General features: G+C 36.8%; 5 protein-coding genes and 3 pseudogenes across 7 annotated transcripts in view; 4 read left to right on the plus strand and 4 right to left on the minus strand.

Moving 5' to 3' along the window:
• Positions 1-2993, minus strand: part of Asx (transcriptional regulator additional sex combs) — a 9424-nt gene extending 6431 nt beyond the window's left edge. Inside the window, exons 1-3 of the mRNA XM_072905919.1 lie at positions 2302-2993; positions 1196-1455; positions 1-1076 (exon numbers count right to left, since the gene is read on the minus strand). The exon at positions 1-1076 is cut by the window's left edge and continues 37 nt beyond it. Coding sequence (XP_072762020.1) covers positions 1-1076; positions 1196-1455; positions 2302-2632 — 1667 coding nt within the window. The 5' untranslated portion in view covers positions 2633-2993. The remainder of the gene's footprint in view (positions 1077-1195; positions 1456-2301) is intronic.
• Positions 2994-3015: 22 nt separating this feature from the next.
• On the plus strand, positions 3016-16488 carry LOC140672909 (uncharacterized; annotated as a pseudogene).
• A 9854-nt stretch (positions 16489-26342) lies between these two features.
• LOC140672910 (uncharacterized) lies at positions 26343-27942 on the minus strand (annotated as a pseudogene).
• A 4939-nt stretch (positions 27943-32881) lies between these two features.
• LOC140673586 (uncharacterized) lies at positions 32882-33634 on the plus strand. The gene has a single exon (XM_072906629.1). The coding sequence runs from the start codon at positions 32975-32977 to the stop codon at positions 33632-33634; it is 660 nt and encodes a 219-aa protein (XP_072762730.1). The 5' UTR covers positions 32882-32974.
• A 6496-nt stretch (positions 33635-40130) lies between these two features.
• LOC140672911 (uncharacterized) lies at positions 40131-45672 on the plus strand. The gene is made up of 2 exons (XM_072905398.1): positions 40131-41588; positions 45652-45672. The coding sequence occupies exons 1-2, from the start codon at positions 40551-40553 to the stop codon at positions 45670-45672; spliced, it is 1059 nt and encodes a 352-aa protein (XP_072761499.1). The 5' UTR covers positions 40131-40550.
• A 605-nt stretch (positions 45673-46277) lies between these two features.
• On the minus strand, positions 46278-47030 carry LOC140673587 (uncharacterized). The gene has a single exon (XM_072906630.1). It carries the CDS (start codon positions 46935-46937, stop codon positions 46278-46280), a length of 660 nt encoding a protein of 219 aa, XP_072762731.1. The 5' UTR covers positions 46938-47030.
• A 7945-nt stretch (positions 47031-54975) lies between these two features.
• On the minus strand, positions 54976-58793 carry LOC140672912 (uncharacterized; annotated as a pseudogene).
• A 4779-nt stretch (positions 58794-63572) lies between these two features.
• Positions 63573-72089, plus strand: part of LOC140673118 (uncharacterized) — a 14560-nt gene continuing 6043 nt past the window's right edge. The window contains exons 1-3 of one of the 3 annotated variants that reach the window (XM_072905778.1): positions 63573-63667; positions 63741-63978; positions 64552-64733. In XM_072905778.1, the coding sequence (XP_072761879.1) occupies positions 64552-64733 (182 nt within the window). In that variant the 5' untranslated portion in view covers positions 63573-63667; positions 63741-63978. Of the gene's footprint in view, positions 63979-64551; positions 64734-72089 lie in introns of all 3 variants that reach the window. The other 2 variants (XM_072905779.1, XM_072905777.1) reach the window with 2 other exon arrangements.

Raw genomic sequence — 72089 nt, forward strand, 5'->3', positions numbered from 1 at the left:
ATTTCCATTCCCTCTGGAATTTGTGATTCACTATCTGTTGCATTCTCATGTGAAACATGTGTTGTTTCAGTTTGATCACTACTCATCAAATTATCCTTTATAACAATGTCTGTCGGTCTAACTTTTTTCGGTGATGAACTTGCAAGGATATTTGTGGTTTCACAATCCGATATCTGATAAATCTGATCATTAGATATTTGTGAAATTTGTTCCTTTGAAATTTGATCTATTTGATCTATGGATGTTTGTGATATATATTCATTGGACAGCTGTGAAATTGATTCTCCAGATGTGTGTGACGTACGTTCTACCTGTTCGGTAGATGTAGGTGATGAATTACCATCAGGCAACAGTACAGCATCCTCTTCTAATGTTTCAATTATATTATTTTCTGCAGACTGCAAATTTTTCTCACCGGAGGAAAAATCCGTTTCTTCCTCATAGACATTCGAGATGTTATCTTGACAAAGTTGTCTCGCAATATCATTAGTCTCAATTACATCTTGTTTCTCACAAATATCTGCGATTTTATCGATTTCTTCCGTCTTACTTTCATGCATTTCTGCAATATCTTCTACAGAATTCATTTGCGTAGAATCATTTAAATGTTTCTCATCAGTTAAATTGTTTGACAATGTGTTATAATCTAAAGCCATTAAATTTTGTTGCACCTCTTCAGAATTAGCTAAATTATCTGAATTCTTTATGTTAATTTCAGTTTTGCAACTAGTATCGATTTTATCTCCTGTCATTACAATAGGATAAGCATGTTCCGACGCAGGAATATCCACATTAGATTCCAAACGAAGTCTTAAGCTTGACCGTGTTACTGCACCACTAGAACGTGACTCGGTAATATAATGGAGACTCGATTTAAGTTTAGGCTCTCGTTTCTCCCCCCATATTGGTTCGAAATGTTTCACTTTCCATGGATCTAGTTTATTCTTATCTCGTTCTGCTTCCATTTTCAGACGTTGTTGATTTTCTGGAGTGAATTCTCCTTCTGCTAAACGTTTCCGCCATTCTAAACAAGCTCTTGCAAAAAACTCATTGTTTAACCCAGAGATTGCAGCATCCTAACAATAACAGAATAGTTTTTGTTAATTTTTTACAAAAAAAATTTCTTTAAAAAATTTCTAAAGTTTTTCAACAATAAATACACATTGTAAGGCATTAAAAAAATTGAAGGAAAAACCTGTCTATCTACAGCAGGCAAGAGTTGTGCGAGCTTCCGTTGATACAGTGGAGGTAATCCTTGAAATGTATGCCTATTTAATAGAGCACGTAAGCTCGTACTTGCTAATATGCTCGCTGGAGATTCCAAATCCACAAGACCAGCTTCTAATTGTGCAGTCGCTGACAATCTCTTTGTAGATCGTCTGCGACCTGACTTCAAGCTAAATCCAGGTAAGCTAGCCAAAACTTCTCTCATTGTGACAGCAGGTTCTTCCGCTGCTATATTCACATAAAATATAAATTATTAGAATCATTTGATTATTAGTTATAAAAAATATCATGTCAGCCATAAAAAAATAAAATTGTTTACTGCAATTATTATATCTACTTTATATATAAGATCTAAAGAAAATAAAATTATTTCTTATACAATAATTCTTAATTAATTATACAAATCATCAAATCAATATATTATAATCAAATCAATATATCATAAATAATGTCATAATATAATATTGGTATTGTTATTATATTATATTTGTATATATATTTTTAATAAATATAATAAAAATATATATATATATGTATGTATGACATTATCATGTCAAAAAAATATGTTAATAGATATGCATATAAACTACTTATTATATATTTTGGTTTTTTAATATTTTGTTGCTTCTACATACCTATTACTATTTAACACCAATAAAATAATGATAAATAGATCGTAGTACAAAACAAATAATGAATGACAGAAAGTAGACCACTTAATAAATTAACTCATATTCCAAATTAATCCTTATAGTATATATAATATATATTAACAAATTATATATAGTGAGTCAATAGAACTGTATATTTTCTTCTATATATGCTGTATTAATATTTTTCTAATGGAAAGAATATAAATTAGATTAATAGATTTGAAATTTGACTTTGTGGAACTTGTCATTCAATATTAATATCTCTGCATTTGTTTAATATTGTTACTTAAAAGATAAGTTACAAATTTCTATCTCATAGTATTACGAACAAATTTTCAAAAACCATCAATTACTACTGACTCACTCCATATAAAAAACAAAATAAATATAGAGTAAATATATGTCACAGTATTACAATTACCAGTATTTATGTGTTGTACATTATTAACCGGAGATGGTGGATCATTTGACGGGGGTGGAGGAGGTAATGGTTTGACAACGATTCTGGGTAACGCGCGGGAATTGCCCGCCGCTATTGTCGTGTTCTTCCTACGCCGTTTGGCTTGTTGTCGTAAAGCATGTTTAATAACTTTCTTGCTGTGCACCATGCTAGAGTAACCAGAACAACCTGGGATGGTTTCGCACCCTTCACTTTTGCCAAGCTCCACATCTGTGTCCATGACAGTACCTACAATTTTGACATCGTCGACAAACGAAATGTCAGGGCACGCGGTGTAAGACTGCCGTGGCATGGCGTTAAATTTTACACAGATACTTCCGTTCGGCGCATTCCATCTTTCCTCCGATAATTTTCAGAGTTCACAAAAGCGTGTCCTCTTGTATTCGCCGTAATATAAACATAATATTGCTATCTCTCTCTTTCTTTCTTTCTTTACCATTGGCGACTGAATGACATTCTTATCAGATCAGTCCCAGTCGAAATACGCTTATGAAAGATCTTGAGAAACTGTTTACGTCATTTCGCTTGAAAGTTTGTAAATTAACAAGATTACATTGGACGACAAAATGTTACAATTTTTTCTATCGCATAGTATAATACCGTTCAAGAAAACTTCCGCTTCTTTCGACCATACTATATTTACATATTTATACCGCGGAAACATCGTCTACATAGATGTATACCTCGTTGTGTATATTAATAAAATTACTAGATTTAAGGGTCGACAGGACCGGCCACAGACTTCTATATAAAACTAGACTGCTAACTCCCTAGATTTTGCTTATATAAAAGGCGCGTTCGGGGAGACGCTTTTAGCGCTAACAGTGTCGTTCTGTCTTTGTTACTCATTAAAAGTTGAACAAAGATAGAACGACGCTGTTAGCGCTAATAGCGTCTCCCCGAACGCGCTCTAAGGTGACCCTTTCTGCGCATGCGCTGACATGTGCCAATGCCATTATGATCAGTACATGTACTTCTAACCTGCTTTCGGTCTTTAATTCTTGTCAGAACACATGTCGTGTTAGTAAAAAAAGTAAGAAATATAAATATTAAATTATGGGATACAAATGTGCAGTTATTTTATACAGGATGTCCCCGAATTAGCGAATCAACTCTCGTGGGTAGATAGAGCGTGTTAAACTGAAGAGAAAAATCTTATATCATTTTGCTAAATTCTCAATAATTAATGAGATATAAATTAATAAAGATCGACCAATTCGTGCCAGGATAAGCGCGCAGGGCGAAGAAGCCTCCCACTTGTTATTTAATACTAGGCATGCAGCGAGACAGTAGGCCGAACGCTCTAGGAAAGATCTACAAAGGATATACTGAAAGAGACACATACAGTGTACGCTGCGTTTATATGTCTCGCCGCGCACCTAGTATCAAGTAACAACTGGAAGGTTTCTTCGTGCTGCACGCTTATACTGGCACGGATTGGCCGATCTTTATTAATTTATATCTCATTAATTATTGCAAATTTAGCAAAATGATATAAGACTTTTCTCTTCAGTTTAACACGCTTTATCTACCTACAAAAGTTGATTCGCTAATTCGGGGACACCCTGTATAAACTTATGTTTATTTACATTAATCTAGTCTATCATACTTAAGGCGCGTTCAGGGAGACACTATTAATGCTAATAGCGTCGTTCTTTCTTTGTTCAACTTTTAATGAGTGACAAAGATAGAATGACACTGTTAGCGCTAATAGTGTCTCCTCGAACGCGCCCTTAGTATGTATGTACCATAGCGATATTATATATAGAGTACGGGAATGTGCTATGCTAGCCCGTGAGTAAATGCGATAGCGAAATAGAAGGAGAACGCTGCTATATGGGCCCCTGCTGTCCTTGTCTATCGCGCATGCGCAAACTGATACAATAGACATAGACAAGGACAGCAGGGGCCCATATAGGGGTGGGAATTTATTGACCACGTCGTCAATTGGCCAGTTTAAAATGAGGCTCTCTGATTGGTTAATCGTTGCTGATGACCCTAGATATCGGTCGATATAAGTGGTTGTGGTCAATCGTGACGTGGTCAAATGGGATGCTCCCCCCATCTTATAGCAGCGTTCTCTTTCTATTTCGCTATCGCGTTCTCTGCCCCCTCCCGTACTCTATATATAATATCTCTATGGTATATACATGCATGCAATACGCGTCTTCACAGTGCATGCGCAGAAAGGGATGCCATACTTGTTTGTACATAAAATTAGAACTGCCTTATACATAAAGGCTGCAACACACACTTTTGTATAATGCATTATGCATATGCATAACGAATTCGATTGATTGAATTCCGTATGCATGTGCTTATAAACCAATCAGTTTTCTTATGCATTTGTGTTATGCGTTATGGAAAAGTGTGTGCTACGGCCTTAAGAGTCGACAGGAGGCACTGTGGAGACTCCTATCGGCCGGCTACGAACTACTGTTTCGCAAGAATAGTATTACAGCCAAAATACAAAGAGAATCTTAATAAAATTGTGATATTCGTAATCAGTAGGATATTTCGCAGGTCGCTACAGAGCGATTTTTTAAGAAAAAGATCAAAATAAAATTTCCAAAAATGTGCTGCTGATCGCGAGTTACCGCGGTCAGGTGTAACTGCGCCTTGAATTTGAAATCAATTTATTATAAATTTTTTAGAATAAAAAATTCAAAATCTGGCTCTGTCGCGACCTGCGTTATTATATAAAGAATATATAAAAAAAGTTTCACGAAGAAATATAACCCACTTCTTTATGAGCTAAATATTATAGAAGCGGATATCGCTATCTGCACCTAAGGTACAGCTAACAGAAATCATGTTGACAGCATCGCGTGAGACAAGATAGAAAAGGATCGCGCTATCCTTGTTCTTCTAACATATCGGTCAAAATACGGTTTGAAAATGCTTTCTGGTCTCTCGTGGCAGAAAGCAGTAATGTAACAAGGCTAATGGGCCCCCACTTTTTGTGAAATTTATATTTGCATATGTACATATATGTATATATATGTCCAAGTGTAATTAAAATTATATATACGATAAAATATTGTTCGATGATGATGAATAATAACAATAGAATAATTGCTAACAAAGTAAACTAACATATAGTATGTAGAACACGGGAGCCTGTTAGACTTGACATTTTATTGCTATTTCGCTATCAATATTTTATTATTTTATTATATATATCATCTGCACGATGCGACCTATGATTTTGCAAGAACAATATTACGGCTAAAATATATAAAGAATCATAATAAAATTGTGATATTTGTAATTTTTATTTATATTGGTCAATGACATCCTGAATCGCTTGGGAAGTAGTGGCGCGAAAAATTTTGTTAGATAAGCGCTAAAAGAGGTTTTTAATGGGTGCGAGTTCCACATAACCCCTCCGGAACGGCCGGTGTATAAAGCATTTTCCCCTCAAAAAAAAAAAAATAATGTATTGTACTCAATAATATATTTATATATATATTTTATTCATAAATATTTTAACGCTATTAGTGGAGTAAATATTGACACACAATATCATTATAATCAAAAGTAAATGTGAAATATAGGTTTTATTTTTGTCTTTCTATCGTGCAGATAATACATAAAGTATATTGATAGCGAAAAAGCAGTAAATTGCCAAGTCTAATAGAGGCCCGTGTTTTACGTATTGTATATTAATTCATTTTGTTACTTATTATCCTATTCTTACTATTTATCATCATACAATATTTTATTGTACATGTAATTTTAACTACAATTTGGACAGATATATACAGGTATTTACATATGTAAATATAAAATTTACAAAAACTGGGCGTCCGTTAGTCTTGTTGCATTACTGCTTTCTGCTACGAAAGGTCAGAAAGCATTTTTAGACCGTATTTTGACCGATATGTTAGAAGAACAAGAATAGCGCGATCCTTTTCTATCTTGTCTCACGCGATGCTGTCAACATGATTTCTGTTAGCTGTACCTTAGGTGCAGATAGCGATATCCGCTTCTACAATATTTAGCTCATAAAGAAGTTATATTTCTTCGTGAAACTTTTTTTATATATTCTTTATATAATAACGCAGGTCACGACAGAACCAGATTTTGCATTTTTTATTCTAAAAAATTTATAATAAATTGATTTCAAATTCAAGGCGCAGTTACACCTGACCGCGGTAACTCGCGATCAGCAGCACATTTTTGGAAATTTTATTTCGATCTTTTTCTTAAAAAATCGCTCTGTAGCGACCTGCGAAATATCCTACTGATTACGAATATCACAATTTTATTAAGATTCTCTTTGTATTTTGGCTGTAATACTGTTCTTGCGAAACAGTAGTTCGCAGCCGGCCGATAGGAGTCTCCACAGTGCCTCCTGTCGACCAGGGACCCGGACCGAATAAAATTTCCGGTTACGGTTTAATAAAGTAATTTAATAACTGTTCCGGTTTCAGTTTCGGTTTCGTAACAAATCAGAGAATCAAAACCGTTTAAATTACGGTTTTTTTCGATTACGGTTCCGGTTCTTTTAAAATTATTGTTTTTCTAATTCTTTTCTAGGAAATTATATTATAGGATGTTCAGCAAGACACAGATAACACAGTGCATCACAATACAGTATTCTATTATATCTTTATTTCTCAGTCTAATTGAAAAAAGACAGAATAAAGTACTGTATTGATTGTTGGAAAGTCCACATTGTTTTTTGTTAACAATTGTATTATTGATTATTGTGTAAAATGCAACATATACATATTTCCTTTCTTTATATATAAAAACATTTATTTTTTTTTCTTTCATATATCTACATGTGTTTATATATTTCTTACTTACATATATATTTTGTTATAAAATAAAATTAAAAAAAATATCAAATGTAAATAGTACATACTTTAATTTTTTTTTAAATAATATCAATTTAATTATAAATGTTTGCTTTCATTGATTTTTAATTTCTTTTTTATTTTTCTTCTAATTTCCTCTTTTTTAAAATTCTATTTTTATCAAATTTATCTTCCAATGACATTTGTTTTTTGACTTCTGTCTTCCTGAAACATTCATATTATATAAAGATTAAAAGACAATGTAAATAACTATGTTTTTATATTAAATATATATATATATTAAATATATATATATATATATATATATGTATTTATATTATATTTAATATAATATATAATATTTCTTAAAAAAAAAAACAAAAAAGACAAAAAGATTGTAAAAAGTCGAATTTCTAAATTAATTACTGTCTCTTTCGTTCTTTTTATGATGCCGATTGATTCTTTTGCTGTGTTTCTGTTGTATTATAAACAATAGTCAATACAAATTAAACAGAAAAATTGTGTTGAGTGTAACAAATTCATACTACACATACACACACACAATATAATTATAATATAATTATAATATACAAATATTTTATAAAAATAAATTATAAGAACCGAAAAATACCGAAAAAACCGAAAATAATTTAACAGTTTCGGTTACGATTCCGGTTATATATTTAAATGAATTTCAATACGGTTTACGGTTGCGGTCCGACTGAAAAAAACGGTTATGGAACGGTTATCAGTCCGGGTTCCGGTTCGGTCCGGGTCAGCTCCGTAAAGTTAGCCAAACCACTTTGATTTTTTTATAATTAAAATTAACTAATCGTTTGAAAATCGTGTGGAGATGATCAGAAGTCTAATTAAAACGTTTGGAGGTTCATCGCTTTTTTTTAATTAAATAATTAAAATTTCGATGTATAGTTTGCCGAACATTTTTATTTTTCGTCCAATGGAGTTAAACAAGAGTTTATTCGATGCAGAATCGTTAGGTGGTCACCAATAAATTCTTCACAACGTTTGGAGGTCCATAGTTTATCCGAAAAATGAAAAAAATTATGTGCGGTAAAATTCCAAATTCTTTTGAGGTTCATTCACACTTTGGTAGAAAAACAGAAAGCAGACAGCAAAAGCCAATCAAAACTCGCGTTGGCAATTGGCTGTTGAGTAAAGAATTTCTAATGTTTTTATATGATAATATGATGGATGGAGTTTGGAAAAGCTCAAACCCCCGATTTTGCTGTCATCACGTATATTTACGTATTTTGATGCGTTGATTACGAAAATAATAGTGAAAGTTACCGACAATTTCATTTTCATGGTGAAAACCATAAAAAATCGTTAAAAAATGACGTCTTTTGGTTTTATTTTATTAAATACTGAAAATTTAGAAAAATGTTTTAAACAAAAGTTGTAGATCTCTCCGAAATATGCATTTTATGTTCTATTCATTTTTACCATACAAGTGATAGTTTTCTAGAAAATCAAACTTAAAGATATATCTCATCACACTACAATATGGGGTGCATCCCGTTTGGACACGTTCAGATTGGATACTGCACGATTGGACACAGTATGATTGGACACTGAACTATTGGACATCGCACGATTGGACATCGCTTGATTCAAAATTGTACGATTCCACATGAGTTTTTAATTTTTTTAAAAACGCAAAACGAGACCTATAATATACGATTCTACATGGGTGTTCTACAAAATTTTACATTGAAACTTCTATGCAGTACTGTTAACCTTGGTACTTTCCACGCATTCAAATTTTGTTATTTTTTTATGGGAGTGGGGCTCCGCCCCGCTCCTAATCGTGCAATGTCTAATTGTGCAGTGTCCAATCGTGCAGTGTTCAATTGTTTTCAATTTTTCACGCAAAACGAGGATCGTAGTGTGATGAGATATATCCATCCGCTGTCTGCTTTCTGTTTTTCTGCCAAAGTGTGAATGAGCTTTAAAAAAATTTGGAATTTTACCGCACATGATTTTTTTCATTTTTCGGATAAACTATGGACCTCCAAACGTTGTAAAGAATTTATTCGTGACCACCTAACGATTCTGCATCAAATAAACTCTTGTTTAACTCGATTGGACGAAAAATAAAAATGTTCGGCAAACTTTACATCCAAATTTTAATTTAATTAAAAAAAAGCGATGAACCTCCAAACGTTTTAATTAGACTTCTGATCATCTCCACACGATTTCCAAACAATTAGTTAATTTTAATTATAAAAAATCAAAGTGGTTTGGCTAACTTTACGGAGCTGTCCGGGTCCCTGCTGTCGACCCTTAAGGGTGCCATTACATTAAGCGCGAAAACGCGGAAATGCGGAAACGCGAAAAGAAAAGAAACTAGAATCCGCGTTTCCGTCGTTTTCGTCTTATTTGAGCGGATCTATTTTAAAGGAACAGCGGAATTTTGTATGTGCTGTTGAATATAAAGAAATGTATAGAAAAACGGTTTATATGAGATTATAATGAATGAGATAATAATGAACGCTCCAGTAAGTATTTGAGTATTTGTTAATTAATAAACATAATAGCTTTATTATTTTTGCAAGAAAGTTTTTGTATTTTCTACATGGCTTTCGATATAGATATACAATTGTAAGGCACCAAAAGGCGACGTCATACGCGTCATATGACGTAGAGCGGCGCGCGCAACGCAAACCAAGGACGCATGTCTCGCTTTGAAATATACCGGGTAGACTTTAAGAAGGGGAAAAAGCGAGCGTATAAATTGATAGGATCGATCGAGAGCGTCGACTCTCTTTCGAGAAAGGCGAAGATAGACAGTTTTAGCCTGAGAGTTATCCGAGTTCAGTTTGTATTAAATAAAGATATTTCTTTTATTTTATATTAAATTCGTGCACAGAATATCTCCTTCATCCTAATTATTCGGTTCGTGATCTACATATCAATCCTCTGGCTGTCATATCTCCAGAAGTAAATTTGGTCTTTCAACATCAGAAGTAGGATTCGATTTGCGTTCCTTCGGCGGCTCGTGACCTCTGCGATTATTTTGGTACGACTTTCAAATTCTGCCGTTATATCTAGAAAAATGGAAGAACATAGGGCACGTTTAGACACATTATCCTTGAGGGAGCAAGAAGCTCTTCGATTCTGAATAAACTTGGACCAAAGAGTTAGATGGGATCGAGAAAAATTACTCGACGTAATAATCTTGCATTTGGAACAACACGGTCCAGTGGCAGACTTACTGGGGACAGACTTGGTTCCGGAGCAGGACAACGTTGAGACGCAAGGATCAGTTTCGGCGGAAGACGACGAGGATCGTCCGGTGACCATGCTGAGGATCCGATAAGCGCTTTCTTCGGTGACCGCTGACCTGAATAGGCATTATTTAGAGATGCAGGAACAGCAGCAACAATTTCTGAGAAGGCAACAGGAGGAGCTGTCCAGGCAACACCAGCAGTTACTTCAACAACAGCAGGATCAATTCGTCCAGTTAATTCAGATGCTGGGTGCGAGACGAAACGAAGTTCCGGTGGTCAGAGCGGAAGAGGTTCCCATTTCAGCGACAGGAAATGCTGGACGGACGACGGAGCGAACAGAGGTAAATTCTTCTCCGACCGGATCTTCTCAAGGTCAATCCAGGCAGGATGAGCTTCTACCTGGAAATATGATCAACTGGCTATCGACTCAAATCCCGGAATTCGGAGGAACAGAGGACGAAAATATCATTACCTGGATCAGAAGGGTAGAGAAGGTGTCGTTGATCCATGGGGCCACCGACGGGGTGACACTTCTGGCAGCTTCCAGTCGATTGGTGAAATCGGCTCGACGGTGGTACGAGGTTCAGACAGGAGCAGCAGTGGAGTCCTGGATAGGGCTTCGCCAGGAGCTGACGAAAATGTTTGAGAGGAAGGTTCCCTTCTACAAGGCCATGCAGAAAGTCGAGGCCAAGAGGTGGATCCAAGGGAAAGAGACGTTCGACCAATACGCCATAGAGAAAGTGGCGTTGATGCATCGCCTCGATTTATCGGCCAAGGACACAATTAATCTGGTGATCGGCGGAATCGCCCAGAGCTCCCTGAGGGCAGTGACGCTCTCCATAAAGGCCGACACTTTAGAGGAATTCCTGGAGACCATGAGGCGAATGACGGAAGGAGCCTTGAATACGGAGAAGAGGCGTCCCGGCGCTAATGGTGCGAGTGCGGGAACAACGAAGGACATGTGCAGGAATTGCGACAAAAAGGGGCACACGCACCAGGAATGCAGAGGAGAGACGTCCTGCTTCTATTGCAAGAAGAAAGGACATCGCCGGTACGACTGTCCCATCCTCAAGAAGAAAGGCGCGCCACAGAGGACATCTCCTTCGGCGGCATCCACGACGGCAGCAGCAAGCGTCTCCGTAGAGTCGTCATTCTCGAGCGCAGTGGCGGCCGTTAACGAGGTAGAATCTAAAATAGAAATTACCAATCCGTTCGTCAAAATAGATAAGTTAGATGATAGAAAATGCGAGTTAATTGCGTTGATTGATACGGGAAGCCCGGTTTCGTTCATTAAATTTAACGTGTATAAAGAATTCCTGAAGCCGTATAATTATAAATTAGTACCGGCCGAAAGGAAGTTAAAAAATTTGAGTAATAATTCGCTAAATATTATAGGCATTGTATTAGTCGAAGTCGCGTTGAATTGCGTGGAAAATTCAAAATTTTCGGTTAATTTACATGTACTAAAAGAAAACAATTTTGAAAGTGACCTGATACTTGGTCGTGATTTTTTAAACAAAGAAAAGCTTACCTTAGTGTATAAACCGGCGTGTGAAGATGAGAAGGTCAACTTGTTTACGTGTTTGCCGTATTGTATAGAAGATAGTTTAACAAACAACCTGGAACAGATAATAGAAACGGTTAAAACAAATTACAATAACAAGGTCGAAAAACAACTTAAAGATTTATTATTCGAGATAGAAAATACAAATATCTTACCAGTGGAAGATGATTATACGGTACAAGTTCACCTTCGAGACCCTTCCATATATGCGTATGCACCACGACGTTTTGCATACACCGAGCGCGTTGAGATCAGAAAAATCGTTGACGAATTATTACGACAGGGAATAATTCAGCCGAGCATTTCTCCTTATTGCGCGAGGGTAGTACCTGTAAAGAAGAAAAATGGTCAAGTTAGGCTCTGTGTGGATTTGCGACCGTTAAACAGTAGAATTGAGAAGCAAAAATATCCTTTCCCGTTAATCGAAGATTGTCTATTGCAATTAGGTAATAAGGAAGTATTTACATTGCTTGATTTAAAAGATAGTTTCCATCAAATTAAAGTCCATAATGATTCAACTAGATATTTTTCATTCGCGACGCCCGATGGGTAATATGAGTATAAATACTTACCCTTTGGCTATTCGGAAGCACCAGTCGAATTTCAGAAAAGATTGAAGCAAATTCTTAACCCGTTAATTCGGCAGGATAAAATAGTGGTTTATATGGACGATGTATTGATTCCGACGGAAACGGTCGAGCAAAATCTTGAAATCCTGAGAGAAATGCTCTCTATTCTGAAACAGTACAAATTCAAATTGAATTACCACAAGTATCAATTCTTGAGAAATACAGTAGAATTTTTAGGATATACGATTTCTGAAAACGGTATAACGTTAAGTCAAAGACACACAGAGGCAATTAAAAATTTCATTCAACCGAGAAATGTACTAGAAATTCAACGATTTTTAGGATTGACGAATTACTTTAGAAAGTTTATCAAGGATTATGCGCGGAAAGCCAGACCATTGTTAAATTTATTAAAGAAATCAGTGGAATTCCGTTTCGATAAAAATTGTTTAGAGGCGTTTGAATTATTGAAGAGTGAACTTACCACTGCGCCAGTGCTTAAATTATACAATCCTGCGGCGGAAACGGAACTGCATACCGATGCGTGTAGTCTAGGCCTCGGAGCGATACTTTTGCAAAAGCAAAAAGACAATAAGTGGGCTCTAGTAATGTACTTTAGCCAAGTCACGAATGAGGCTGAAACAAAATATCATTCGTTTGAGTTAGAAATGTTAGCAATTGTAAGAGCGATAGAGCGTTTCCACTTATATTTATATGGAATACAGTTCAAAATTATCACAGACTGTAATGCGTTAGTACATGCTGTAAATCGAGCGAACTTAAACCCGAGAATAGGAAGGTGGACACTCACCCTGCAGAATTATAATTTTAGTATTGCGCATCGAGCAGGGAAACAAATGTGCCATGTAGATGCACTGAGTCGTAGCGTGGCGTACGTAAATGCTCTCCCGTTAGAAAGAGAGCTCGAATTCAGACAGTTAGCGGACCTCAGAATACTGGAAATAAGTAAAGAATTAGAGTTTGCGGATAGCGATAAATTCCAACTAATAGAAGGTTTGGTTTATAAGAAAGTTGATGGTGATGTAAAATTTGTTGTACCTGATTCAATGGTTGTAACTTTGCTGCGAGCGCACCACGATGAAATGGCCCATTGCGGGGCAGAGAAAACTCTGAAAGGAATAGGTCAGAATTATTGGTTTCCACACATGAGAAGGAGAGTTTATGAATACACCGAGAATTGTTTTACTTGCCTAATGTCAAATAGTTCACCGAATCGGTTAGAAGGCGAAACACATTTGTATCCGTTGCCAAAAACGCCTTTAGAATTAATTCACATCGATCATTTCGGACCGCTTCAAGAATCTGAGGACAAATATAAACATATATTAATAATTGTAGACGCATACACTCGGTTTACGTGGTTATTTCCGACGAAGTCGACGGGATCGAAAGAGCGATCACCATCGATACAGAGAAACCGGTAAATTGACCACACGACGCGCCATTTTAAAAATTCCGCACAAAACTTCGGGGCGAAGTTATAGGCCAGGAGGACCGAGATGTAAGGCACCAAAAGGCGACGTCATACGCGTCATATGACGTAGAGCGGCGCGCGCAACACAAACCAAGGGCGCATGTCTCGCTTCGAAACATATCGGGTAGACTTTAAGAAGGGGAAAAAGCGAGCGTATAAATTGATAGGATCGATCGAGAGCGTCGACTCTCTTTCGAGAAAGGCGAAGATAGACAGTTTTAGCCTGAGAGTTTTCCGAGTTCAGTTTGTATTAAATAAAGATATTTCTTTTATTTTATATTAAATTCGTGCACAGAATATCTCCTTCATCCTAATTATTCGGTTCGTGATCTACATATCAATCCTCTGGCTGTCATATCTCCAGAAGTAAATTCGGTCTTTCACAATTAACACCTAATCCTAATCATAGATTTTGTACAGAAAATATATGAACCTTTTGTAAAAAGAATCAAGCAAGTGTTTTGTAAATTAATAATAAAATAATGTTACGAAACACTATCAAATTAATAAAAAATTAATATTAATTAATACCTACTGAATGAAGTCATAACCTCTTAATGTGAGATAATTAAACACTTGTATATGCACGTTTGTAGGCTACGAAATGTGGATATTGCGGTTTCATTTTACGAGGGTCATGTGGAACAATATTAGATCATCACTGCTTTAGTGCATACGACGAAAATACCGACGTCATAAATGTAGACGAAAATGCTGTGGCCACTATAAGTATGTTAAACAATGGTTTTTTTATAAATAATTATAGTGATAGTTGCATAAAAAGCTAGTAGTATATTCATTTACTTACTTATGTAGTGTAATTTCGTGGTAAGTTAAGTATTTATTTATTTCTTTATTTTAAAGGAAAAAGATATGAAACTGAAGATGTACAGCATACAATAAAGGAAAAAGTTGTACAGTATACAAACTCTGTATTCACACAAAATGAGCTACTGCTAGAGTTAGTTCGTACCCGAAGGGCTTTGTGGGAACATTCTATTCCACTGCAGGAAAGAACGAGATTAAAAAAAGATAACCTGTGGCAAGAAATTGTAAATATATTTGATGGTAAGATCATTCTTTAATTATTTATATAAATTATATTATTTGCGTGTAGTGTGCGGTTCTGGCACAATGAGTTGAGCGTCTGCTCACTATGCCTAAGATCTCGGGTTCAAATCCGAACAGAACCCATCGAATTTTTATTCGATGTTATTTGATTGCCATCTCTCAGAAGGCAATAGCAAAACCACCGAGAGTATATCTTGCCGCAAAAAGAACTCCCTCTATCTAGGCCGTTCGGAACCGGCATAAAACAGTAGATCCCTATGACTGCAGATAAGACGCTCTCTGCGGTGATATATTAGAGGGAACGGAAAGGGTTTTTGGAAGGAGGTGTACAGAAGGATAAAAGGGGTTGGTGTACCTGAAAAACACCCCGGTAATCCCGAGGGAAGTCCGGTATAAGTCCGTTTATCCATTTTTTTTATTATTTGCGTGTAAAAGTAAATAATAAACGATTCTTTGTGTACAATACTATAGGATCTCTATCTATGGAAGCAGTAAAGCAGAGATGGAAGCACCTTCGAGATTCGTACATGAAGGCTAAGAAGAAAATGCAAAGATACGTACGAAGTGGTTCTGGGGCGAAATTTGGTCATCCATTGCGAAGTTCTTTTGCTCACTACGAGGAAATGAGGTTTCTCGATAATATTGTAAAGGCAACACCGTAAGTATTTATATTATCTTTTAACAGAGATTTTACGAACATTCAAATTGTGTGCTATTAAATGTCATAATTTGTAAAATTGTTTGGTTTTCAGGACTGTCCAGCACTCCATCCAGCACTTATTGGAATCAAATTCATCCCACGTTGGTGAAAATGATATGCAAAGGGACAAGACTACAGACCATTTGACCAATTTGGATGATTCTATAATGGACGTTGCAAATACATCAACGGAATCATCACGAAGATCGTCACTTTTACTGTCAGAGTCGTCAGAAGCGAGAAAGAAAAGTAAGTGGGAATTATCTTTAGGTTTTATGTGTTTTAGCCATCATGTATTATTAAGTACAGATTATTAATTAGACATATATTACTTACAGACATATATTACTTACAGAAGCACAAAGGCAAGCTGAAATAGAGAATAAATTTCTGAATATAATTGATAATGTGTCGCAGATGAAACATGACGTAATGGACAGTTATTTGGATCAACTTGGTAAAATTCTACGTCAATTATCCTACATAAGACGCAGAAATCTGCAAAAAAAATTATGGATATTGCTATTCAAGAGGAAGATATGGAACTTAGGGAGAAAGAGAATCTTTAATATAGAATGTAATAGAATGTAATAGAAATGTTTTGTTTACACATATTTTATTTATTTCGCGTATGTTATAAAAAATGAAAGTTTATTTTTCCAGTTTATTTTCAATTTATTAGATTATACGAAGAGGAGGATACAGTACTTATTGTTAAAGGAAGAATCTCTATTAGAAATGTTTTTTTTTGTGATATAGTTTATTTTATGTATATCATAATAAATAAAAATAAATTATATTTTTTCATTCAATTCATTACATTGTACGAATTATTAAATTATAGAAATATATATCGTCAAAACAGGCTACGTATAAATTTGTGTTGTAAAAAACTTTCTAATTATATATATTAACAAAATATTTTATTTACAAGTACAGTGCATTAAATGGAAACTATATAATGTTTCAAAAATTGTTAGTTAAAACTTTGTCCCACTGCCACGGTAAAGGATTTACATGTTCAAAATAATGAGCAAAGTTATCTCGAATTTTCAGTGCTGCAGATTTTTGCGAAGTATTTCTATGACTTACAGCTGTAAGTCCGATACTTATAGCCAGAAAGTTGTGTTTTTCTTCTACATTACAGTACCTTCTTGCTGCAAGTGGTAATTCTCATTCTTTATTAATAATAAAACTATGCAAGACAACCGTTGCTTGTACAGCTTTTACAGCAGTACGTGTGGATGCAACAATAGGTTGACGATATATTTTCCATCTTGCAACCAAAAGTTCGAAAGCACATTCCACTGTTCTTCTTGCCCGACTCAGGCAATAATTAAAAATTTTTCTGCTGATATTTAGTTGTCTACTCCGAGGGTACGGTCGCATCATATATGTGCTGAGAGGAAAGGCCTTATCTCCCACTAAAATATATGGAAATTCGAAATCCATATTTTTCAGACGTGTAGATGGAGGGATATGGAGAGCATTCCTTTCAAACAGATGTGGTAAGCCGCTGCTTTCAAAAACACCTCCATTGCTTTGCTTTCCTTCAGCTCCAATATCCACAATAATGAAACGGTTCTTGGCATCACTTACTGCGAGCAAATTAATGCTGTGCCTTCCTTTATAGTTGTAGTAGCATGAGCCACTATGAGGTGCCTGCAAATTGAAAACTACTATTGTGACATATGCATTTCTCATTTCACAAATGTCATTGCATTATTAATGTGTAATATATTAAACCTGAATTTTTGTAAATAAATTCATAATATATATACATACCTGAATTTCAACATGCTTCCCATCAATAGCGCCTATGCAGTGTGGAAATTGGCATATTGTTTCAAAATCTTCTATAATCGTATTCCAATTTTCTTCAGTTGTATCAATCATAACCATTTTCTGTAGAGAGAGCCAAATTGCTTCACACGGTTCCGAAATAATACGTGATAGCCTACATTGGGCAATGCGATAAGCATACGATAGCGATGTCATGCTGTCACCAGATGCCAACCAATGTACAGTCACTTCCAATCTCATCCTAACCGGTATTGGTTTTCGAACTACATTTTGTTTTTCGATCAAGGGTCCAACAATCTTGAGTAATTCGTTGAACATTGTTGACGACATTCTGAGATAGTTAAAATATTTTTCTGGATCTGTTAATCGCATCTCCACAAGTAGATTGTCGCTGTCACCTTGTGCTAGTCTTCTTTTATTAGTAAAAATAGGCCGTACCCATATTTCTCTTTTTTATCTTGCAATTTCTTGTAACGCAAGTACAAATAAAACATTAATATAACCTTTTTCATTGTTATCTCTGCATATCTCTTCGGTTCATTTCTTACTTGCATAAGAAACTTCATAATTACCATTAACATATTATTTTGATCCATGACTGCTACTTTTAGAATATAATAAAATACACAAAGTATAAATAACTTTTCTTCTCAATTAGTATATTTTTTCTTCAATCACCGAGATTGTCCAAGTGCAACAGTGTTCAGTATACAGAATCTGTATTACAGATAAAAAAACAGAACATTTGACGCGTTCGTTATCCGCAAATTAATTTTTCCTTATATTACATGGAGCGCAATTTGCGCGGAAAAGAGGGACAATATGGTAATAACTAGACATTTATATTCTTTTATTAAAATTGTATTGACTTAATTTATTGCAATTTGTATTAATATGCTTATTTTTTCAGCTCATCTATTGAATACAAGTATTTTAATCAATAAATACCGCTAAACACTCGTATTTTATAATTCCCCGTTCCGCTTTTTTGTCGAAGTTATGCTCCATTAATATTAAGGGTGCGTTCCTTTTGGACGCTTACACGCTTAAAGCGCTTATAAGCATTGCTTACGCTGTTCCATTTGGAGTTATAAGCGCTTATAAACGTATTAATGACGTCACTGTGACGTCATAACTTGTGCTAACAAATGCTTATTTCATCGAGGTAGGTCAGCAAAAGCGTGAGCGCTTACAGCGCGTGAGCGTTCATATGGAACGCACCCGTAGTATCGCATGGTGAACAGAAAAATGGATTTAAATTGTAATGTGATTAATATATGGTTAATATTTGATTAATAACTAAAATATGATTTAAATTGTACATCGGTATATGATGGTAAAATCTTTTCTACGTAATTCTTTAAGCGTAATATTGCAGTTTTCTCGCTTATTAAGAATTAAAAGAATGTTTTCTACTTCTGTATTAAGTTTTAAAGAATCTCCATCGTCATCAAACAATATTTCGAACATTATTACAATTAGCGAACACAAAAGAACAATCTGTTTTTCCGCCATTTTTACATGTTCACGATGCTCATGCACCCAAAAGGAACTACTTTCCGTTTGCAATTTTAAGCGCTTAAGCAGCAAATGGAACGATTGAAAATAGCGCTTATAAGCGTGAGCGTTCATATAGAACACACCCTAAGACAATCAAAACGAGCGGAACGTATTGCGGAAATCTAGTGATTTTGTCTTTCGCGTTTCCGCACTTAATGTAATGGCAGCCTTATACATAGATATCGGAAGATAGAGATGGAGCATGAGTTTGCGGGGGTGAAGCCTTTTCGGGGAGGACGACGAGGTAAACTGTGAGCATTTTCTATTGGATGGAATGATGCGCGTGCGTAATGGTGTTTAATACGAAATGGAATTCCTGCCCACCGGACGCGGAAATGCTGGCTGCGCGACAAAAGAGAACGCGGTAATCAATTAATTTATTATAACTGATGAATTTATTGGCTATCGCGTTATTTTTTGCCGCGCGGCAAGTATTTCCGCGTCCAGTGGGCAGGAGCTCATATTCTAATATCTCTGATTGCTAGTATTACACAGCTATATATGTTTAATAAAAACAGTCATCAAATTTATTATATTTTACGTTAAAATGTCCTTTTTTTAATAATAAATAATACCATGATAAAAGGGTCACTAATAATAATAATTATTTTAAATTTTATTGCAAACTTTTATTCAAGTTCAAATAATTGCAATCGATATATTCTTAATGGAGACTTTATACATATACATTTTATTATAAAAGATAGTATAAATATTATTACAAGCTTGTGTATACTTATTGGCAAAGTACATAGTGATATATAAGATACACTCCTTTAGGAACATAGTCATAAGATATAGATATAAATATAATAATACTTATTCTTTAAGAACATAAATATACTGCAAAGTTAAAAAATATATTAGTTATAATTATATGTTAGATAAAGCTCGTTAAATTTATAATAAATCTTACAGACAACTTCATTATAGTAAATAGTATAGATCAAACGCTTTTTACCATAGACATTTGTATATGTCTATGCTTTTTACTTTCGATATCGATAATTTTAATTACGCCATTATCGACATATGTATTATTTTCATAAATGTCATAAAGAACAATTTCTCATTGTGTTCAAAATGTTGAAATCAGACAACATCGCATATTTTTTCTAATTTATCATTTCATACACATATGTAAGCGTATGTAAGCATCGATAACAGTAAAATATAAATATGAGTCTGATTTTTTTACATAATTAGAACTGTTCACATTGACATATATATTTTTATACGTTTAGAGTTTAGACGCAAATAACATTGGCTGCGTTCAGCAGAGAAAGCAAATCAACAAGTTATTAACAAAATACTTTATCATAGTGTTTTGAAAAGCGAGGTAAGCTGCAATAGAATATTAGAAAGTTCCATTTATTAGATTTTCATTGGATCTAAGTGCAGAAACCAATCACAATAAAGAATCACTAAGCACTCACTGATTTGCTTTCTCTGCTGAACGCAGCCATTTAGTTATTTATGTGTGTACATATATGACTAAATTTATTTATGCATATATATATGTGCATAGTATGTTATACACACACATACATACACATATACCTACATATATATATATAAAGAAAATGACTTTCCTTCATTTAAATTTCGCCGCGCACCTCTGAGCGTGGGTAAAGTAGAGACCAGGCTATACATCGGAGAGATGGGAAAAAAGGGGAGTAAGAAAAAGGAGAATAAGAGGACAGCTGATAGAACATTTATAAGGAATTAGGAAGAAAGGAATAACCATATAAAATTTAACTTCAATTGTCGTTTCTTTGTTTTCTCAGGTAAGAATAGGGATGTAAAGAATGTAAATAATGTGTGAAAATAAACCTAAAACTGTTTTCTCAGAGCAACGCAATCTAGTCGTTAATTCCTAATCTAAGAGGGAGCTGGAATTTCCAACACATTATATATATATTTGTCTTATTGTGTATGTATATATATATGATGTCCCATTTTAAAATGTCGACCTCAAACATCTATAAAAAATACATTTTACAGAAAAATGTTTTAAACAAAAGTTATTCGGTTCGAAGGAGGCCATAGAATGATGCCATTGATTTGATCTTGAATAGTCGTTTAAAGGTTACTATCAAATAAATGGAACTCTCTAATATTCTATTGCAGCTTACCTCGCGAGCTTTTCAAAACACTATGATAAAGTATTTTGTTAATAACTTGTTGAGTTATAAAGCTTGAGAGTTGTAGCAAATACAAAATATCTTATTCATTTTTCGATTATCTTGCCTTACTTTTATGCACAGAATAATGAAACAAATCAATTAGTGTAACGAAAACACATAGTTGTCTTAAAAAATATGTAACTGCTTGTTACAAATTCATATATTTTTGTATAACAATATTAAATTTTCTAAAATATTAATTTATTGATTTTAAATTGAGTTTATATTTTAAAGATAATATAATACAGAGTTGAAACATTCTATATTAAAATTCTCTATGCTTCAATAATATTTAAAAAAAAAACGATTAGTGATAAAAACTTTACATTATTTCTACTTTCCAGTTCGTTTTGAAATTATTAAAATTGTTCTCAATCTATAAATTGTAGATATTTTATTTATTGACAAAAAACTATAAATAAGTATTTTTTCTTTTTGATAACTCACCTTATGTATTAAAATTGCTTGCTGATAAGAACTCAGTTTTTAAATAACAATTTAACTGTTTAATTATTAAGTCTTTATTTCTGTGAAATATTAATGTCGAGTTTTTTTCATTATATGTTTTTTTACATATATTGTTAATTTTTTCATTATTAGAAATTCCAAAAATTTTTTTATTTCTCTAACTTATCAATTACTTTAGTATAATCTTAATTGTTATATTTTTAGAGATTTAAAATTAAAATTTTTATTTTTATTGTCGTGCACATTGTATTTATTAATCTTGTCGTGAACGTCATTCAATTTCAATATCAAGATAGAAACCTTAAATGGATAACGTTCAAAGCATATATGTTGTTTTTTTACAATAAAATATATTTGTTAATAATCACGAATCATAATATGTACTTAATTGCTTCTAAATAACTATAAATAAAGACGCCACTTCTGTTTGTGATAGAGATGTACACTTGATCTCAATCTAAATTTTTACTTCGATAAAAAAATTGTATGTCTAACTTTGAATCTAATATAAAACTTCTGCATCCATTTATGATGTATATTTGTTTATTTTTTCTTTTATCATAAAAGCTCTTACAATTATTGAAACAAATAATTAATCTTATAATAATTTATCTTAAAAAACATGTAACTGCTTGTTACAAATTCATATATATTTTTAAAGACAACTATGTGTTTTTTAGTTTCACTAATTGATTTGTTTCATTATTCTGTGCATAAAAATAAAGCAAGATAATCGAAAAATGAATAAAGATATTTTGTATTTGCTACAACTCTCAAGTTTTATAACTCAACAAGTTATTAACAAAATATGATATGAAGACAAGCTCTTCAATTAAAGAAATAATAAAAATGATACAAATTAATGGCTAATAAGAGCAAATCGCTATTCTTGGAGCGCAAATATGTTTATTATTAGTTATAAAATTACAAATGAAAGGAAACGAACGTTTCGGTGTACTTTAAGACCTTCTTCAGCGCTAATTACATTCATATTAAACGGATTATGTTGTAACGGAAAATATTTGTTTATATAATTTTATGTTTATTAACATTACGTGTCTGATTCAAGTTTCACAAAAACGTTAGTCAAATTATCGGTCAAATACAAAAAGTCATTACGGTACGGTGGTAAATTTAGCATCATCTTAATAAAAAAAAACATGATTCGGTTAGCGTTGAGATTGACGTTGATGAGTTTCTCCTTTGGTTGGTAAGCCAAGGGGAGACAAAGGATTCATGGTCAATTTATAACACCGATTGACATGAGTTTGCTTCTTTACGTTATAGATTTTGTGGACGATGTGATGTTACGTTGTAATTTTATAACTAATAATAAACATATTTGCGCTCCAAAAACAGCGATTTGCTCTTATTTGCCATTAATTTGTATCATTTTTATTATTTCTATTAACAAAATACTTTATCATAGTGTTTTGAAAAACTTTCGAGGTAAACTGCAATAGAATATTAGAGAGTTCCATTTATTTGATAGTGACCTTCAAACGACTATTCAAGATCAAACTAATGGCATCATTCTGTGACCTCCTTCGAACCGAATAACTTTTGTTTAAAACATTTTTCTGTAAAATATATTTTTTACTAATATTTGAGGTCGACATTTCAAATGAGACATCCTTTATATATATATGTATACAGTGATATGTATGTTTATATGCGTGCGTGCGTGCGTGCGTGCGTGCGTGCGTGCGGGCGTGCGTGCGTGCGTGCGGGCGTGCGGGCGTGCGGGCGTGCGGGCGTGCGGGCGTGCGGGCGTGCGAACGGGCGGGCGTGCGGGCGGGCGTGCGGGCGGGCGTGCGTGCGGGCGTGCGTGCGGGCGTGCGTGCGTGCGTGCGTGCGTGCGTGCGTGCGTGCGTGCATGTGTGTGTGTTCATATATTTTAAAGATAGAAGCAGAATTTTTTTCAAAGGGAGAAGGGTGACATAAAATGACATAAAATGTCACTTCCACATTTATTTAAAACTGCTTTCATAATTTTACACCTTTTAGTATAAAGCTCTCTCACCACGACAAGGTAGATGTAAATCGAGAAAGTTTTTTGGGTTTTATTGTTACCCAGGGAGGAGACAAGTAATTCCATTGCTCCTCCTCCCTGCAAACGCCCAATATTTGCGGTATTCATGGAATTATAAATATTTGTATATTGAAAATATGGACAATATGAAGGCCTCTTCATCGCATCCATTTTCATGACAACGCAATTACAATATATGTATTTTTTTCGTCTCTGACTAATTGCAAATGAGTGATTTGCATTGAGACGTCTTTTTCCAAAGATATTCATTAGAATTTTTACCATTTTGGAAAAGCCGACAGTTCATTTTCTATTATAATGAGTAGTGTTATAGTGGGGATTCTAAGCCATGGGGCGCTGAGAGGGGTGCGGGGACGGGGGTATCTGAGAGGCGCGACGGGTCTGTTAGGGAAAGGGGGGTAGGGGGGGGGGAAGGGTCCTACACACGTTCGAAAGTAGATGTTTATCTTTGCAGTTGATTTTATAGCCGGGGTATTTTAGAAGTCATAAAACTTTTTTTTTTCTAGTTTTATGATCATTTTATGACCATTAGAATATTATGGAAAAAGAGATTTTAAGCGCCGGCGTTCGGCAGCTTTGCACCCTCGCGGAAAATCTCCCATAAAACTGGAGCGAAACATCTTCCATAATTTTAAGGAAAGAATGCAACGCATCAGCGCCATTATGGAAAAAAAGATTTTAATCGCCGGCGTTCGGCAGCTTTGCACCCTCGCGGAAAATCTCCCATAAAACTGGAGCGAAACATCTTCCATAATTTTTAAGGAAAGAATGCAACGCACCAGCGCCAACATTCGGCTGCTCGAATTTGAGAATCTGTCTCCGCGTTAAAACGTATTCAACAGTCGTCGAGTGTTTTTCGATTTAGTGCTAAAATGGATATAGAAGATGTGATTGTCATCGAAGACAATGAAGATAATGAAGATGTGGTTATTATCGACGACAGCGATGAAGAAGTGGAAATAGTAAATGACTCTGATTATGAGAGTGATCCGGAAGACTATTTGAATGAACAAGTAGTGCCGTTAGTGCGTGAAGATTTACGAATTATAACTGAACGGCAGGAAATGTGTAACATCATATTTTATTACGAAGTAAAAAAGTATGACAACGACGAGGAAAATAGTGAAAAATTTTGTTCGGGATGTTTCATCGAAGTTTAAGATTCATATACACAAGGTAAAATTGTGTATAAACATGAAACAGGACAATATATTTATCACGGTTGGAACTCGTGTAATAATTGTGGACACTCACTGTGCCAAGTAATAGCATGTAGTGTGTGCCGTTTTTGTGCGCAGCAATAAACTTTTGTAGACATTTGCTAGGATTAAGTGCTGTGAAAAATGGTGACCAAAAAACTATTGAATGCGGTGGTGGAGTTTCAACGAAATCGCGAACTTGACATAAAAAATTCCTCAACAGTGATCTTTAAACTACAAAGTTATATATGGACGAATGAAAACAACAGACTAAGGGGAAAGCCTTGCGAGAATTGCTGTTTACCAGGCGGAAATCGGCAAGCATGTCCTGAGCAGTTACAAGAAATCCATCGGGAAATCCGTCAACATATCGATAACATGTTGTATCTACAACATGTCATCGACAATGATCCAGATTCTGATACTGATTCTGATCAGTAATTGTAAGTAATTTTTGATGTGTAAGATTCTTTTTCAAATTATGAAAATATTAATAAATTTTTTTATTTCTGTTATGCAGGAGCCCTGCCTAGACGCCACTACCACCGCCCGGTCATCCCCTCCAGTGCCTCGCAGCAGTCGTCGTCGTGCCGTACCCCTCGACCATCGGCGTGCAATCTTTTATATATTTTTTTTATATCTTTTTCTTTTTATTTTTATTTTTAAATTCACACAACACACACACACACACACACACACAGATTTTTGTAAATAAACACACACACTTTTTAAATAAAAAAAAATTATGTTAAAACACATATAATTGCTTGCTTGCGCTTCCTTCATCTATCCCATCCTTCTTCCTTCATATACTAGATATAATTAGATATAATAACTTAATATTTTAATATAAAAAGAAAAAAAAGAAAAAAAATAATAAAAAGGAAAAAAAAATAATAAAAAGAAAAAAGAAAAAAAATTATAAAAAGAAAAAAGAAAAATAATTACTGTTTGCGTTCTCGCTTTCCTTCACCTCGCGCTATCTCTTTCTTTCCTAGCGTTTACTCTCTCGCTCTCCTTCGCCTCGCGCTATTTCTTTCTTTCCTAGCGTTTATTCTCTCGCTTTCCTTCACCTCGCGCTATCTCTTTCTTTCCTAGCGTTTACTCTCTCGCTCTCCTTCGCCTCGCGCTATTTCTTTCTTTCCTAGCGTTTACTCTCTCGCTCTCCTTCACCTCGCGCTATTTCTTTCTTTCCTAGCGTTTACTCTCTCGCTTTCCTTCACCTCGCGCTATCTCTTTCTTTCCTAGCGTTTACTCTCTCGCTCTCCTTCGCCTCGCGCTATCTCTTTCTTTCCTAGCGTTTACTCTCTCGCTCTCCTTCGCCTCGCGCTATTTCTTTCTTTCCTAGCGCTTACTCTCTCGCGGTCCCTAGCTTTGCATCTCCCTTCCCAGCATGACGTCATTCCCCGCAACGAGCTACATATGAGAACTGGGACTGTTTACGGGTGGGAGGAAGCACGGATGGGAAATGCGTGCGAGTAAATTATATCATGATTTAAATTTAAAAAAACTTTATTCTTCTCTTTTATATATATTTTTTTTTTTATTACATATTGTGACTAAAAACTAAAGCTACCAGTTCGCAATCGACGAGTTGATGTTTATTGAAGGCGTCGCTGGCGCATATTACATTTGACACCTTTTATTATCCGTTATAGTGGACGCGATATTGGAGAATTGTGTAAACTTAGTATCGACTGTCTCGGTGATTCTAACCAATCGATCAAAGGTTACATCGATGCATTGATCGAGATTAAACATACGGTGTAACGTCGGTTCAATCATCATCATGCGTACGTTTAAAGATTCGAGACTTATAAGTTTAGTATCGTTAATCGTATGAACTCGCACTGTTAGCGGTCCAACGCTTATAAAATTATAGGTATCTTTAGAGTCCTTTCGCAGTAAATCGTGAATATTGCGACGTTGCACGTAGAGTCCCTTCCACGTTTCGAGAGATAATACCAGTTCCTTTCCTTGATGATCTCCTATGACAATTTCCACGTAACTCGGTGTACCCACGTTGATACCAATTTCAAGGAATTTGAATTCCGTGGTTGTCAATGCGTATCGTCTACTTAGTATACGAATCGCACGACGCTTCAACGAAATGCTTTAGAAAAATAAAATAAAAAAATTAGTTTAAAAACAATTTGTGAAAAAATAGAAAGAAGTTAAACAAAAACTTACTTGTCACATTTGTTCTCAAACGATGGAGTTTCATAACGATTCGGTACGTAATTATTCACGCTTCTGCTGGGGCCGCCACTGCTTCTTTCGACGTAGTACATATTTCCAGATTTCAAAAGTGGACCACTTTCACGAACGGTTAACGCAACACTGACCGTATGAAGAATCAAATATACGTGACATCCCGTTTTTCAAAGTAGTGGGAGATTAGTGGTAAATGTGGTGGGAGATTCTAGAATACTTTAGTGCTCTGAAATTTTTAGAAGGGAAAGAGACGATACTCGGATAAAAAGAATTCTTAAATGACTCGTGAGGGAGGGAGGGAGGGAGGGAATGAGGAGGGGGAATAAGAAATAAAACATATTAGTGTTTAAATATTTTATTTTTCCAAATCTTGCAATTCTTTCTGGCGTTGCGACCACCAGTTAAATATTTTGAATACATTTTGTAATGCGCAATTCTTAACATGTTTTTCACATCGTATAGTATTTTTAACATCTAGATTATTTAGAGATTCGATATCGTCGTAATCAGCATCCAAGGTCTCAATGATTAAATTTTCTCTCGCATCGTCGTCGAGTATATTAGCAAGCCATTCTCGTTTCTGGCATCCTTTAACGTATACGATACACTGCATTTTATCATCTTCTTCTTCAACTACAGCTGTTGTAATCAATCGTTTCGCCATGCTGTACGCAACGATTCCATCCTCCCACTGTAGTCCATAATGATTCGCCATCAACCATAAAGCTTGACACTTTTCGGATTTTGTAAGGAGATGGTATAGGACTCCGAAAAATGTAGTGTGCGAGAACAGTTCCTCTTCTCAGCACCGCCACCTCCTTTGCGATGAATTTATTCGAAACGACAAATCCTTGCAGATCGACAAACGTTGGTACAGACATGATGAGATCTCTTTTCGTCAGTTAAGAAGAATGACAACCATCTCGTAACACTCGGATTTATATCCAGCTTTCCCTCTCTCTAGATTATTGTCGCAAACACTTAGGTAATTTTGCGCACAACGTTGGTCAACGGGTTGTACTGGATTACGCGATCGTGTATGATGAGACAGTACGCAGTCGTATTATTAGCCACATTCTCCTTACACTCAAATTCCAATCGCACATCCACGGTTGCACTCTTGACCGATTCGTTTTGTCGAGAACAATCGATGATCACAAACGGACCGTACTGTAGAAACAGTGAGACAGTGAGACTCGGTTCGAGGTACTCGTATCCGTAATAGTTTTTGCAGAAACGCGCGTACGTGTCGTACAGAATCGACCATCTGTTTTTATCGATATCCAGATTCATGTCATCGTACGGATAACATTCCGAGTTCAGATAGAGTTTCACGTTTGTTAATTTACAGTCGTCGAATTTACTCGCATCCTTGGATCATATCCTCGGATCATATCGGACATAACATTCTTCCGGCCTGTCTGCAGAGCAAAGATAACGTATCGTGGTTTCTCCAGCTGAGTCGCGGTCTTAATGGCCCACGAATGTTTGGTTGTACGCTGCAACAGCGGAAACTCGTACAGATCCCACGAGCGAAAACCCATGCTGAGGTAGCGTCCGCTTTCCAGAGCGCGCAGCATAGACAGCTTTTTAATTTCACTCAACAACACATGTGGCATTCGCCATTGTATCTTGAATATGTTGATCACAGGCTCCAGCATCGAAGCTCCAAGCAGACAATTGTTGTCATTGCGCGATCGTATTAAGATTAATTCGTGACGAGCGTTAATTACTATGCGTCTGTAATCCTCGCAAAATCCCAATAACATGTAGAGCGGTACGCAAAAATTAAAGTGTCCATCCACAATAGTTGGCTCACTCCAGCCAGCATTTCTCATAATCACGCTTCTATCAGATGATATTGTTACATAGTTTTTGAGCATACTTGTTATTCCCACGTTTCTATTTCGATCAATCTCCACACCATCGAGTTCATATCGAATCTCGTCAAACATGAATGCAACGCAATTATTTTGCAGTACCACATTGAATCCTCCAGCTGGCTTCTTTATCTTTAATTCTCCCTCGATGTATAAGAAACTCTCGTACGGCAATGTATACAGATCCTGTTGTTGTATGGGTATTCTTATCTCATCACTGTGTCCGAACGTTGTGTTGGCGAATGGGTTATAGGAGTGAGTCTCAATCTTGACGATGCGATCGTCAAAGATTGGCTCAACCGCGATGTCGAGAATGTCAGTCATCGTTTAAATGTTTCGCACCACGAATCCCAAAGATTGTAAAAACGCAACGTTTGATGCGTTCAATTTCTTTTTCTTAGTGCCGGATGATTGGATATTAGCAAATGTCGATGTTGTTGTCGCTGACGTCGTAAAGATTGTATTGTCTCTCACGTCTTTCGATCCGTTCAACACGAGCATCACACGCTAATTTTACCGCCGCCGTACATGCAATCTAATGGTGATCTCTTCTCCTCGAAAATCGAGTAATCGTCCTTCCTGGTCGACAACGCGTAACGTTAAATCCGTATTGCACCGCACGATGATCGGTAGATAAATGATGTGTGCCGGTGTTTCCGATATCTTATATCCTGGTGGTACCCTCGGTGAAAATTCGTGTATCGTATGAACGAGTTTGCCGTTGTTGTACGCCCCTGCGGTCACATTACATTCGACGCGGATAATGTTCACGTTGATAATGTTAATCGGCACGTCCGACTCGTACCATTTTCGCGGCTGCAGTATACGGTTCGAGAATCCTAGCAGCGATCCAATATTGTTAGGCTTGCTAAAATTTAATCTGTAGGCGCATTTGATCTCGCTCCTCATCGTATTGTAATTAGCGCGGAGCACTATAGGCCATTCTCCAGCCTCAAAGTTATCATTGTCGTCAGTGTGTTTTTTATCACCATCACGAACTGTGTGTTGCGAACGTTTTCGTAAAATTGTATGTTTCAAAAATTCATGTATCGCTTGCAGCTCGTACGATCCCTCGGGAATCGTAATTTCCGCATCGTCTTTGCCAAAGTAAAATTTATTATTCGAGAAATTCACGTTCGATATCGTGTGATAACTTTCAAAATCCGCTAGACCAAGCTCGTATTCACCGTCGCTTAAATCTACGTTGGGAAAGTAGTTTGCCGCGAGAACGCTGCTCTTTCCAGTCAGCGTGAATGTCATAGACATGTTGGCCAAACTGTTTAACGAATACTAAGTTAAATAGCGCAATGTATGTCTTTAAATTTGCGTGCATCGACCGTTCGGAGAAACTACAAGCACAATTGTCCACAGATGCTTTGATTATAAGTTTGATAGGATGTGTGATTATATTCTATTTTTGTCACATTTAAATATCGCACCAATTCATTCGGCGGTCGAAGATTGCCAAAACTGTCAAAATATATAGCACAATTCCCCCTCTTTGCATACGCTACCCAGTGAGTACCCGAGCCTTTAGCGTTATCCAAATTTATGATCCCGCTCTCGTTTCGATATATACCACCGATCGGTAATGAGTTACGCATAAAAACACCTCTAAAATATGGAATGTGCATACATTTTGCTAGTTGCAGCAATTGTACGTTGGTAGTTACGCCCTCTGGCATTTTTAGCGTCTCTTTGACGTTTTTTTTTTTCTTCTTTCTCATTGAGACTCCTCGTCCGTATTTGTATGGTGCGAGATACAATCCGCGACCTTCCATGGCACGATTGTGACGTAGCATTTCTTGAAACTGACGTTGTGTAGCTTTTCCATCGTTCACCATCTTTGCTACACCAGCCGCTCCACCAATCAGAGATCCGAGAGCGCCCAACAATGGTAGAATCGGTAATACACCCCCGCGTTTCGCTACCGGAAGTATTCGTTTTTCCACCATCTTTTTCTTCGTTTTCGTCTTTAGACCCATACCGAACTTTGTTTTGGTTTTCATTGCTGTCCAGACAGCTGTGGCTGCGGCTCTCTCACCGAGAGACGAATCTTTCGCAGTGATGCGAGTTTGCGCCTTTTTGGCGAGTATCCTATCCGCCGCGTGTCTTTCGGCAAGATCGTTACTCCGAAAGTACGCTATATCGTGTTCACGACACCCTGCGTCCAATGGGTTGATACCTCGATCACCTCTAGCCAATCGTTTTTCTAGCCGCGTGCCCGGACCGCAAAACTGGTATCCAGGAATATGTAATTCGATAGGAAGCGCGTTTATTGCACGATTTAATAGACCTCTGCTTATTTGCGTTGACATTCACGACAATCTTTTATCATTGGCGCTGGACCGTCAATGTGCGTTTGTTGCCACGGTTGATTGTAATGTTCGAAACAGCGACGATAGGTCTGAACCTCCGAATCCGCCTTTATGTATTCCGAAAGTTTGTCCCACACGTAGTGGACGTGATTGCCACACATTCGCAATAAAACTGCTTTAGATACAAACTGTTCGGCACTCAAATCGAGAATATCGTAAGGACTTGATAGCAGGACAAACATTTTTTCGTTACTGAACACTTTGTAGTTCCGCGCAGCTATAAATAGACAGGCGTGCGATCCGAATCGGAAGTGGGAAAATGAAATTCGTGCGACAACCTTTCGCGATACGCGTGACAAATTATGACGTCAGATTACGCTCGATGGGTGACAATGCGGAGATGCGTAGACACGGTACGATGCTGCCGAATACTATACGCGCAATCGTTTGCGGCCCCTCGAATTGCGGTAAAACTAACGTGTTGATTAGTTTGATAGAAAGTCCGCACGGCGTCCGCTTTGAAAATGTGTACGTGTATTCAAAGTCACTGCAACAGCCAAAATATCAATATTTGGAGAATTTGTTAACGTCGATCGATGAAATCGGCTATTTTACATTCTCCAATAACAGTGACGTCATTTCACCGAGCGAAGCACGTCCAAACTCGATTTTCGTTTTCGATGACGTGGCGTGCGACAAACAAAATACGATAAGAGAATATTTCTCAATGGGACGCCACTCGAACGTCGACTGCTTCTATCTCTGCCAGACATACGCGAGAATACCGAAACATCTTTTACGCGACAATGCGAACCTGCTAATCTTGTTTAAACAGGATGGCACCAACTTGAAACACGTGTACAACGATCACGTGAATACCGACATGTCATACGAGGATTTCAGTGAGTTATGTCGTACTTGTTGGCAGCAAAAGTATGGATTTCTCGTGATAGACAAGGATAGCTTGCTTACAAACGGGCGATACAGAAACGGATTTAACGTGTTTGCGATACCACAAAATGATTAGTCGTTGCCTACATTCTGTCGTGAGGGGTGAAACGCGAGCGTTCAACACTCTCTATCGATATGGCTGGGAGCGATAATATTCGCGAGCGTGAAAAGATGGCGAAGGAGATTGCGAAAACGAGCGAATCGATCCGCAAGAAACATCGCGTTTTGAAGACCGGTAACATCGATGACGATATCGCGGTCAAGACCCATTTTAAACCTATTATCGAGCCGCTGCAAAAGATTGTCGACAACTCATTCGCGGTGAAAAATAAGTCAGAGAGTAGCGCAAAGATTAAAATCAAGCGATACAAGGAGGATGAGAAGGAAGAGGCTAAAGATGAGGAGGTAGAGAAAGAGAAAGAGGAAGATGCGACACCGGAAAAAAAGGAAACGATCGGACGTTTTACTGTATGAACCGTCGATAGCCTCTACGCCGTTAACCGCACCAACAAGCGTAAACGAAGATGTTTTCGAAACCTCGGGCAACATGCTCGAATCATCGTTTGTTCGAAACAAGTTACAAACGCCGGAAGGTCAAGAAACGTTGCGGGAGTACTTTGGGCCACTTGGGCAAAAGTACATAGGCGCTTTGCTCAGTGGCGACAAAAATCACGAGATTGATCATGTGTATGGAGTCTATTTTGACAGAAAGAATGAAATGCGACTCGGCAACAAACAATTCAACATCAACAAAGATGACTCTATTATCATAGACGACGTGCGGTACATTGGAACGCCAGGATTGTACGAGTTGATCTTCAAGAGAATTCCCGATGACGAACTTTACACGAGGGGGGACGATTTGGAAAAATACAAGAGCATATTATTGGTGACGAACGCGCATAGACGCGATTATGATGCGCAGGGCCATTTGAAGGGTAACAGGGGGTACAAGTACAAACATATAATTGCACCGTTGCTGTCGCTCGAATCGAAAAATACAAAATCTGGAGGGGAGATATCTATGCCTCGCGCTATGACGCTAACCAACAATATGATTGATTACGTGTACTGGGACGATCCCAACGAACTAGTGGATCGGCTACGATTGCTCAACGCTTCGCGCCAAGCTGGTCACAACGCTCACGACAACGAGATCCAGTCGATCATCGAGGAACTTCGCGAAGCAGGAATTATTATAAATTAAATGGTGTCTCGACAAAACTAATCAGTCGATCAGCGTTGCGTGACACTTTACAAAGCATCAGAAAAAATGCCTATCAACAAATTTGGATTATTCGATCCAAGAAATGATGCAACCGGCACAAACGGTTCTTGGGATAGATTGGTAAAAAGTTATGTGCACAAAAACGCTTTGTGTCGCGTCGTTACAGACTTCGATGCAAGGTCACGTAAGATTCGCCGTGTAGCGCAACCAGAGGCTGACACCGATGCCGTCAACAAACTGTACGTGGAGTCCTGCGTTAAAAGATTAATGAATCAACAGAAAGAATCAGACGAGAAGCTGATTTCGCTTGAGAAGGACGTGCGAGCAATACAGATTGTGCTAAATGAACTTTAACGCCCGGCTAACGCTAACTCAGAAACAGCTATCAACCTAAATGAGCATCAGTGAACGGGTTAGGAGCGGCTATCAAACGGTTATCGAACAGCTACGAAGGATTATAGAACGGCTGCGAACAATTATCGAACAGCTACGAAGAATTATCGAACTGCTATCTAAACTACAATGAGTGGCAGTGGCAGTGGCAGTGAACGACTTAGCAGCAGCTGCAACAGCTTCGAACGAGGCTAGCAGCATCTCAAGCAGGGCTGCGAACGAGGCTACGAACACGTTCTTAACGGCTACACTCAAGGTTACAAACAACTCAAGAACTCCTACGATCGGTCAAAAGACGTCTGTGAACGAGGCTACGAACGGGTCAGAAGCGGCTACGAACGAGTCAAAAACGACTGTGAAAAAGGCTGCGAACGGGTCAAGAACGATTTTCGAATGGGTGAAGGACGACGGTGAACAGGTCAAGAACAGGTCAAGAACGGCTATTAAAGGCGATAAACGAAAATGAGTGAAAAAAATGCGAACAACAAACGGACATCGAGAAAAACTGACAAAGCAAAGAATCAACATAGTTTGGAGAGACGACAGTTGGTGAACGAACTGCATGCGCCAGTGAAAAAAAATTTTCCCCGAAGACACGTCATAGTGCGGGGATACGATGATCTGTGGCAAGCCGACATCGTCGAGATGCGTCCGTATTCTCGTTTCAACAAAGGTTACCACTACATACTCACCGTCATCGATGTGTTGAGCAAGTATGCATGGGCTGCACCACTCAAGAGTAAAGGTGGAAGGGAGACGGCTGATGCAATCGCCAAAATAATTCGAGATAGCAAGAGATGCCCGAAAAACATACAAACTGATAACGGGAAGGAATTTTACAATACCGATGTGCAACGGCTTATACGGAAACATAACATTAATCACTATTCCACATATTCGGTATTGAAGGCGTCTGTCGTCGAGCGATTCAATCGCACGCTGAAGAACGACATGTGGAAGATGTTTACGCTGAACGGAACTTACAAGTGGATCGACGCGCTATCCCGACTCGTTGCAGAATATAACGCGCGAAAACATCGCACTATCAATATGAGACCTATCGATGTTACTCCCACGATCGCTGATAGACTTTTAAATACAGTATACAACAGTATAAAAATTGCTGCTCCTGCAAAGTTTAAAGTAGGTGACCTGGTACGCGTTAGCAAATACAAAAAACTTTTCGAAAAGGGTTACACACCAAATTGGACAACCGAGGTGTTTAAGATTGTTAAAGTGCAACATACTAATCCCGTAACATATCTACTCGAGGATTATCGCAAAAAATCTATCGCTGGAGCATTTTACGAGCACGAGTTGCATCGCGCGAATTATCCAGATGTGTATCTCGTGGAGAAAGTACTGCGCAGGAGGGGTGACGAAGTTTACGTGAAATGGTTGGGATTTGATAGCTCGCACAATTCTTGGGTACATAAGGATCATGTAATTTAATTTTATAAGAAATACAATGTATTCAATATAAAAAATATATGAAATATTTGAAATATACAAAATCTTTATTAATACATCCTTTCCAATAGTCATTACAATATATAAAATATGAAATATACAAACAAGAAAAAAATTACACACACATTATATTTTATAAAGATATCTTATAATGTCCCCACGGTAACGTATCAATAGTTGTAGGTACGATATACCGCTTGTCGTCGTACGGACTTAGAGCAATTTTTGTTTCGCGAATGGTGTATACCTTGTGTAATTTTGATCTTATACACGATTGACTACGCGTTATTTCAATCTCTTCGTTCAAACACCGCGTGTAATCGTCAAACGTTATCGTTCTCGCAACAACGTTACTCTTGACGCCTTTTACCTTTTTCATATCCTTCTTACCATCCACGCGCAACGCATACATTTTTGCTCTAAGCCCGACAAATTCAGTCATTATGGTACCGTTGTTTTCATCCTTCATTAGACCCGGTACCTTTTTATTCACGAGCGGTATACCGTACGCATTGTCTATCGCATAGTCGCTCGTATCAAATCTGCTGATGTCGCGTTTCATATTCTCGTACATATTGTCGCACTCAATGTGATATATAAGACTATCCGTATCAGTGTACATGACTTTGCATCTCTCCCGATACATTGGTACCATATCGTGGTGAAATTCGTACAAACATGTCTTGGATATATCGAGAATACACATACCTACGTAAATTGATTTGTAGAATTTCACCTCGAGTTTACGTAATTCTACAGCGATTAGATTTTCCGAAAAAATGCTTCTGCTATGAAAATTTGGTTTTGCAATCAATGTCTCTGCGCCGTACCTTCCGTCCCATTTTGTTAAAAGTTTAACATCTACGCGATTGCGCACATTTTCCATCGTTTTGCCAAACACTGCATTATTCATTAGTTTGTACAAATTTTTTTCAAAATCATTTTTTGCCAGTGTTCTAAATTTTGTGTTGAGTTCTATATAAGTACGGAGCCACGGAGATTGAGTGAATTGTAATATACGATGAATTTTTGTAACACGAAGACCGTGACGTGAACATTGCTGCAGGTTGCGGTAGTGTATCACGTAACGCTTCTTATCGTATACAGTTGCGAGAAGCTTGCCCTCGCGCTTGCCGGGTGGTTTGTCGTGTCGGACAAAACGGTAGGTCAGTGTGCGAATCGTGAAGATGCTGTGGATACTCGAGATCGACTTCGAGGATGTAGCCTGTAGACGAATCGAGCGCGATCGATGATACATCAAAATTGGAAACATTATCGACCCACTGAAAATCGGCGTAGGGCAATGGTTGACACATCGCCCATCCGTATAAATTATTAACATCGAAATACATCAAGTACGTTGATGGTTTTGATAAGTCATACGACTGCATGTACTTGTTATTAGCACGCGCGTACCTGTTGGAACATTGACTCAGACCACCGCGTATACCTCGTTCGATAAACATAACCATGTCAATGTCTGTGAGTAATTCAAATATAATTTTTGGATACTTTAACATGGCGTCCCACGTGTAACCGGGAAGAGTATAGTAATACGCGGGGTCGAGCCCATAACTCTTGATACAACTCTCTCGGAAATTTTCAAAAATGTCTGCTAATAACAAAACATCGATTTTTAAATACAGATCGCTATATTCGACTAGCGTTCGAATGGAGAATCGCTTCCACACAATCTCAGCATGCGCGTAATCGCTCTCAGATACTGTGTTACCTGTCAAGAAACTGTAAAATGATTCTCGTGATGGTAAACACGCATCTTGCAATTTATCTACGCAGTCAATGTACTCGTACGGGAAGACACCTTTTCTTGTTAATAAATTGAAATCTTCGGCGGATAAATTTTTATATTCCGATTGTAAAATTTTGAGTTTATCCTTGCTCAGAAAAGACGCCAATTTGTCGAGACTTGTTGTGAGAAATTTATATGAATCTATGAAACGTAATTTAATGTGATTTCCCGGTTTGTTTTTCGTACCTTTAACATGTTTTGTAAATGAAATATATTTTTCTTTTGTTATCGGAAGTAAATCGATTCCCCCTTCGAACGCTGTGGCTATTTCCTCGATTATAAAGTGAGAATCATAACCAGATAAATTGTGAAATACTATTGGAATGCAAAAAGATTCTTTGTAATTTAGATTGCAATTTGAATGCGCGGGACCTCTGTACCGCCCGGTCAAATGACAATGATCGCGTACGCGCGTATCATCTTCTACGAATGGTTTCTCACATATATGACACTGAGTCGCGCTTCGAAATTCTTTCCATTCATTTTGCATTAAATTTACCATGGGGACATTGGTTGTTAAAATATTTTCTACATGTTGCGCCAAATTTTTAAGTTCGTCGGTGAACCATGCAACGCAATTGGCTTCGCGACGAGAATGATACGCGGATAACGAATTATCGTACGAGCAATGTACATAATAAGCCATACTAAATACTTGGTGATGTTGATAAAAATTTTCTTCTTCTTTTTTCACCAAAACGCACTCCAGGTCGGCGTACACGACGAAAGGTAGTCGCTCCTTCCTGTTGTAGTTGGTGAATGCGAGCCACTTATCCTTATCGCTCGGTAATCGGATAGCGCAGTCGTTCATCTTTCCACAGTCTACTGTATGTGATTGCAATTTCTCGACCGAGTGAAAATAGTGCATGCACCTGTATAATAAAAGTTAAAATTTTTATATCCTTGTTTTAAATATTTTTAGACAGTTTTATTAAATATACATACCGATCGCAGATATATTTTTTAGTCTTGTGTTTGCTGAGTTGCATACTAACAAGTCTAGATAGATTCTTGATCCATGCAAAATGTCCGATATCTTGCACGTAGAGCAAGTTGATGTGCTTGTCTCTCTTTTGCTCCGTAAGGTGAATAGGGACAATGTTTTCGTTTTCAAAACTGTACACGTTGATTGAAATGTCATTATAAATTTCAAATTTTTTAATTTGATTAAGAGTGACTGGAAACTCAATATCTTGGAGATTTAGTACTGTTGTATAATGCGGGTACGATGATTGTCGGTGTGTGCATCTTTCAGCTGGATACAGAGCAGCCACTACCGCCCACGCAAAACATGCATTGTCTTTAGATTGCACGTTAACCACTGCTCGTTTCATTATTATCTTTCGCGATAATTGCACGTAACATCCGGCGCGCATAGGATTATATTTATTTATATTTACAGTCAAATTTAGTATACGCGATAATGCCCATCCGCTATCGCGTTCCTGAAATTCTTCGAGCGATGCAAGGATTGGCTCGACGACTCGCCGCTCATACCACTCACGTAAATCGGATGTATGTAAGAGTTCACAGTTTCTCGTATTGATTGATTTATTGGCATGCTTATCGCCCGCCACAAACTCGCCGTTAAACACTGTATTCACTTTCACACTGTTATGTTTTTGCATAACGTCTCGCACGTGCTCGAGCACAATGTCACTCGCATCTTCCAAAAATTGACGAGGTTCGATGTGATTATAATTTATAACCGCACCAGTCAAGATGCGGCTCTCAAACGCCGTATCAATCTCTCGCCATATGAGTCTCTCCGAGTTATTTTCACTACTATAATCACCACCACTGGGTATAAACTGTCTCTGCAATCGAGTTTTTGCACCCTCGAGTCGCGCAATTCTTGTCACCAAAGATTGTCTATTTCCGATTGAGAGTCGCGGACGCTTGACACGGCTGCGTTCTTCAAGCTCTTCGATAAACTCCTCGCAATGCTGCAGCCATCCAAAATATTCACCCAAGTCACCCAATGTGGTGACTTGGTGGGAACGCTCCAACAAGTCGCGTTCTTTCTGCTGCACGTTTTCCATTTTTTCTCTCTCTATTTTTGTGTGCAAACATAACACATATTACGCGACATTATTATATGTAATAAAATTTGACAGCTACTGCACCATCGCATATCCACCTCATCGGGCGATGTAACTTTATGTCTCCGTATTTCGTATATTAATCCGATGTCATCTCGAAAGGTGTCCATACACGAAGCACAGAGAGCTAGAGCACCACCCGTTGAATAATAAAAGTGTATGGCGCAAATCTTACGTTGATTTTGCGCACGGAGTTGTTCATTTTCTACTACGTTGTCGTCAAAATCGGTATTACTGCAATCACTAATATAATTACTATCGTCCGACAACGCATGCTCTTCGTCTGACGACTCGTCTATTATCGCTTCGAAATTAATATTTTCCATTTATTCACTATTCACTGTCACTAACAATTCTAATGCCTGATAGTAACCACTCAAATTTTTTTTTGTTTTTCCACAGTTTCCTCTATGCCTTTTCAAATCGTACTATGGTTTGACGGGGCTCTCATTCTTCTTATATTTCGCCTAATGCTGTCTTAACACATCCTACCGAACGTCAACGCTTTTGCATCTATAAAAACGTTCCGACATGTTCGTTTTTATAGATGCAAAAGCGTTGACGTTCGGTAGGATGTGTTAAGACAGCATTAGGCGAAATATAAGAAGAATGAGAGCCCCGTCAAACCATAGTACGATTTGAAAAGGCATAGAGGAAACTGTGGAAAAACAAAAAAAAATTTGAGTGGTTACTATCAGGCATTAGAATTGTTAGTGACAGTGAATAGTGAATAAATGGAAAATATTAATTTCGAAGCGATAATAGACGAGTCGTCAGACGAAGAGCATGCGTTGTCGGACGATAGTAATTATATTAGTGATTGCAGTAATACCGATTTTGACGACAACGTAGTAGAAAATGAACAACTCCGTGCGCAAAATCAACGTAAGATTTGCGCCATACACTTTTATTATTCAACGGGTGGTGCTCTAGCTCTCTGTGCTTCGTGTATGGACACCTTTCGAGATGACATCGGATTAATATACGAAATACGGAGACATAAAGTTACATCGCCCGATGAGGTGGATATGCGATGGTGCAGTAGCTGTCAAATTTTATTACATATAATAATGTCGCGTAATATGTGTTATGTTTGCACACAAAAATAGAGAGAGAAAAAATGGAAAACGTGCAGCAGAAAGAACGCGACTTGTTGGAGCGTTCCCACCAAGTCACCACATTGGGTGAATATTTTGGATGGCTGCAGCATTGCGAGGAGTTTATCGAAGAGCTTGAAGAACGCAGCCGTGTCAAGCGTCCGCGACTCTCAATCGGAAATAGACAATCTTTGGTGACAAGAATTGCGCGACTCGAGGGTGCAAAAACTCGATTGCAGAGACAGTTTATACCCAGTGGTGGTGATTATAGTAGTGAAAATAACTCGGAGAGACTCATATGGCGAGAGATTGATACGGCGTTTGAGAGCCGCATCTTGACTGGTGCGGTTATAAATTATAATCACATCGAACCTCGTCAATTTTTGGAAGATGCGAGTGACATTGTGCTCGAGCACGTGCGAGACGTTATGCAAAAACATAACAGTGTGAAAGTGAATACAGTGTTTAACGGCGAGTTTGTGGCGGGCGATAAGCATGCCAATAAATCAATCAATACGAGAAACTGTGAACTCTTACATACATCCGATTTACGTGAGTGGTATGAGCGGCGAGTCGTCGAGCCAATCCTTGCATCGCTCGAAGAATTTCAGGAACGCGATAGCGGATGGGCATTATCGCGTATACTAAATTTGACTGTAAATATAAATAAATATAATCCTATGCGCGCCGGATGTTACGTGCAATTATCGCGAAAGATAATAATGAAACGAGCAGTGGTTAACGTGCAATCTAAAGACAATGCATGTTTTGCGTGGGCGGTAGTGGCTGCTCTGTATCCAGCTGAAAGATGCACACACCGACAATCATCGTACCCGCATTATACAACAGTACTAAATCTCCAAGATATTGAGTTTCCAGTCACTCTTAATCAAATTAAAAAATTTGAAATTTATAATGACATTTCAATCAACGTGTACAGTTTTGAAAACGAAAACATTGTCCCTATTCACCTTACGGAGCAAAAGAGAGACAAGCACATCAACTTGCTCTACGTGCAAGATATCGGACATTTTGCATGGATCAAGAATCTATCTAGACTTGTTAGTATGCAACTCAGCAAACACAAGACTAAAAAATATATCTGCGATCGGTATGTATATTTAATAAAACTGTCTAAAAATATTTAAAACAAGGATATAAAAATTTTAACTTTTATTATACAGGTGCATGCACTATTTTCACTCGGTCGAGAAATTGCAATCACATACAGTAGACTGTGGAAAGATGAACGACTGCGCTATCCGATTACCGAGCGATAAGGATAAGTGGCTCGCATTCACCAACTACAACAGGAAGGAGCGACTACCTTTCGTCGTGTACGCCGACCTGGAGTGCGTTTTGGTGAAAAAAGAAGAAGAAAATTTTTATCAACATCACCAAGTATTTAGTATGGCTTATTATGTACATTGCTCGTACGATAATTCGTTATCCGCGTATCATTCTCGTCGCGAAGCCAATTGCGTTGCATGGTTCACCGACGAACTTAAAAATTTGGCGCAACATGTAGAAAATATTTTAACAACCAATGTCCCCATGGTAAATTTAATGCAAAATGAATGGAAAGAATTTCGAAGCGCGACTCAGTGTCATATATGTGAGAAACCATTCGTAGAAGATGATACGCGCGTACGCGATCATTGTCATTTGACCGGGCGGTACAGAGGTCCCGCGCATTCAAATTGCAATCTAAATTACAAAGAATCTTTTTGCATTCCAATAGTATTTCACAATTTATCTGGTTATGATTCTCACTTTATAATCGAGGAAATAGCCACAGCGTTCGAAGGGGGAATCGATTTACTTCCGATAACAAAAGAAAAATATATTTCATTTACAAAACATGTTAAAGGTACGAAAAACAAACCGGGAAATCACATTAAATTACGTTTCATAGATTCATATAAATTTCTCACAACAAGTCTCGACAAATTGGCGTCTTTTCTGAGCAAGGATAAACTCAAAATTTTACAATCGGAATATAAAAATTTATCCGCCGAAGATTTCAATTTATTAACAAGAAAAGGTGTCTTCCCGTACGAGTACATTGACTGCGTAGATAAATTGCAAGATGCGTGTTTACCATCACGAGAATCATTTTACAGTTTCTTGACAGGTAACACAGTATCTGAGAGCGATTACGCGCATGCTGAGATTGTGTGGAAGCGATTCTCCATTCGAACGCTAGTCGAATATAGCGATCTGTATTTAAAAATCGATGTTTTGTTATTAGCAGACATTTTTGAAAATTTCCGAGAGAGTTGTATCAAGAGTTATGGGCTCGACCCCGCGTATTACTATACTCTTCCCGGTTACACGTGGGACGCCATGTTAAAGTATCCAAAAATTATATTTGAATTACTCACAGACATTGACATGGTTATGTTTATCGAACGAGGTATACGCGGTGGTCTGAGTCAATGTTCCAACAGGTACGCGCGTGCTAATAACAAGTACATGCAGTCGTATGACTTATCAAAACCATCAACGTACTTGATGTATTTCGATGTTAATAATTTATACGGATGGGCGATGTGTCAACCATTGCCCTACGCCGATTTTCAGTGGGTCGATAATGTTTCCAATTTTGATGTATCATCGATCGCGCTCGATTCGTCTACAGGCTACATCCTCGAAGTCGATCTCGAGTATCCACAGCATCTTCACGATTCGCACACTGACCTACCGTTTTGTCCGACACGACAAACCACCCGGCAAGCGCGAGGGCAAGCTTCTCGCAACTGTATACGATAAGAAGCGTTACGTGATACACTACCGCAACCTGCAGCAATGTTCACGTCACGGTCTTCGTGTTACAAAAATTCATCGTATATTACAATTCACTCAATCTCCGTGGCTCCGTACTTATATAGAACTCAACACAAAATTTAGAACACTGGCAAAAAATGATTTTGAAAAAAATTTGTACAAACTAATGAATAATGCAGTGTTTGGCAAAACGATGGAAAATGTGCGCAATCGCGTAGATGTTAAACTTTTAACAAAATGGGACGGAAGGTACGGCGCAGAGACATTGATTGCAAAACCAAATTTTCATAGCAGAAGCATTTTTTCGGAAAATCTAATCGCTGTAGAATTACGTAAACTCGAGGTGAAATTCTACAAATCAATTTACGTAGGTATGTGTATTCTCGATATATCCAAGACATGTTTGTACGAATTTCACCACGATATGGTACCAATGTATCGGGAGAGATGCAAAGTCATGTACACTGATACGGATAGTCTTATATATCACATTGAGTGCGACAATATGTACGAGAATATGAAACGCGACATCAGCAGATTTGATACGAGCGACTATGCGATAGACAATGCGTACGGTATACCGCTCGTGAATAAAAAGGTACCGGGTCTAATGAAGGATGAAAACAACGGTACCATAATGACTGAATTTGTCGGGCTTAGAGCAAAAATGTATGCGTTGCGCGTGGATGGTAAGAAGGATATGAAAAAGGTAAAAGGCGTCAAGAGTAACGTTGTTGCGAGAACGATAACGTTTGACGATTACACGCGGTGTTTGAACGAAGAGATTGAAATAACGCGTAGTCAATCGTGTATAAGATCAAAATTACACAAGGTATACACCATTCGCGAAACAAAAATTGCTCTAAGTCCGTACGACGACAAGCGGTATATCGTACCTACAACTATTGATACGTTACCGTGGGGACATTATAAGATATCTTTATAAAATATAATGTGTGTGTAATTTTTTTCTTGTTTGTATATTTCATATTTTATATATTGTAATGACTATTGGAAAGGATGTATTAATAAAGATTTTGTATATTTCAAATATTTCATATATTTTTTATATTGAATACATTGTATTTCTTATAAAATTAAATTACATGATCCTTATGTACCCAAGAATTGTGCGAGCTATCAAATCCCAACCATTTCACGTAAACTTCGTCACCCCTCCTGCGCAGTACTTTCTCCACGAGATACACATCTGGATAATTCGCGCGATGCAACTCGTGCTCGTAAAATGCTCCAGCGATAGATTTTTTGCGATAATCCTCGAGTAGATATGTTACGGGATTAGTATGTTGCACTTTAACAATCTTAAACACCTCGGTTGTCCAATTTGGTGTGTAACCCTTTTCGAAAAGTTTTTTGTATTTGCTAACGCGTACCAGGTCACCTACTTTAAACTTTGCAGGAGCAGCAATTTTTATACTGTTGTATACTGTATTTAAAAGTCTATCAGCGATCGTGGGAGTAACATCGATAGGTCTCATATTGATAGTGCGATGTTTTCGCGCGTTATATTCTGCAACGAGTCGGGATAGCGCGTCGATCCACTTGTAAGTTCCGTTCAGCGTAAACATCTTCCACATGTCGTTCTTCAGCGTGCGATTGAATCGCTCGACGACAGACGCCTTCAATACCGAATATGTGGAATAGTGATTAATGTTATGTTTCCGTATAAGCCGTTGCACATCGGTATTGTAAAATTCCTTCCCGTTATCAGTTTGTATGTTTTTCGGGCATCTCTTGCTATCTCGAATTATTTTGGCGATTGCATCAGCCGTCTCCCTTCCACCTTTACTCTTGAGTGGTGCAGCCCATGCATACTTGCTCAACACATCGATGACGGTGAGTATGTAGTGGTAACCTTTGTTGAAACGAGAATACGGACGCATCTCGACGATGTCGGCTTGCCACAGATCATCGTATCCCCGCACTATGACGTGTCTTCGGGGAAAATTTTTTTTCACTGGCGCATGCAGTTCGTTCACCAACTGTCGTCTCTCCAAACTATGTTGATTCTTTGCTTTGTCAGTTTTTCTCGATGTCCGTTTGTTGTTCGCATTTTTTTCACTCATTTTCGTTTATCGCCTTTAATAGCCGTTCTTGACCTGTTCTTGACCTGTTCACCGTCGTCCTTCACCCATTCGAAAATCGTTCTTGACCCGTTCGCAGCCTTTTTCACAGTCGTTTTTGACTCGTTCGTAGCCGCTTCTGACCCGTTCGTAGCCTCGTTCACAGACGTCTTTTGACCGATCGTAGGAGTTCTTGAGTTGTTTGTAACCTTGAGTGTAGCCGTTAAGAACGTGTTCGTAGCCTCGTTCGCAGCCCTGCTTGAGATGCTGCTAGCCTCGTTCGAAGCTGTTGCAGCTGCTGCTAAGTCGTTCACTGCCACTGCCACTGCCACTCATTGTAGTTTAGATAGCAGTTCGATAATTCTTCGTAGCTGTTCGATAATTGTTCGCAGCCGTTCTATAATCCTTCGTAGCTGTTCGATAACCGTTTGATAGCCGCTCCTAACCCGTTCACTGATGCTCATTTAGGTTGATAGCTGTTTCTGAGTTAGCGTTAGCCGGGCGTTAAAGTTCATTTAGCACAATCTGTATTGCTCGCACGTCCTTCTCAAGCGAAATCAGCTTCTCGTCTGATTCTTTCTGTTGATTCATTAATCTTTTAACGCAGGACTCCACGTACAGTTTGTTGACGGCATCGGTGTCAGCCTCTGGTTGCGCTACACGGCGAATCTTACGTGACCTTGCATCGAAGTCTGTAACGACGCGACACAAAGCGTTTTTGTGCACATAACTTTTTACCAATCTATCCCAAGAACCGTTTGTGCCGGTTGCATCATTTCTTGGATCGAATAATCCAAATTTGTTGATAGGCATTTTTTCTGATGCTTTGTAAAGTGTCACGCAACGCTGATCGACTGATTAGTTTTGTCGAGACACCATTTAATTTATAATAATTCCTGCTTCGCGAAGTTCCTCGATGATCGACTGGATCTCGTTGTCGTGAGCGTTGTGACCAGCTTGGCGCGAAGCGTTGAGCAATCGTAGCCGATCCACTAGTTCGTTGGGATCGTCCCAGTACACGTAATCAATCATATTGTTGGTTAGCGTCATAGCGCGAGGCATAGATATCTCCCCTCCAGATTTTGTATTTTTCGATTCGAGCGACAGCAACGGTGCAATTATATGTTTGTACTTGTACCCCCTGTTACCCTTCAAATGGCCCTGCGCATCATAATCGCGTCTATGCGCGTTCGTCACCAATAATATGCTCTTGTATTTTTCCAAATCGTCCCCCCTCGTGTAAAGTTCGTCATCGGGAATTCTCTTGAAGATCAACTCGTACAATCCTGGCGTTCCAATGTACCGCACGTCGTCTATGATAATAGAGTCATCTTTGTTGATGTTGAATTGTTTGTTGCCGAGTCGCATTTCATTCTTTCTGTCAAAATAGACTCCATACACATGATCAATCTCGTGATTTTTGTCGCCACTGAGCAAAGCGCCTATGTACTTTTGCCCAAGTGGCCCAAAGTACTCCCGCAACGTTTCTTGACCTTCCGGCGTTTGTAACTTGTTTCGAACAAACGATGATTCGAGCATGTTGCCCGAGGTTTCGAAAACATCTTCGTTTACGCTTGTTGGTGCGGTTAACGGCGTAGAGGCTATCGACGGTTCATACAGTAAAACGTCCGATCGTTTCCTTTTTTTCCGGTGTCGCATCTTCCTCTTTCTCTTTCTCTACCTCCTCATCTTTAGCCTCTTCCTTCTCATCCTCCTTGTATCGCTTGATTTTAATCTTTGCGCTACTCTCTGACTTATTTTTCACCGCGAATGAGTTGTCGACAATCTTTTGCAGCGGCTCGATAATAGGTTTAAAATGGGTCTTGACCGCGATATCGTCATCGATGTTACCGGTCTTCAAAACGCGATGTTTCTTGCGGATCGATTCGCTCGTTTTCGCAATCTCCTTCGCCATCTTTTCACGCTCGCGAATATTATCGCTCCCAGCCATATCGATAGAGAGTGTTGAACGCTCGCGTTTCACCCCTCACGACAGAATGTAGGCAACGACTAATCATTTTGTGGTATCGCAAACACGTTAAATCCGTTTCTGTATCGCCCGTTTGTAAGCAAGCTATCCTTGTCTATCACGAGAAATCCATACTTTTGCTGCCAACAAGTACGACATAACTCACTGAAATCCTCGTATGACATGTCGGTATTCACGTGATCGTTGTACACGTGTTTCAAGTTGGTGCCATCCTGTTTAAACAAGATTAGCAGGTTCGCATTGTCGCGTAAAAGATGTTTCGGTATTCTCGCGTATGTCTGGCAGAGATAGAAGCAGTCGACGTTCGAGTGGCGTCCCATTGAGAAATATTCTCTTATCGTATTTTGTTTGTCGCACGCCACGTCATCGAAAACGAAAATCGAGTTTGGACGTGCTTCGCTCGGTGAAATGACGTCACTGTTATTGGAGAATGTAAAATAGCCGATTTCATCGATCGACGTTAACAAATTCTCCAAATATTGATATTTTGGCTGTTGCAGTGACTTTGAATACACGTACACATTTTCAAAGCGGACGCCGTGCGGACTTTCTATCAAACTAATCAACACGTTAGTTTTACCGCAATTCGAGGGGCCGCAAACGATTGCGCGTATAGTATTCGGCAGCATCGTACCGTGTCTACGCATCTCCGCATTGTCACCCATCGAGCGTAATCTGACGTCATAATTTGTCACGCGTATCGCGAAAGGTTGTCGCACGAATTTCATTTTCCCACTTCCGATTCGGATCGCACGCCTGTCTATTTATAGCTGCGCGGAACTACAAAGTGTTCAGTAACGAAAAAATGTTTGTCCTGCTATCAAGTCCTTACGATATTCTCGATTTGAGTGCCGAACAGTTTGTATCTAAAGCAGTTTTATTGCGAATGTGTGGCAATCACGTCCACTACGTGTGGGACAAACTTTCGGAATACATAAAGGCGGATTCGGAGGTTCAGACCTATCGTCGCTGTTTCGAACATTACAATCAACCGTGGCAACAAACGCACATTGACGGTCCAGCGCCAATGATAAAAGATTGTCGTGAATGTCAACGCAAATAAGCAGAGGTCTATTAAATCGTGCAATAAACGCGCTTCCTATCGAATTACATATTCCTGGATACCAGTTTTGCGGTCCGGGCACGCGGCTAGAAAAACGATTGGCTAGAGGTGATCGAGGTATCAACCCATTGGACGCAGGGTGTCGTGAACACGATATAGCGTACTTTCGGAGTAACGATCTTGCCGAAAGACACGCGGCGGATAGGATACTCGCCAAAAAGGCGCAAACTCGCATCACTGCGAAAGATTCGTCTCTCGGTGAGAGAGCCGCAGCCACAGCTGTCTGGACAGCAATGAAAACCAAAACAAAGTTCGGTATGGGTCTAAAGACGAAAACGAAGAAAAAGATGGTGGAAAAACGAATACTTCCGGTAGCGAAACGCGGGGGTGTATTACCGATTCTACCATTGTTGGGCGCTCTCGGATCTCTGATTGGTGGAGCGGCTGGTGTAGCAAAGATGGTGAACGATGGAAAAGCTACACAACGTCAGTTTCAAGAAATGCTACGTCACAATCGTGCCATGGAAGGTCGCGGATTGTATCTCGCACCATACAAATACGGACGAGGAGTCTCAATGAGAAAGAAGAAAAAAAAAACGTCAAAGAGACGCTAAAAATGCCAGAGGGCGTAACTACCAACGTACAATTGCTGCAACTAGCAAAATGTATGCACATTCCATATTTTAGAGGTGTTTTTATGCGTAACTCATTACCGATCGGTGGTATATATCGAAACGAGAGCGGGATCATAAATTTGGATAACGCTAAAGGCTCGGGTACTCACTGGGTAGCGTATGCAAAGAGGGGGAATTGTGCTATATATTTTGACAGTTTTGGCAATCTTCGACCGCCGAATGAATTGGTGCGATATTTAAATGTGACAAAAATAGAATATAATCACACATCCTATCAAACTTATAATCAAAGCATCTGTGGACAATTGTGCTTGTAGTTTCTCCGAACGGTCGATGCACGCAAATTTAAAGACATACATTGCGCTATTTAACTTAGTATTCGTTAAACAGTTTGGCCAACATGTCTATGACATTCACGCTGACTGGAAAGAGCAGCGTTCTCGCGGCAAACTACTTTCCCAACGTAGATTTAAGCGACGGTGAATACGAGCTTGGTCTAGCGGATTTTGAAAGTTATCACACGATATCGAACGTGAATTTCTCGAATAATAAATTTTACTTTGGCAAAGACGATGCGGAAATTACGATTCCCGAGGGATCGTACGAGCTGCAAGCGATACATGAATTTTTGAAACATACAATTTTACGAAAACGTTCGCAACACACAGTTCGTGATGGTGATAAAAAACACACTGACGACGATGATAACTTTGAGGCTGGAGAATGGCCTATAGTGCTCCGCGCTAATTACAATACGATGAGGAGCGAGATCAAATGCGCCTACAGATTAAATTTTAGCAAGCCTAACAATATTGGATCGCTGCTAGGATTCTCGAACCGTATACTGCAGCCGCGAAAATGGTACGAGTCGGACGTGCCGATTAACATTATCAACGTGAACATTATCCGCGTCGAATGTAATGTGACCGCAGGGGCGTACAACAACGGCAAACTCGTTCATACGATACACGAATTTTCACCGAGGGTACCACCAGGATATAAGATATCGGAAACACCGGCACACATCATTTATCTACCGATCATCGTGCGGTGCAATACGGATTTAACGTTACGCGTTGTCGACCAGGAAGGACGATTACTCGATTTTCGAGGAGAAGAGATCACCATTAGATTGCATGTACGGCGGCGGTAAAATTAGCGTGTGATGCTCGTGTTGAACGGATCGAAAGACGTGAGAGACAATACAATCTTTACGACGTCAGCGACAACAACATCGACATTTGCTAATATCCAATCATCCGGCACTAAGAAAAAGAAATTGAACGCATCAAACGTTGCGTTTTTACAATCTTTGGGATTCGTGGTGCGAAACATTTAAACGATGACTGACATTCTCGACATCGCGGTTGAGCCAATCTTTGACGATCGCATCGTCAAGATTGAGACTCACTCCTATAACCCATTCGCCAACACAACGTTCGGACACAGTGATGAGATAAGAATACCCATACAACAACAGGATCTGTATACATTGCCGTACGAGAGTTTCTTATACATCGAGGGAGAATTAAAGATAAAGAAGCCAGCTGGAGGATTCAATGTGGTACTGCAAAATAATTGCGTTGCATTCATGTTTGACGAGATTCGATATGAACTCGATGGTGTGGAGATTGATCGAAATAGAAACGTGGGAATAACAAGTATGCTCAAAAACTATGTAACAATATCATCTGATAGAAGCGTGATTATGAGAAATGCTGGCTGGAGTGAGCCAACTATTGTGGATGGACACTTTAATTTTTGCGTACCGCTCTACATGTTATTGGGATTTTGCGAGGATTACAGACGCATAGTAATTAACGCTCGTCACGAATTAATCTTAATACGATCGCGCAATGACAACAATTGTCTGCTTGGAGCTTCGATGCTGGAGCCTGTGATCAACATATTCAAGATACAATGGCGAATGCCACATGTGTTGTTGAGTGAAATTAAAAAGCTGTCTATGCTGCGCGCTCTGGAAAGCGGACGCTACCTCAGCATGGGTTTTCGCTCGTGGGATCTGTACGAGTTTCCGCTGTTGCAGCGTACAACCAAACATTCGTGGGCCATTAAGACCGCGACTCAGCTGGAGAAACCACGATACGTTATCTTTGCTCTGCAGACAGGCCGGAAGAATGTTATGTCCGATATGATCCGAGGATATGATCCGAGGATGCGAGTAAATTCGACGACTGTAAATTAACAAACGTGAAACTCTATCTGAACTCGGAATGTTATCCGTACGATGACATGAATCTGGATATCGATAAAAACAGATGGTCGATTCTGTACGACACGTACGCGCGTTTCTGCAAAAACTATTACGGATACGAGTACCTCGAACCGAGTCTCACTGTCTCACTGTTTCTACAGTACGGTCCGTTTGTGATCATCGATTGTTCTCGACAAAACGAATCGGTCAAGAGTGCAACCGTGGATGTGCGATTGGAATTTGAGTGTAAGGAGAATGTGGCTAATAATACGACTGCGTACTGTCTCATCATACACGATCGCGTAATCCAGTACAACCCGTTGACCAACGTTGTGCGCAAAATTACCTAAGTGTTTGCGACAATAATCTAGAGAGAGGGAAAGCTGGATATAAATCCGAGTGTTACGAGATGGTTGTCATTCTTCTTAACTGACGAAAAGAGATCTCATCATGTCTGTACCAACGTTTGTCGATCTGCAAGGATTTGTCGTTTCGAATAAATTCATCGCAAAGGAGGTGGCGGTGCTGAGAAGAGGAACTGTTCTCGCACACTACATTTTTCGGAGTCCTATACCATCTCCTTACAAAATCCGAAAAGTGTCAAGCTTTATGGTTGATGGCGAATCATCATGGACTACAGTGGGAGGATGGAATCGTTGCGTACAGCATGGCGAAACGATTGATTACAACAGCTGTAGTTGAAGAAGAAGATGATAAAATGCAGTGTATCGTATACGTTAAAGGATGCCAGAAACGAGAATGGCTTGCTAATATACTCGACGACGATGCGAGAGAAAATTTAATCATTGAGACCTTGGATGCTGATTACGACGATATCGAATCTCTAAATAATCTAGATGTTAAAAATACTATACGATGTGAAAAACATGTTAAGAATTGCGCATTACAAAATGTATTCAAAATATTTAACTGGTGGTCGCAACGCCAGAAAGAATTGCAAGATTTGGAAAAATAAAATATTTAAACACTAATATGTTTTATTTCTTATTCCCCCTCCTTATTCCCTCCCTCCCTCCCTCCCTCACGAGTCATTTAAGAATTCTTTTTATCCGAGTATCGTCTCTTTCCCTTCTAAAAATTTCAGAGCACTAAAGTATTCTAGAATCTCCCACCACATTTACCACTAATCTCCCACTACTTTGAAAAACGGGATGTCACGTATATTTGATTCTTCATACGGTCAGTGTTGCGTTAACCGTTCGTGAAAGTGGTCCACTTTTGAAATCTGGAAATATGTACTACGTCGAAAGAAGCAGTGGCGGCCCCAGCAGAAGCGTGAATAATTACGTACCGAATCGTTATGAAACTCCATCGTTTGAGAACAAATGTGACAAGTAAGTTTTTGTTTAACTTCTTTCTATTTTTTCACAAATTGTTTTTAAACTAATTTTTTTATTTTATTTTTCTACAGCATTTCGTTGAAGCGTCGTGCGATTCGTATACTAAGTAGACGATACGCATTGACAACCACGGAATTCAAATTCCTTGAAATTGGTATCAACGTGGGTACACCGAGTTACGTGGAAATTGTCATAGGAGATCATCAAGGAAAGGAACTGGTATTATCTCTCGAAACGTGGAAGGGACTCTACGAGCTACGTCGCAATATTCATGATTTCCTGCGAAAGGACTCTAAAGATACCTATAATTTTATAAGCGTTGGACCGCTAACAGTGCGAGTTCATACGATTAACGATACTAAACTTATAAGTCTCGAATCTTTAAACGTACGCATGATGATGATTGAACCGACGTTACACCGTATGTTTAATCTCGATCAATGCATCGATGTAACCTTTGATCGATTGGTTAGAACCACCGAGACAGTCGATACTAAGTTTACACAATTCTCCAATATCGCGTCCACTATAACGGATAATAAAAAAGTGTCAAATGTAATATGCGCCAGCGACGCCTTCAATAAACATCAACTCGTCGATTGCGAACTGGTAGCTTTAGTTTTTAGTCACAATATGTAATAAAAAAAAAAAATATATATATATATATATATATATATATATAAAAGAGAAGAATAAAGTTTTTTTAAATTTAAATCATGATATAATTTACTCGCACGCATTTCCCATCCGTGCTTCTTCCCACCCGTAAACAGTCCCAGTTCTCATATGTAGCTCGTTGCGGAAAATGACGTCATGCTGGGACCGCGAGAGAGTAAGCGCTAGGAAAGAAAGAGATAGCGCGAGGCGAAGGAGAGCGAGAGAGTAAACGCTAGGAAAGAAAGAGATAGCGCGAGGCGAAGGAGAGCGAGAGAGTAAGTGCTAGGAAAGAAAGAGATAGCGCGAGGTGAAGTAGAGCGAGAGAGTAAGTGCTAGGAAAGAAAGAGATAGCGCGAGACGAAGGAAAGCGAGAACGCAAACAGAAATTTTTTTTTCTTTTTTCTTTTTTTCTTTTTATAATTTTTTTTTTTTATTATTTTTTTCTTTTTTTTTCTTTTTATATTTTTTTTATATTAAATATTAAGTTATTATATTTAATTATATCTAGTATATGAAGAAAGAAGGATGGGATAGATGAAGGAAGCGCAAGCAAGCAATTATATGTGTTTAACATAATTTCTTTTTTATTTAAAAAAGTGTGTTTATTTACAAAATCTGTGTGTGTGTGTGTGTGTGTGTGCGTGCGTGCGTGCGTGGGTGCGTGCGTGCGTGCGTGCGTGCGTGCGTGCGTGCGTGCGTGCGTGCGTGCGTGCGTGCGTGCGTGCGTGCGTGCGTGCGTGCGTGCGTGCGTGCGTGCGTGTGTGTGTGTGAATTTAAAAATAAAAAGAAAAAGATATAAAAAAAATATATAAAAGATTGCACGCCGATGGTCGAGGGGTACGGCACGACGACGACTGCTGCGAGGCACTGGAGGGGATGACCGGGCGGTGGTAGTGGCGTCTAGGCAGGGCTCCTGCATAACAGAAATAAAAAAATTTATTAATATTTTCATAATTTGAAAAAGAATCTTACACATCAAAAATTACTTACAATTACTGATCAGAATCAGTATCAGAATCTGGATCATTGTCGATGACATGTTGTAGATACAACATGTTATCGATATGTTGACGGATTTCCCGATGGATTTCTTGTAACTGCTCAGGACATGCTTGCCGATTTCTGCCTGGTAAACAGCAATTCTCGCAAGGCTTTCCCCTTAGTCTGTTGTTTTCATTCGTCCATATATAACTTTGTAGTTTAAAGATCACTGTTGAGGAATTTTTTATGTCAAGTTCGCGATTTCGTTGAAACTCCACCACTGGATTTAATAGTTTTTCGGTCACCATTTTTCACAGCATTTAGTCCTAGCAAATGTCTACAAAAGTTTATTGCTGCGCACAAAAACGACACACACTACATGCTATTACTTGGCACAATGAGTGTCCACAATTATTACACGAGTTCCAACCGTGATAAATATATTGTCCAGTTTCATGTTTATACACAATTTTACCTTGTGTATATGAATCTTGAACTTCGATGAAACATCCCGAACAAAATTTTTCACTATTTTCCTCGTCGTTGTCATACTTTTTTACTTCGTAATAAAATATGATGTTACACATTTCCTGCCGTTCAGTTATAATTCGTAAATCTTCACGCACTAACGGCACTACTTGTTCATTCAAATAGTCTTCCGGATCAGTCTCATAATCAGTCATTCATTATTTCCACTTCTTCATTGCTGTCGTCGATGATAACCACATCTTCATTGTCTTCATTGTCTTCGATGGCAATCACATCTTCTATATTCATTTTAGCACTAAATCGAAAGACACTCGACGACTGTTGAATACGTTTTAACGCGGAGACAGATTCTCAAATTCGAGCAGCCGAATGTTGGCGCTAGTGCGTTGCATTCTTTCCTTAAAAATTATGGAAGATGTTTCGCTCCAGTTTTATGGGAGATTTTCCGCAAGGGTACAAAGCTGCCGAACGTCGGCGCTTAAAATCTCTTTTTCCATAATATTCTAATGGTCATAAAATGATCATAAAAATTAGAAAAAAAAGAAAAAAACACTTTTTATGGTTTCTAAAATATCCCCCGGCTATAAATCAATCACAAAGATAAACACCTTGCAGTTGCAGTTCTTTCCCTAAAAATTTCGGAAGATATTTTGCTCCAGTTTTATGGGAGATTTTCTGCAAGGGTACAAAGCTGCCGAACGTCGGCGCTTAAAATCTCTTTTTCCATAATATTCTAATGGTCATAAAATGATCATAAAACTAGAAAAAAAAACAGTTTTATGACTTCTAAAATACCCCGGCTATAAAATCAACTGCAAAGATAAACATCTACTTTCGAACGTGTGTAGGACCCTTCCCCCCCCTACCCCCCTTTCCCTAACAGACCTCTCGCGCCTCTCAGATACCCCCGTCCCCGCACCCCCCCTCAGCGCCCCATGGCTTAGAATCCCCACTATAACACTACTATAATGTTAAAAAATGTTGCCTCATATATTCAATCCGATTAGAATATTTCTCATTACAAGGATTTCCTCCTAAAGCTATAGTTGTAGCAAAAGCTGCAGCATAAATTCTACAACATGTGCCATCAGGTTGTGTTTGAACCTTTTCAAATATTATATTACTTGCACTTACTTGTGGATAACGACAATGAATGTAATTTTTTTCTTTAGGTACCAATTTATCGTATGTACAGCCGGGTAGACTGTCGTACACTCGAAGCTTGGTACCGTCAAAAAATATACATCGCCAGTGATCACTGCAATTTCCTCCAATAATTTGTAAGCTTTTGTCGCTACCACTTGCTTCAATTAAGTGAGGATATTCCAAATATAACACACTTTGTGTTTCGAAACAAGACTTATTTCTTACGGCGCGTAAAAATCGATCTAATGATTCGTCGTTTATTTTGCTATGTATAGGTAATACATTATCCTTTACTAAATTAAAAGGAGCAATCGCTTTGTCTAGAAATTCTTTTTGTTTTGTCGTCTACAGTTAGTTCTTCATTTTTCAAATCATTACCCACTCGGCATGTAACATTGCCGAAATACTGAAACAATGACAGCAATATTTCAGAAATATTACATGCCGAGTGGGTAACAACGATGCAATCGTCATCTTGCTCTTCACTTAGCAGCAATATCAGTTATTGTTGCTTCCAATGGCAAAACGTTCGGTTTGAATCTTTTGCTCTTTTCTGGGCCATTTTCATTTTCGATTATATTTCGTCTACTTGTTCGACTAAATATTTTTTGTGCTGCTTCTTCTTTAGCTTCTATAATATATCTTGGATTTCTAATAGACATATGCCTCTTATGACGACTGTCCAAGATTTCTGGAAGCATGCATTCATTATAGAAGCGTGTTAAGAAAGGAAGTATTTGATGTCTCCAAAAAATATTGTCTACATCAATACGCAATATTTTCATGCTTTTTGGAGTCCAAATGACAAAAATGCAATATTCTCGTCGTGTTATATTCAACTGACCCTGAATTTGATAATAATATTGGTGATTTCGATTCATTTTGTGTGGATCTTTTTTATCAAAAATAATTTGTAAAGAAGACAATGTCTCAATGGCTTTTTCCGCTGTTAAATTTTTAGCCAACAGAGGACATTTGATTTCCACTAAACTATTTTCATTGATAAGTCCGTCAGGAGAAGCACCCAAAAATGGATTTTCAGTATCGATGAATAATCCGCAAGGTTTCACTTCTTTGTTTAATTTTTTGGCTAGTTCTTTCCTCGCTATTTTTTCATTGTTACGACCATATTTTACAGCTGCATTATCAGTAAATGAAGGATATAAAATGGATTTTACTGTTGATGCGCAAGACATTGTCGGTCTCATGCGACATACGGTTCCAAAATTGGATGCCGTCAACATTTCTCGTTTTGTGATAGCCATAATTCTGATTCATTTTGATTTCTTGTTCCGAATTCGATTTGTTGCCAGTTTTTCGCACTTTCGAACAATTTTTCTAAATGGTTTTGTCGAAGTTGTTCAAATACCTCAGATGGAAGATCTGGTTTTTGCGATTGCGGACCATAATGAAGATCTGTTCCTGGCTCTGTTTTGAATTTTTTTTTATCTTCCTTGTTCCTTTCGAGATTCTCTGGTTTTTGCAACTTTTATTTGTCGTCATTTTTCAAGATTCTCGACATAGGTGGAACAACTTTACACATGTTTTCATGCAATTGCGTAAGGACTTGTTGTGTATTATATTGCACAACTGCTCCCGCAACTTTAGCATCATAAGAGCCTCGTTTGCCAAAATAAATACGCTCTCCACCAATTTCTTTGCAGATTATCAAATTGAATGATTCTGCAGGATTATTGGTGAAATGCAACAAGCTATCGGAATAACCGCTTATGTATATGATAGCACTTCCTATTTTTTTATATAGACCGTATAATTTCAGAGATGGCACATAATTTTTTTTGTTTCATCTCCACTCTCTTTACATATACGACCGCGTGCTTCGCATCGCTTATGTTCGCCAAAAACATAGCTAGGAATGCTCAAGATATCTTTTTGCAATTCCATAGCCTTATAATGTTGAGGTATTCGTTCCTCTTTTCTTCGTAGCTCTGCTGCCTTTTCTATCTCTTTTCGGGAAGGTCCCGTTAGCACACATCCTGATAGCACACAACCATACATATTGACCGATGCCTAGGGTAACCAGGACGGTTAGCCAACAAGAAGGTCCTAATATTCATTGGCCAATTAGCATTGTGCGTTATCGGATCCCGTCCCTCTTTTCAGATATTTAAAATATTATTTTTCACTACATTTCGCAGTTGTACAAAGCCACGCTGTCTTCGCGTTTTTGGCTGAGTCGTCTCTGCCACAGCTTTCAGCTTTTTACACAAATTGCGAAGCAAATGATTAATGCATTTTATTTTTTTACCGTCACCATTTGCTCACGATATGGTCTGTTATTAAGAATGGTCTGATATATGCTACTGTCACCATCGGCAATAACCGTTTTATAAATCAGACCATGCATTTCGAGGCTATATTTAAAACTTTCGGCGATTGCATCGCTCTCCATCTTTGTGGAGCTTGTGTTTTGATCAAAATTTTTGTAGCATTTGTGAACTCTAGGTTTTACACTTTTTCGTTCTGCCATATCACATATTGCGCAAAATTTATTGCAAACACCAACGAAGAGAATCTTTTTCGTATGGTAATTATAGCTCCAACACCGGAAAGAGAGTTATAAGCGGTACCATATGATCTCTTCATCCAACTACCATCTGCTACAATAGGTATATACGGAATACCGTTTATAGTATCATTTCTCTCAAGAGCGAGTTGTTTTTCAACTTCGCCAGCCATTTTCATATTATCCAAGGCTGTTTTTCTAAAATCTTTAATGGCTTCATGAACTTTATTACCTGGATATTAATTTCCGAATCCATTGTATAAGGTAATTCCATTAATTTATAACAATCGATAGATTCTTTGCTGGTACTCTTTGTAACCACTATGTTCATGGAGTCATTTTTCTCTTGTGTCCGTGCTAACTTGTTCAACTGCCTTCTGCAAGGAAAAATAAATAAATTATTATTTTGTAAAATCTTGCTATAAAAATAAAATATGATATATTTATTACATAGTTTTAAAATATATTGTACATAATTTCTTTTTAAAAAAGTAAAACTTGCATCTCTGAACAATAAGTACAGTCCTTCGTTTATATTGTTACATAATTATTAATAAAAAATAAAATAACACAATAGATTATGTTTGGACAATACATATTGCCATAATTTTTAATAAATCAAAGCGCACATGCAAACTGCATCTAGTATAAAATATTTTTTTAAATAACCAGCATACGAGTATCGCCTCTGGCATTATTTTTTAAGCAACCAGCACACAAATATCGCCTCTGGCATTATTTTTGCAGCAACCAGCACACGAATATCGCCTCTGGCATTATTTTTGAAGCAATTAGCACACGAATATCGCCTCTGGCATTATTTTTGCGGCAACCAGCACACGAATATCGCCTCTGGCATTATTTTTTAAGCAACCAGCACACGAATATCGCCTCTGGCATTATTTTTTAAGCAACCAGCACACGAATATCGCCTCTGGCATTATTTTTTAAGCAACCAGCACACGAATATCGCCTCTGGCATTATTTTTTAAGCAACCAGCACACGAATATCGCTTCTGGTAACTACTTATAAAAATATGGATATAAGCAAAGGACTGTAATCTTATTTTTCAGAGATGATAATAAACGATTTATGTATCTTTATGCTAATGTATGTATATATATAAGTAATGACATATAAAATGATATATAAAAATAATGTAACAAAGTATTGGCAATAAAGAAGGATATGCATTTCAAGCAGTTATAGCAACACGTCAGAATTGTTTGATTCCTTTTTCACACTTAGTTTCATTTTCATGAAAAAGGAAGATAAAAGGGATATTGAAATCATGCATACATCTCATAGTAACATGTTTTTTTGCTCGATATGAAAACGATTGTTCCATCTAAAATCAACCCAATGATCCAATCATGCTCTCCAAACTGCTTCAAATGCATACCTTCCTTTACAAATTTTTGAGTAAATACCATTTTTTATAGATATACAGGGTAATCCAAAAAGATATTTTGGTGAAAAAAATTATTTAAAAAAACGCTATCAAATAAAATAAAATATAACTTATTATTAAGGAATTAGACTATAAAAGTTAATAAAAATGTTTAATTATTTTTCAACTATAACTTTGAAACGTTTCAAAAATTGATCAATAATAATATGTATATGTCAAATGTAATGCTCTTTACTTCTTCAGTTATGTGTTTCTGAAGAATTTCTAAAACTGAAAGTGTAAAGATTCTCCAGGAACACATGAATATTACTGAAGTATCACGAGTAATGAAACATTTTTTGAAGATTTTTATAAACTCATCATTTTTTATGAAAAGAAAATATTTTAAAAATTGTAATCCAATTTTAGAATAATAATAATAATAATTTATTTGTTATTTAATATATTTTACATTTTATTGAAAATAATTTTCCGTCAATGAATTTTTTTGGTTACCATGTATAAAAATAATAAATGATAATAATAAGAGAATAATAATAATGAGATAGAGAGAGAGAGAGAGAGAGAGAGAGCAAATAAGCGACCAAATGTCTTTGTAAAAATCATAAAGCAATATATTATTAAACGTATTTATTACTGAATATCGATGGATTTCTCTTTTTTTCTTATTTACATCATTTATCTCACAACAATGCAAACGATAATTAAAATTTTATGAATGCCGGTATTCGAGTCGCAAGGCTCAGCCACGTTTCTTGAAGAAATAAGAAAGAAAACATGACATAATCGCGAGAGCGAACGAGACGCACATAGAGACAACGTGGTGTCCTATAGCTTTCTCGCTCATTCATGCTGCATTCAAGCGTAGAGTGAGTGAGGCAGAGCTATAGAACACCACTAATCGGCATCACGTCTTGTCATGCTTTCTCTCTCGATCGTGCGGCTTGCGCTAAGGATGCAACATCGGATTGCCTCCCACTTTTTTTCCTCCGCTGCTTGAACTCCGCTGCGCTTCAAGCGATACGTACGTATGCGCTGCATGTGTATGTGACGCTTTCGGTTGTCATACACGTATGTACGTACATACATACACATTTACCGACGGACACCATTTCTGCCAGTGCGTGTACGTAATAGATATACCATCTGTGTGTGTGTGTGGGGTGTGATGTATGTGTGGGGGGTGTGGTGTGTGTGTGTGCGTGTGCAGACGGGTTTTTACTGAATTACAATTCAAATTGTCTTCCGTCTACTGCTCGACAATGATTTAATCGTAGATAAAATTCATTTAAAACGTTTCGTCTCATTTCTGGTGAGATAAGATTTACTTGGTGCAATATGCGTTCCCTAAGGTCTGCCAAGTTAGCAGGTTTCGTTGCGTACACATTGTTTTTAACATACTCCCATAAAAAGTAGTCCAATAGAGAAAGATTTGGTGATCTAAAGGGCTACTCTATTTCTCCACGTCTTCCTATCCATCAGTTTGGGAAAGTATCAGTTAAATATTGACTCACCAGAAATGAGACGGAACGTTTTAAATGAATTTTATCTACAATTAGGTCATTGTCGAGCAGCAGACGGAAGACAATTTGAACATTTAATTCAGTAAAAACCCATTTACACACACGCACGCACGCACGCACGAAATTTTAATTATTTAATTAAAAAAAAACGATAAACCTCCAAACGTTTTAATTAGACTTCCAATCATCTCCAAACGATTTCCAAACAATTAGTTAATTTTAATTATAAAAAAATTTAAGTGATTCGGCTAACTTTACGGAGCTACTGAATAGAGAGCCTATAATCAAAGCATTGAAATATATACCATACTGGAACGAGCGGGAGCGTCCGAAATGGCCACGTTCGGATTGAACACCACCAATCATATCGATCGATGCTTAAGGTCACCAGCAGCGATTAGCCAATCAGAGAGTCCTATTTTGAATTGGCCAATCAGATACGTGGCCATTTTATACTCACTCGAACGAGCACTGCCATACCCCCACCACGGTTACCGCGGCCACTAAGGCCGGTATTCATAGTCCGTTCTTATATTTGAGATCGTCTTAAGTAAGGTCTTAAAATTCTATTCGGCCATCTGATTGGATGAATGTCTTAAGTCGACTAAAAACATGTCTTAAGATGATTTTATATATGTAGAAGAACGGACTATAAATACCGGCTATAGATGTCTGTGGGATGACCACTCTCAGGCTTCTCTCTGTTTACTACAATCGGACCTCTTATCCTACGACATTTTCGGTCCAGAATCTTAAACCTCTGATCCTACGACAAAAATTTTAGAGTGGGGGTATAATTCCCTTTTCGCGGTCGTAGCATGAGAGGATTTTTTTGTCGTAGGATAAGAAGTTTCGTAGCATAAGAGGGTCGTAGGATAAAAAGTCCGACTGTACATCTATTGTAGACCCGGCCTTAAGGGTCGGCAGGGCTGTACAGAAAATTCCAGCGTCACTGTCACCAACATTGAGAAATTAATTCTTATTCAATGTATGGTGTATTGGTGTATGTCTGTATACGTACATACAAACATCATTGCATTTCAAGAGAGACGAAGACTACATTATTGTCTTTCATTGTTTCTCCTTAGCAAGCGATGCTGCCAACTCAATTTCTTACAATTAGCTGCACTTGCACTTTAAGTACAGATACAATATTCTATTCGATAATATTTTGCCTCGAAGAAGTTATATTTCTTTATAAAACTTTTTTTGCTACATTCCTTGCAAAGTTTATTAGCCCGCTAAAGAGCCGGATTTTGCATTTTGGCTTTTAAAAAATTTATAATAATTACAATCGGTGCACATAATCTATATACTTCATTCATGATCAGTATACCTTATTCATGTCAACTTTATGAAATTTTATTTTAAGCCTTTTTTTCAAAAAATCGCTCTTTAGCGGGCTGCAAGTAATCCTCCTAAATAAGAATATCATTGTTAAATATGATTCTTTCTTAATTTATAGCCGAAATATCGTCAAAAAGAATTTGTAGTTCCAAAGTCTCCGCATGAGGTCTCCACCGTGTCGCCTGTCGACCCTTAAGGGTCGGGCACAGACTTTTGCATAACGCATAACGCATAACGCATATACATAAGGAATTCAATTGGTTGAATTCCTTATGCAAGTGCTTATAGATCAATCAATTTTCTTATGTATATGCATTATGCGTTATGCTGTGTGGTGGCCCTTAAGCCGGGTCTACAATAGATGTAGTAAGCCTTAAGCCATAAGAAATTAACCAATTACAATTGACTTTAGAGAAGAATAATAAATATGATTGGTTCATTTCTTACGACTTAAGGCTTACTACAGCTATTGTAGACCCGGCCTAAAGCGTCGTCTACAATAGCCGTAGAAAGTCGCAAGCAAATTGACCAATGACAGTCAAGCATTTTCGAAAATGCTTTATACCGATATAATCAACATTAAGGGCTATCGCACACAAAATACATAAGGCACGTTCGGGGAGACGCTATTAGCGCTAACAGTATCGTTCTATCTTTGTTCAACTTTTAATGAGTAACAAAGATAGAATGACACCGTTAGCGCTAATAGCGTCTCCCTGAACGCGCCCATAAGCTGCATGTGCATAGCATAAGATCGTATGACCAATAATTATGTAAATCAATATGGCGACTTAATGGTCGATGCTCATTGGTCCATACGATCTTATGCTATGCACATGCAGCTTATGCATTTTGTGTGCGATAGCCCTTAATGTTGATTATATCGCAGTCGCATGTTTCCTGCATAACCTCTTTTCTGCAGGGTAAAGTAGAAAATATATGTAAAAATATATACGTAAATCATTATTATGTATAGATGAAAGTAACTATTTGTAGATCGGACTGTTTGCAAAAAAAAACCTTTACAGTGACAATATTATCCTAGACGAGCTTAGAGCTCATGTTTTACACTTACGACAACCTATTAGTACAATGGGCATTGTGTCAATGTGACAGAGTTATTTTAATTTCGAATTTTGACTGACCCTGATGTATGCTATCGTATTACAAATTTGTTCTATTATTTTTGCGACATAGATTAAAATTATCAGGATAACAATAATTGATTACGAAGGTAAGTTTATCCCGATTACTATCACAATAGTGAAATGCTAATCATTTTTGTTATATGATACTATAATCATATTAAAATTATTTATTAATATTTAATAATCGAATTTTATAATTTATATATTTATCATGTGTGCATTTTGTTTTAGGTTATAAATCTAACATGTACATATTGTTTTATATATCATATATATTAAATTTGCAATAAAATAGATTTAGGATAGAATAAAATATGTTTCTAGAAGATTTTATAACAATATACTGAATATAAATGTATATAAAACAGATTATACTATATTAGTATATTATTATTATATTTCATATTTTATTAATTGGCATCATAAAGTTTATATATAATAAAACAAATTTGATTCACATATAGTAAATAAATATTTTTTACTTTTGTATTTACAAATCATAATGTTCATAGACTTTTATATTTATATATATGACAAAATTTTACAAATTTTGGTATTCTAAACATTAATTATTCATTTGTTTTTAATCTTTCTTATTATTTAATATGTAAGACTACTATGACACACATTTTATATGAAAGTTAAATTATTCTTCACAGATGAGTGATATTATATATGGAAAAAGAAGAAGTATTGTAAGGAGAATAGGTTCCTTTTTGCCACTGAAGCCACCACCAAAAATATATGTCAGTGTAACACCATTACATTCGATGACAAGCTCAATGATTAACGAAGAAACTAGTAATGCTTATGTCAATACAAATGGATATGGTTCTGTGAGGTTAGTAATTTGCTTTGTAAAATTATTATTAAATCTGTATACTTACAAACATGCACATACATGTGTACATACAAAGACTATTTGGAAATCATTCTCTAGTAGACAAAATAAAACAAGGAACAGAAAGAATATTTTATTATACATAAAAGTTACACACACACACACACACACACACACATATATATTATTTTTTTTTAAATTGTTTAAATTGAAGTACAAGCTTTTGTATGTGTTGGAATTTTTGGAGCAATACAATGGCAGTTTTACCTTTCTTACAGCAGGGACTTTTTATCAAATGTTATTCTGTTTACATGTATAAAAATATGACTAGGAATGATTCAAAGAAAATGAGGAATTGACTGAGATTCCAGTATCGTGGTACTGTACTTTTTAATAAGAACATATAAAAGCTTATGCCTTACTATAGAAGTCTTAATTTGAATAAAAATTATGTCAAAAAATAGTTTATATATATATATATATATATATATATAATATGTATAACAATTTCCTATTGTTTTATTTTGCAAGCCTATCAAAGATTTCTGAAGAGCCCTCATATTTATGTATATGTATAGAAAATATATACAAATATGCATAATATATACACATTATTATATAAATAAATATATGCGAAGATATACAGGATATTTCATATTGATAGTGTATTATCAGTATCACTAGTAGTTCTTGTGCGAAAATAAGCATCTTTTTTCTGTGGTAAAATTTCCAGAAATGTATCATTTTTTATATTATTTTTTAATAGTTGATACAGTATATTCACTATTTATAAAATTTTAATAAGCCTGTTATAATTAAGACTAATATTTACACAGACATATATAAGGTGCTTTCCAACTAGCAACACAGACACACAGTGTGTCATTCTATCCTTTGCTCACTGAAGTTGAAAAAAGATAGAGTGATACATGTCATTTGTGTTGTTTGCTGAAAATTACCCATAAACATTAACATCTTTTTAAGAAAAAAAAGTTTATATATGTATATATATATGTATTTTTTTTTTTCATATTTTCTCTGATCATTGGGTATTGCTGTACATTTCTTTTTAATTTTTTACACAAATAAAAGGTGCATTAAGTATGATGAATATATTAATATCTGGTTTTCTGACTGCTTGAGACATTTTTAAATTTTCTGTTAAGAAACATCAAATTTTTTATAATTATTCACTCAAAGGGAACAGGACTTTTTGTTGGTCTCACATGGATTTTTATACTCAATGAGTGGGCAGCGAAAATATCTTGTGTAATTGTGTAAAATTTTTAATATTTGAATTTTCAATCGATCAGTATAATGCATATTTCGAAGATTAATTTGTATCTATAGCTTTGTTTAAATCAAAAGATTTTGTTTGTAAACAGTACATAAGAATTTTGTTTACAATTAGTTATATGCATCTTTTATTTATAAAATTATGTATAATTTTAAAAATTATTACCATAATTCTTGATATAAAATAAAATGTGAAAAGAGTGAAATGGAGTATCCACAAAACACTTTGACTAATGTTGTCTTACATTGTTTTAAATATACATATACATATTATATCTTTTTTTTTTTAACGACAGGAAAATGCATTACATATCCTCCGGGGAAATGGTAGGTCCCCGGGGATATGTGGGATACATCCCTATTTAACGGGCATACCCACTAAAAACCTGTTAAGTGGCTTCTCTGGCGATTGCAGGGGAGGCTCCCAGAACTAGCGGTTACAATACGTCGGGAGCATACATATTATATCTAACAACCACAGTATCTGTGAAGTTGGCACATTTTATTAATTTTTAAAAAATAATGGGAGTTCCAGTAGCACTTTTCATAGTTCTATAGTTCCTGATAAACATTAAAAAAAGTTCTGCATTTTTAATATTAAAAATATCAAAAATAAAAAAATGACGTGCTAACTTCACGTTTCAGCACATCCTCCTCTAAAGTACAAGAAAACATTGAAAATCAAGATGTTTATTACGAGTTCTCGTTAATTCTGTACCAATTCTATAATTATATATCATTTCAAGGCAAAATTCCAACAAATTATCAAAAAAATCAAAAATAAAGAATGACACGCTAACTTCGCGAATTTAGCACGACACTCTCCTCTCTAAAGTACTAAAACGAATTAAAAATTCTTAGTAGGTGATATGAGTAGAACGACCAACTAGCCAATAAATTATTTAATATTACGACGTTTCGACCATTTGGTTGTGGTCCTTTTCGAGTGAAACAAAGATGTATAACAATGTGTTGTACAAGTGGAAGTTAATTAAACATTTCGATTACTAGCGATTCGGATTTAATAATTTAAAATTTTAAAATTCTTATTTTTTATAAGAGTTCCCGATAGTTCTAATTGAGAGTCGTATATATATATATATATCATGTCAGATCGATATTCCACCAATTAACTTTTAAACAATTTTTGTTTTAATTGCGTATTACTACACTTAGTAAAAATTTGTCGTGCTGATGATTTTCGGCAATTCTAACGATAGTTCTCGATAGTTCTGCAAGAGTCTTATGCATTAAAATCAGTTTAAAACAGAGTCCTGATCATTATTTATTTTTAAAGCAATTTTTAACAATTACGTCCAGCACGCCACTTAGTAAAAATGTGTCGTGCTGATGATTTTCGGCAGTTCTGACGATAGTTCTCGACAGTTCTGCAAGAGTTCTATGTATTAAAATCAGTTTTAAACAGAGTTCCGATCATTATTTTTAAAACAATTTTTAACCATTACGTCCAGCACGTCACTTATTGTTAGTAAAAATGTGTCGTGCTGATAATTTTCGGCAGTTCTGACGATAGTTCTCGACAGTTCTGCAAGAGTTCTATGCATTCTTTGTTAAAAATTGTTAAAAATTGTTTAAAAATTAATTGGTGGAATATCGATTTGAAATTGTACATATATGTAAATCTCAATTAGAACTATCGGGAACTCTTGTAAAAAATGATAATTTTCAATTCGTTTTAGTACTTTAGCGAGAAGAGTGTCGTGCTAAATTCGCAAATCGATTAAAAAATAAATAATAACGGAAACTCTTTTTAAAAATAATTCTAATGCATAGAACTCTTGCAGAACTGTCGAGATCTATCGTCAGAACTGCCGAAAATCATCACCACGACACATTTTGACTAAGTGGCGTGCTGGACGTAATTGTTAAAAATTGTTTTAAAAATAAATAATGATCGAAATTCTGTTTAAAATTGATTTTAATACATAGAACTCTTGCAGAACTGTCGAGAACTCGTCAGAACTGCCGAAAATCATCAGCACGACACATTTTTACTAAGTATCGTAATATGCAATTAAAACAAAAATTGTTTAAAACTTAATTGGTGGAGTATCGATCTGAAATGATATATATATGCGACTCTCAATTAGAACTATCGGGAACTCTTGTAAAAAATGATAATTTTCAATTCGTTTTAGACTTTAGAGAGGAGAGTGTCGTGCTAAATTCGCGAAGTTATCGTGTCATTCTTTATTTTTGATTTTTTTGGTAATTTGTTGGAATTTTGCCTTGAAATGATATATAATTATAGAATTGGTACAGAATTAACGAGAACTCTTAATAAATATCTTGATTTTCGATGTTTTCTTGTACTTTAGAGGAGGATGTGCCGTGCTGGAACGTGAAGTTAGCACGGTCATTTTTTATTTTCAATATTTTTGATATTAAAAATGCGGAACTTTTTTTAATGTTTATCAGAAACTATAGAACTATGAAAAGTGCTACTAGAGCTCCCATTATTTTTAAAAAATTAATAAAATGTGCCAACTTCACAGACACACAATCACAGATTTATATGTATATACATATATATCAAGCGTTCGCGGTAACGGCGCGACGTCGTTTTCAAAAAGTATAAAAAAAGGATTCATAAAAGAAAGAAACAACATCGGACATCGTCGCGCCGTTACCGTAGATTATTCGGAATTTTTATGTGATATGAGTTTTGATTAAGATTTCTCAGAAACTAAAGTCGTAGTCAAAAATCTAACAGCATTTTTCTTATATAATGTCAACGCAAGCTTTCGACTGCGACCAATTTGAAAATGATTGGTGCAGTCAATCCTGAAAACTCGAAATCTTATACCCAAAAAAGTACAATTTTTCTCATCAGTTTTAAGATTCAGATCAGTCACACGTACGTACGCACACACGCAGAGCGAGTTTGTCCATAAAGGTGCATTTGCAACAGTTATCTACGATTATTCATTTGATTAATTGTGAGTGTGCAAATAGATGTATTTTAAGAGCAAAATTATATATCATTGTTGATAAAAGCATAATAAATATAAATCAACAATAAATAACTAAATAATAAATAATTAAAAATAAATATAATAATTATAATCCCTCTCTAAAGGAGGTATGTCTCGCTGTCTCGTTGTCGAGTGCATTATGCGACTTGCTTCATTTGTGTCGTCTGCAACTGTCAAATTGTCATGCAAATTTTGATAGTGTGACAATTTATAATAAATATAATAAGTAAATAAATAAATAAAAATAAAATAATAAATAATAAATAAATATAATATAAAATAAATAAATAATTATTTTTATTAAATATAATAAATATAAAAGTTAAAAAATAAATAATAATTAAATATAATTTACAAAAAGCAGTGAAATCTTCACAAAAAGTCTTTACAAAAGTAAAAAAATACGTCAAGTTAAAATCGATTATATCTAAAAAATAAATGAGATCAGTAGATAATACGTGTAAAAGGTATATCAATTTTTGCAAATTATCATTTGATATAAAATGTATCGCAGTTTGAAACAGAATATGTTACAAAATTATTTGTATTAATATGGGAACATTATTATACACATATGTGTATGCGTATGTATATATATTACACGCTTTGAGTATTTACCAGTCTCAAAATTAAAAAATTTCTATCCATTCATTTTTCAGTTATTATTCACTTCATTAGATAGATCTAGTCTTGAAAGAATTAAAACTAAAGTGATAAACAAAAACTTGACGTTCCCGGATCAAGGCATTAAAAACTGATGTATATTGAACTGTGTATATGTATTAGCAAATTTAAGTATATGTAAATAGAATTAGCTTAAATTACCTGTATAATACAAATAAAATTAACTAAAAATATAATTTAGCTTTAGTAAAATGTAAAATGTAAACAACTTATGATTCTAGAAAATTGTTTTAAGATATAATAAATTATCTTAAATTATTAGTATAACATAAATAAAGTTAATTAGAAAGCATTGCTGTAGCATAAAACGTAAAAAATATAAAGATTGATTATGATTCTAAAAAATTATTTTAAGAATATATGCAAGTTCAAATAAAATATAAAGAAAGTATAAAAATATAAGGAAAGAATATCGTAAATTATTGGTACTATATATATATACAGGGTGGACCATTTTAATCCAGCCAGTCGAATATCTCGAAAACCAAGCCTGGGAAAGAAAAATGTTTCAGGCAAAAGTTGTATGGTTTCGAGGGGGCCATAAGATGGTACCATTGGTTTGACCTTGAAAAGTCATTTGAAGGTCATGTGAAGGTCACTTCAAGTTTTTTAAATGGAACACCCTACATATTTTTACATAATCTTGTAGCTCATCTCGAGAGCTTTCCAAAACACTTATGACAAAGTATTTTTCATTAAGTATTTTTTGAGTTATAAGGCTACAAAGTTGCAGTATTTTGACATAAAATACAAGATATCTCGTAAAATATTTATTTTTTAATTATCTTACTCTAATACTTTTATGCATAGAATAACGAGACGAATCAATTGGCATAATTAAAACACATAATTATGTTAAAGTAAAAATCTGAATTTGCAACTAACAGTTACACATTTTTACTTTAACATAATTATGTGTTTTAATTATGCCAATTGATTCGTCTCGTTATTCTGTGCATAAAAGTATTAGAGTAAGATAATAAAAAAATGAATATTTTACGAGATATCTTGTATTTTATGTCAAAATACTGCAACTTTGAAGCCTTATAACTCAAAAAATACTTAATGAAAAATACTTTGTCATAAGTGTTTTGGAAAGCTCTCGAAATGAGCTATAAGAATATGTAAAAATATATAGGGTGTTCCACTTAAAAAACAAAGTGACCTTCACGTGACCTTCAAATGACTTTTCAAGGTCAAACCAATGGTACCATCTTATGGCCCCCTCGAAACCATACAACTTTTGTCTGAAACATTTTTCTCTCCCGGGCTTGGTTTTCGAGATATTCAGCTGGATGGATTAAAATGGTTCACCCTGTATATATACAGGGTGTCTGGTAATAACCGCCTCACCGCTGATATACAGGTAGAACAGGTCAAACTGAGTAGAAAAGTCCTGTACCATTTTTCGATTTTCGAAATAATTATCGAGAAATTAATTAACAAAGATTGACAAATCTGGGCGAGTACAAGCGCGCGGCGAGAAGGCCCATCCTACTGCTACGCGGTTACTAGGCGCTCATTGAATGATAGGAGAAGCGGTCTACGACTAGAAATGGGTGTGTATGAGTAGTGCGCCTAGTAACCGCGTAGCGGTGGGACGGCCTTCTCGCCGCGCGCGCTTTACTCGCGCGGATTCGCCGATCTTTTTTAATTAATTTCTTGATAATTATTTCGAAAATCGAAAAATGGTAGAAGACTTTTCTACTCAGTTTGACCTGCTCTACCTGTATATGAGTGGTGAGGTGGTTATTACCGGACAACCTGTATATATGTTTGTATATATGTTTGTATACAGGGTGGGCCAAATAACCTGTGACAGGCTATTTTTCCGAAACTATTGGAGATAGCGACTTGAATTTTTTTACGTTAAATGGCACATGGGGACTGATTACGTGACGCGTAGGAAAATTTTTTGGGAGGACTTTTAGGGGGACAGAAAAATGGTACCCCTTATTTTGTAAATGGAACACCGTATATAATTTTACATATTCTTGTAACTTATCTTGAGAGCTTTCCAAAACACTATAATAAAATGTTTTTTCATTAAGTACTTTTCGAGTTATAAGGCTTCAAAGTTGCAATATTTTGACATAAAATACAAGATATCTCGTAAAATATTCATTTTTCGATTATCTTACCCTAATACTTTTACGCACAGAATAATGAGACACATCAATTGCCGTAATTAAAACACATAATTATGTTAAAGTAAAAATGTGTAACAGCTAGTTGCAAATTCAGATTTTTTCTTAAAAATAACTATGTGTTTTCTTTATACCAATTAATTCGTCTCATTATTCTGTGCATAAAAGTATTAAGATAATTAAAAAATGAATATTTTACGAGATATCTTGTATTTTATCTCAAAATATTGCAA

The sequence above is a fragment of the Anoplolepis gracilipes genome, chromosome 14 (genome assembly GCF_047496725.1).
Source record: "Anoplolepis gracilipes chromosome 14, ASM4749672v1, whole genome shotgun sequence".
NCBI classification, from domain to species: domain Eukaryota; kingdom Metazoa; phylum Arthropoda; class Insecta; order Hymenoptera; family Formicidae; genus Anoplolepis; species Anoplolepis gracilipes.

Excerpts from the sequence above, each read along its gene's own strand:
- LOC140673587 (XM_072906630.1), bottom strand. The coding sequence starts at position 46,937 with ATGCTCGAATCATCGTTTGTTCGAAACAAGTTACAAACGCCGGAAGGT.
- LOC140673586 (XM_072906629.1), top strand. The coding sequence starts at position 32,975 with ATGCTCGAATCATCGTTTGTTCGAAACAAGTTACAAACGCCGGAAGGT.
- LOC140672911 (XM_072905398.1), top strand. The coding sequence starts at position 40,551 with ATGGAAAACGTGCAGCAGAAAGAACGCGACTTGTTGGAGCGTTCCCAC. Across the intron at positions 41,589-45,651 it reads TCAAGAATCTATCTAGACTT|CCCTGCTTGAGATGCTGCTA; the intron begins GTTAGTATGCAA and ends CCTCGTTCGCAG.